The 69,733-nt window shown below is 37.0% G+C and overlaps 3 protein-coding genes, 1 non-coding gene and 2 pseudogenes across 5 annotated transcripts; 1 reads left to right on the plus strand and 5 right to left on the minus strand.

The window, feature by feature from the left end:
- Nucleotides 1-20,241: 20,241 nt before the first annotated feature.
- On the plus strand, nucleotides 20,242-21,647 carry LOC147298895 (transcription factor FER-LIKE IRON DEFICIENCY-INDUCED TRANSCRIPTION FACTOR-like). Its single transcript, XM_086228859.1, has 4 exons — nucleotides 20,242-20,757; nucleotides 20,908-21,093; nucleotides 21,247-21,420; nucleotides 21,540-21,647. Exons 1-4 carry the CDS (start codon nucleotides 20,242-20,244, stop codon nucleotides 21,645-21,647), a joined length of 984 nt encoding a protein of 327 aa, XP_086084985.1.
- Nucleotides 21,648-23,254: 1,607 nt separating this feature from the next.
- Nucleotides 23,255-28,890, minus strand: LOC147298896 (uncharacterized; annotated as a pseudogene).
- Nucleotides 28,891-34,123: 5,233 nt separating this feature from the next.
- Nucleotides 34,124-37,435, minus strand: LOC147298897 (uncharacterized; annotated as a pseudogene). The gene is made up of 3 exons (XR_015119884.1): nucleotides 37,284-37,435; nucleotides 35,696-36,044; nucleotides 34,124-34,922 (listed from the first exon to the last, which is right to left on the minus strand). The product of XR_015119884.1 is annotated as an uncharacterized LOC147298897 (transcript).
- A 566-nt stretch (nucleotides 37,436-38,001) lies between these two features.
- On the minus strand, nucleotides 38,002-38,074 carry TRNAV-UAC (transfer RNA valine (anticodon UAC)). The gene has a single exon. It is a non-coding gene; the product is annotated as a tRNA-Val (tRNA).
- Nucleotides 38,075-48,732: 10,658 nt separating this feature from the next.
- On the minus strand, nucleotides 48,733-49,918 carry LOC147298899 (C2H2-type zinc finger family protein). Its single transcript, XM_086253640.1, has one exon. It carries the CDS (start codon nucleotides 49,862-49,864, stop codon nucleotides 48,962-48,964), a length of 903 nt encoding a protein of 300 aa, XP_086109766.1. The 5' UTR covers nucleotides 49,865-49,918; the 3' UTR covers nucleotides 48,733-48,961.
- A 16,078-nt stretch (nucleotides 49,919-65,996) lies between these two features.
- Nucleotides 65,997-69,425, minus strand: LOC147298900 (superoxide dismutase [Cu-Zn], chloroplastic-like). Its single transcript, XM_086254418.1, is given in 8 exon segments — nucleotides 65,997-66,319; nucleotides 68,046-68,099; nucleotides 68,565-68,640; nucleotides 68,840-68,871; nucleotides 68,955-69,032; nucleotides 69,035-69,050; nucleotides 69,171-69,210; nucleotides 69,302-69,425. Coding segments are annotated over 8 exon segments (369 nt in total). The 5' UTR covers nucleotides 69,349-69,425; the 3' UTR covers nucleotides 65,997-66,293.
- Between the last annotated feature and the right edge of the window lie 308 nt (nucleotides 69,426-69,733).

Here is a 69,733-nt window from a genome sequence, read left to right on the forward strand (position 1 = left end):
TCCGGTCCTCGAATAATTATGATCCTAGTATCATTGGGTTCGTCTTATCAAGTACTTCAATACTAAGGCCTTAAACTGTTTTTGCAACGGCGAAAACCTAGTTGAATAATTTCGGGAATACTTAGAAATGGTTTTCTTTAATTTCTAAAAATAATAAATAAATTACTAATAAGTAATAACCTTAAATAAATTTCAAAAAATCTTACTCCAAATAAATCTCAGAAAATTTGTATAAGCTCAAAATAAAATATAAGAAAATTCTAGGGTGTTACACAAAGTACAAACATAATCAAAACAAGTGGGCCTAGGCTAACTCAAGCCCAAACAATAGCTCAATAACAAACAACAAAAAATTTGTAAGGACTCCAAAAAACAAAAAAAAAACAACACAACCAAGCCACAAACCCTACATGAGATTCCGCATAATAGCTGCCATTGTCGCTGCTGCCACCACGAAGAGTAGAGTAGACACAAGCTAGGGAAATAGCCACAAAACAAAATAATAGGGTTGGCAAAGTTATATCGATGGACATCTGTGGGCAAAGAAATGAGTGACAAAATGGCAAACAGTTAGAAAAAATTGGGTTGGTAAAAGTAACTAACAGTTGACAATTCAAAAAATGTGACAATGGCCGGAAGAATGATTTTGGTTTTTCACTCAATAATACTGATGATCATCCAATCGTTGGTATCAAATTTTTTCTTGTAGTGAAAGTAATATGTCATATACTATCCAAATTTATACAAGTGGATTCATGTCATTATTTGGACTCACTACTGAAATTTGAATAAGAACACACAAAAGAAAAGGGTTGAACCCACTTGGGTTTCTTAAAGGCCCATGCTCTGACAATTCAATAAAGTGGGCCGATAAAAGAACATTAAACCCAATTGTAATAAGTCTAAACTCGTATATTAGGAGGCTCAAAATCAAACATTTCCTAATCCCCAAAGCCTAATATACAAGTTCATACACTCAATTCAAACATTTCCATGCTCAAGTACTCTAAATCATTAAGTCCGAAGCCTCATTCGTTACAAACTTTTAGTCATTTTTATTCGAGTATTAGAAATATAACCTTTCTAAGTGCTCGAACCTCTTTAATCAGAACCGATTCTAGGATTTAAGAGGTACTAGGCAAGACTAAAAGTTGAAGCCCTTTGTAGAATCTCATTCAATAACTAAATTAATTGAAAAAAAATAAATCAATATATTATTTTAGGTATTTACAAATTTATAAATAAATAAAATGATAAAGATGCCCCTTTTTGAGAGGCCCATTTTTTTTTTTTTTGCAAGTAAATGGACAATAAGTCCAAATTTACTTGAACACTATAAAAAAGGCCTCTATTTTTTAATTGAACTAATGGGCCAGTATTCTATACATTTACTTGAAGCCACCTACCCTCAAGGCCGGGCCTTTCTTTAATGATGGAGAGTTTCCAATAAATTAAAAATGATCGAGAGCTGAGGAAAAAGTAGAGGCAATACTTTGTTGTATATTCGAATTAGAAGATTGGTGATTATTGTTTGGGTACTGCTTTGTTTTTTTTGTTAAGAGGTAATGCTATTTGGACCACTTTTATTAAACACATTGATGGCGACTTGGTGGGACTCACTAGGGTGCGTTTGGCAAACATGGAAAAGCAGCTTTGTATCACAATTGTAAGGTGACTCACAATTAAAGCAGCTAATTAGTGTTTTATAAATGTTGATCAAGTTGCTTTTTATAAAAATTGGAGGTGAGTGACCGTGACTATGCAAAGCAGGTCTCCCTTGCTTTTAAAAGCAGGAAAAGCAGCTATGAGTTACAAAAAACCATTCATTTTAATGAAATATTTAGATTTTCTATTATACCCTCGATTATTTTAGAAAAATTACATGTCCTATCCCTCACATTTGCACTACACTGTCTTCTCCTCCATTCCTCTTACGGTCTCTGCAACTTGAAAGCCTTTGATCACCATTTTCTTCTCGTCGTCTCCATTTGTCTGTTGTCGTCGTCTCCAATAGCTAGGTTAGTGCTCTATATATGTTTCTCTCTCACTGAACTTCTCATTCCCAACATTGATTTCATCATTCATTTTCTTGTTGATAGCTATTAAGGATATTTTGACACAGAGACAAATGAAGCACACGTACTAAACTCCAAGCATTCTTTGAAGAACCAAACTTGACTTAATTGATATGTATCTTGTTGTGTACAGAGAAATTGAATAAGTTTGGTATTTATATTTATATGCAAGTAGATTTCTTTCCTTCTCAAAAACAGAGAAGGGTATTAAGGAAAAGACTATTTCTATTATTGCAATGGCAATGCTTATATATAGGCTTCCACCATACACTATATATACAGGAAGACATGTACATTGGCACATATTGCTCATGATCTTTTAGCCAAATGTAGATTGTCTTGGCACCACACACCTCTTAATGGGAACTGATAAGTCATTTATATATCATATAAATGTACTCTTTTTACTTAGATATTGGATGCAAAAGTTGATTGTTTTATAGAGATCTTCACATATTTCAGCTTTTGTATTTTCAGGAGCTCTAAAATGTAAAAGATGGATAAATTGCGTTTTACTTGGAGTTTTGGATGAAACCACTTGGAGATGAAAGCCAAGAGTTCAAAGAACGTTGTGTCCAATTTTCAGAGTCATTGGATCAGCCAATCGTTCAAAACAAGCTGTCAAAGTCAAGTTATGAGTTACCCGGGCAGATTGGAGCTATTGGGCTTGAGGACGGTTTTAGCCAAGCTTATGAGCTTTTTCTTGGAAAATGTTTGTCATAAAAGTTGTAGCTGACATCAAGAACTTTTCAATGCCATCTTACACGTCCAATTTGGTGAAGATTAAGGCCTTCAAAAGCCCAGAATCGGATTCCCTACCGTAACCCGCAAGAAAATAGAAAAGCTGATTAGAACTTTCTATTTTTAGTTTCCTATGTAGTTGCATTTTGTTGGGCTGCCTTTTTCCTTGTAAGTTAAGTAATTTGAGGTTTATTAGGACTAGGAAAAGGGGGAAAGACCCTATATAAAGCATAGCCCAGGCCAGATTAAAGGGGTGACTCATTTATACTAAAAAGAGAAGACTAACTTAGGCGTGTGCGTGCATCTTTTTATTGCTGGGTTTTCTCTTCCATTCTTATGCTATTACTCTGGTTTTTAATTATGTTCATGTGTAACTAAACCTCAAGCTAGGGTAGGGCTATGCCCTAGCAGGATGATATAACAACTTTATTTTTATTTATCCATTAATGTGATTCTTGGTTTGAACTTTTAATTGTTGTGGTTTATACTGGTTATACGCCTAATGCTTGATCACCATGATGGTATATGACTAAGTTATATGATGCAAAATTGAGTGAATGCCACATTGATTTTGATGTATGCTTCTTGCAATTAAAATGTGTAATTACTTAGGGTAAAATGCCATGCTATAAGAATTACATGATTATTTTGGTTACTTGAGTTCATTATCTTCTGCATGTTTATATCTAGCCTAAATACCACAGGGAGATTGTATGTTATAGGAATTATTCTAGCCTAAATGCCATAGGAAGAATAAATAAAGGATAACCAATCTTCAAACTGGAATTGCCCTTTTAATGGCATGGATAAATGATATATGTGCTATATTGGAAAGCTTGTGGTAGACGCCTAGCCTTAGTCCTTTATATCTTTGATTTTACCAACTTATAATCCTTCTAAGTCTTCCTTTTTAAATTTGTATTTTCATTTTACTGCGTTAAATTCTTAAATAATCTCAAAACATAATTCAAAATTTTCTTGTTTTACAAGTTCAGTATTTGGAGCATCTTTTCAATTGATTTCAGTCTTCGTGGGAATGACCTCGTATTTACCTTTGTTATACTAATAATAGCCTTGTTCTATTGCTAGTATACGTAGTGTTTTAACCTATGTTTTGCAGGTGGCTAAAATTCTATCAGGAACCTCATTATCAATTGGGCCTCTAATACGTACTAGAAGATATATATGCCAATTCATTTAGTTATAATTTAACATGTTCGCTGTTAGGTGAGGTTGACCAAGTTTTACTATCACATGCACCAGAGCCATCTCTTTGTTCTAAAGGAATACCAATATACCATGCATACAGTACTGCATACATAAATAGAATGCAACTAGATATAAGATACCACCAAATTAACTACAGAGACCAAAACACATAAATACCAATGCTTTGTTTGTGAATGTGATTACTATTAGTCTATTACTTATAATTGTACTTATAAAATATATGTGATTGACTTGTCAGGCTAGTGAAATAAGGAAGAAAAACCAAGTTCTTCTCTGATTCTAATTCCAATTAGATTTTGTTTCTTATATAGTACTAATTGATGATAGTGCAGACTGATCAATCTCAATCATGAATTCATTTATTGTCTTTTTCTATATAATCATGAATTCATTTATTGTTTTTTCGCAATATAAACGTGACTTTATCTCTTTGATATGCAGAATAATAAGAAGTCTGCACAATTTCGTAAAAATGGCATTAGTCCTGATATGGAGCAGAAGCTTGACAAGATTTTTATGAACATTGTGGCCACTGGCCAACATGCTTGGGCACCCTCATCTGGTATACTTTCGTCTGAAAATCAAGAAGCATCAAATGGTGATGATATTGCACTCGAAGGTAGTGGTGACTCCGATGATACTCACACAATGGAAACCACACAAGTTACTGAAAGTTCTTCATGGAAGGGAAAAAGAAAAGTAACTGAAGAGCTAGACACAAAAGTTAGAAAAGAGAAGAAAGGCAAAGGAACTTTTACAAGAGGGGGAAAAGTAGGAGGCGCTGTGAAATTGATATACATACAAAGGCATGCCAACCGTGATGTACATTTTAATGAAAGTGAGGATGAACCAAATGACATCCTAAGTGAGGAGGCAGATCAGATTGAAGATTATCATATTACCCAGGGTTTGGGAGCACAAGAGATGGAGCAACTGAGAAATAACATTGCTACAAGTTTAATTCGTGCATCCATTTAGACGTTTTAATATGTATTTGTTATTATTTCCAATATTTTTAGTTCTTATTTTAAATTGAAAAAGATGTCGAATGATAATTATAGTTTTTTATCAGATAATATTATATAGTTTTGTTTTCAAATATCAAACACATGAGAGACATGTGTCAGTTTAGACCTCATGCATATTATTCAATATCCTTGACGTATAAATGAGGTATGGCTTACATGTACACATGATGCATATTATTCAATATCCTTGACGGAAAAATGAGGTATGGCTTACATGTATACATGATGCATATGAAGGGGTTTGACCTTGAGATGGAATCAATTAATACTAAAATGGACCTTCCAATTAATAAAGCAAAATGGACCTTCGTGATATTTTTAAAAAATAATAGGCATACATCTTTATTGACTTTTGTTTTTTGCGCAAAATGAATGTTAATATTAATTTGTAAAAAAAAAAATTTGAAAAGCAAGTGAAAAACACTTTTTTTTTTTTTTGCCAAACAAATGAGTGAAAAACATTTTCAACTATAACATGTCCATTTTAGTCATTATAAACATCCACAACACTTTTTCATGAAAATTTATCAAACACTATTGCTTTGCTTCACAACTAATTGTACTTCACAGCACTTTTGAAAATACAATTTACCAAACACTAAACTGCTTTGTTTCACAGTTACTTATACTTTACAACAACTTTATTTCACAGCTAATTATTTTCACAGCATTACCAAACACACCCTTAGTCTATATATGTGCATATACCTCCATTAAAGATGTTGTCTCATTGGCCAAAAAAAAAAATATTGTCTTAAAATTTATTAGTAAAGGTAGTCCAAATAATATTATTTACGCTATTTGTTTTTTTTTTGTTTTTTTTTTTAATTTTAAAGGAAGATGATTTTAGCACTCAAAAAATAACTTGGTGCACTCAAGGGTTTAAATTTCGAAGTTTTCGGCGAAATTTCGCCGAAAATTTCGTTTTTTCGGGGGTCCGAAATTTTAACACCAATTCGACCGAATTTCGGTAAATTTCGGCGAAATATTCGAAATTTCGCCGAAATTTCGGATACCCAGTAACCCAGCAAACCCCAGCCCCCAGCGCACCAAATTTCCCTCACTCCCTCACTCCCTCAAATACCCAGCCTCACAATCTCACCTGCATAGTCGTCGGCGCACACCTCCATCGATCTGAAACCCGATCTGCAGTGCACACCTCCGTCGGCGCACACCTCCTTCAAAGAGCTTTACCGGTTGAAGACGTACCACGAAGTCATCGAGAGAGGGATAGACTATAGAGTTAGGGAGCGAGAGAAGGATAGAGAACGAAGTTCTGATTATGATCGGAGGTCAAAATATGCAGAGAGGGAAAGCCGAAGGGACTATTATGAGAGTAGCCGTGATGGCGGTAGACATTCCCATAGGAGTAGGAGTCGGAGCCGCAGTAGGAGCAGGAGTAGAAGTCGGAGCTTGCAAGCTGGCACCACACATCATTTGAGCCCACAAAGAGATGGGAGCAAGGATAGAACATCTGCATCTAGCAATCTTGCAAAACTTAGGGATCTTTATGGTGATGTAAGTGAGCAAAAAGGGGATGCTACGATGGATAGGATTCGCAGGAGTGATAATGGTGGTGAAGAGGTGATTAGACTTGGTGGTTCTCGATGGAAATAGTGTTGACTGTATAACTGTGTTGTATAAGTATAAGTGTATAACTTGTATACTTGTATTCATTGTTTTTTTAATTAGAGTTTTATAGTTTTTGTTTTTGTTTTTTTTTTATTTGGTCGAAAACAGGTTCCTGTGGGCTGTGGCTGTAGACTGTAGTTAGATTTCATTTTCAATCAAGTTTCTAATTTCTATAGTTAGGTTCTATTTTGAATTAGGTCCATCAGTCCATGACTCCATGTCTTAAGGCCGTGACTATGAGTAATAGTCTAATAGACTAATCTAAAGTTCTAAACTCTAAACTGTCTAATAGACTTAACTAACAGTGTAAATGTCTAAATTAATGTATCATGTATTGATGTATATGAGTATATCCGTATGTATGAGGTTGAGTATATCATTTACCCACTTTTAAATATTATCTAACATCAATTGATCAATATCATATTTTGGGTTTACATGTAAATTATATTGATCTTGGGTTGATTTATATAGATTTGGAATTAATTGTATAATTTTGGGTTGATTTTGATTTGTATAAGTGTATGATTTTGGGTTAATTTTGAATCTTTAATCGTATAATTTTGGAATTGATTGTATAATTTTAGGTTGAATTTGATTTGTATGATTTGTGTAATTTGTATGATATATAAATATTGATATGGAAGTTGAAAGTAGTGATATGATATGATATGAAGTATCTTGGGATGATTATTCTTCACATTACACCTACTCTGGACATGATGATACTGAAGACAGCGGAAATTTTGAACCTCCTAGAAACTCTATGTGGTATTGATTACTTTTGTAATTCATGTGGCAATATTATAGTAAAAATAAAATTGAGGTGTTATTGAAGTAATTATTAATTAGTGAAGCATTTTTTTAACAGTATTTGCCTCCAGCGCGCATTATATTCATCACATATCACATGAAACCTACCATATAATTTGGTTTTTTTCAATATTTTTTATCAATGTAGTAGATAATATGTTAAATAAACATATGGTGAAGTTTCATTCAAAATTTCCGTATTTTGATAATAATTTCCGTCGTTTCCGTCGAATTTTTGTCGAAATTTAAAAATCTTCGAAATTTCCGTCGAAATTTCCATCGAAATTTCCATCGAAATTTCCTCGAAACCCGAAATTTTATTCCTTGGGTGCACTCATATACAATTCTCAAACATGGTACATAAAATTGTTTTCAGAATGCCAAAATCATCCCTTTTGTTTTTCTTCATGAAATTGGGGGTCCAAGGCCCAAAAACAAAAATGGACTACAAAATAACAAGTGGTTGGGGTTGTTATCAGCCGTATAGGACAATAATTGAGTCCCCTCCGAGGGTACCCAAGGTTACACCATCTCTCAAAATTGTAATTTTTGATAATGTTGGCGCATGATCAGAATCGTTTATTTTTTAGATCATCTATTATTAATCATCTCTGCAAAAATTCAACTCAATCGAAAATTGTTTGGTTATATAACTGTTGTCGATTAAATAGAAAAAATCAACGGTTTGGTAAAAAAATCACTACTTAATCGGAAACCATCGATTTTTTATACTTAATTGACAACAATTATATTACCAAACGATTTTTGATTAATTTGATTTTTTGAATAAACAATATTTAATAGGTTATTTAAAAAATGAACGATTCCATTCATATACTAGTATTGTCGAAATCAGAATTTAAGGAGGATGAGATGACCTTAGTACCCCAGGAGTCACCCAAGTACCCAAGCACTGTTCTATACGGCACCTGACAACCGCAACCACTCTCACCTTTCTCAAATTTAAGTGGTGTATCAATAAATAAAAAAGAAATATAAAAAATGTTAGTGGCAATAATAGAACGTGTAAACCCGTGGACTGAAAAAAATAGTGATTAATTAATTTTGTTTCAAACACAATGAGAGCTACGATTGGACAAAGGCATGTGCTGGTGTTGCTTATCAACTGTATGGCATACATGTTATGTGTGTAATGCACACGTTACAACTATATAAATAGTTACTTTAATTAATCGTGTAGCACAAATTATACAATTGCTTGTATAAATTAATAAATAAATTGTGAGAGAAATTTGATAGGTCGTCTGAGTAGAACTGTAGAAGTTGCTGCCTCTCCCTTGTAAGGCCTCCACAGCTTTATTAGGAATATCCCAACACAGATTTTTTTTTTTATGTGTTTAGGAGAACTTTATAGTGCGAGAGCGTTTAAATTTTAAAGGAAATTTTTATGTGTTTGTAACAAAAATGTTACCACTTACCAGTAAAAACTTTGTTGTATAAAAATGGTTCTGATGTAAGTATTTTCAAAGTTACTGATTTTCTATTCTCAAAATGGTTATAAAAATATATAAAGTAATTTTTAGTAGGTATAAAACAAGAAAACCAAGCATTTAATATAAAGATAATAGAAAATTAGGATTAAATACCAAATCCTAATAATTTTTTGGTATAGCATGAAGACCATATAATATTTCAATTGAACTACTAAATTTAAATCTAATTTTTAGATTAGGTCACAAACATGTTGGCCCTTTTAATTTGAGCCTTTTCCATTTGACATTTTTGTCCTTTGCCCCACATATGATAGATGTTAGTTAAAATTTATAAGGTTTTGACAAAATTGCCCTTGAGGCTTTTATATTATCTTGAAAATTTGTTAATGTAGTCTCAATTTCACATTTAGTTGTGACTGTACGACACTCACAACTTCAAATTTAGTTGTGACTGAACGACAGTCACATCTAAGTTGTGAGACAGTCACAATTAAGTTAGGACTTAATTGAATTTTTTTTAAGAGAAATTATATTATAATATAGTATAAATAGAGGTCAAAACAATACTTTTACTCAAAATAATACATAGTATAGTGGTGTGAGTTGTCTCTTTCAATTTACCAAGACAGTCACAGTTAAGTTGTGACTGAATTGATTTTTATTTTTTTAAAATACAATATAGTATAAATTAATGTAATATTTGTGATGTAATATTATTTTTATTTTTTTATTGTAGTGGCATGTGATGTAATATTTGTAAATTCTAATACCTTTTACTTTATTATTTTGTTTGACTTTTCAACTAGTACCTAATCTAAAATGCTATTTAAGTTTGGTACCTAAACTAAAAAGTTATTGAAATTTAGTAGTTAAAATCAATGCACCTTAAAGATAAGGGAAATTTGCATATTTACTATCCATACTATAGGGAGTGTGTGCATTTATCACCCAAACAAAAGATTTTTACTAATTGACATACAAACTTTGTTCCGTGTAGCAATGTCACACCTACTGTCAATTCCGTTTATTTTTCTGTTAAATTAAAGGGTGATTTTGTCAAATCATAAAGAAATTTTCACATTTACCACCCAGGCTATAAGAGGTGTGTGCAATTACCACCCAAACAAAAAATTTTTACTATTTGCCAGCCACACTTTGTGACCTGTAGCAATGTGGCAGCTACATGACAATTTCTGTTAAATCATAACATATCTTCACCAAATTTCCTATTTTACCCTTGAATTTAAAAACATTAAAATTTTCTTTAATAAAATTATTTATTTTACTGTAATCAAATTAGAAAAAATAAATAACTTAATCCCTCCCCCATCCGATTGCACCTGACCGCCCAGCCCCTCCCACTTTTTGACGCGGGTGACCCCTTCCTCGACAACAGCGAATCTTCCTTTTATCTAGGGATGGCAAAAATCCCCGCGGGGGCGAATCCCCGCGGGGACCCGATCCGATTAAAACACTAATGGGGGAGATAAATGGGGCCGGGTTCGGATTCGGGGATTTAGGCGGGGACCCGAGTCGGGGCGGGGCGGGTATGGTTTTGGCTCCCCCGACCCCGAACCCGCCCCGTTTACACCAAATATATATTATTAAAATTTTAGTGTTAAAAGTGTCATGTAGGAGAATCGAACTTGGCACCTCAAGTTTTCTCCCACAGCTCCTTACCATCAGACCAACAAGTTCTTATGATTTTACTCTTCCAATTTATATATTTATACACAATTTAGATAATAAAACCCTAAACCCTAAACCCTAAACCCTAAACCCTAAACCCTATACCCTAAACCCTAAACCCTAAACCCTAAACCCTAAACCCTATACCCTAAACCCTAAACCCTAAACCCTAAACCCTATACCCTATACCCTATACCCTATACCCTAAACCCTATACCCTATACCCTATACCATATACCCTACCATATACCATATACCCTAAACCATATACTCTACCCTAAACCCTAAACCTTATACCCTATACCCTATATCCTAAACCCTACACCCTAAAAGCCTAAACTCCATAAAGCCTAAAACCTAAACTTATTATTTCAATCTAGATAATAAAACCCTAAACCCTAAACCTTATACCCTATACCATATATTCTAAACCCTATACCCTAAACCTATACCCTATACCATATATTCTAAACCCTATACCCTAAAAGCCTAAACCCCATACAGCCTAAACCCTAAACTTATTATTCCAATCTAGATAATAAAACTCTAAACCCTATACCCTATACCCTATACCCTAAAAGCCTAAACCCCATAAACCCTAAACCCTAAACTTATTAATCCTAAACCCTATATTTATACACAATTTAGATAATAAAATTAATAACCCAAACCCTAAACCCTAACCTTATTCTTCCAATTTATATATTTATACATAATTTAGATCATAAAATTAATAACCTAAACCCTAAGCTTTATATAAATGAAAAAACATATATTTGTTAAATTATTTTTTAAGTAAATTAACAAATATATATGTTTAGGGTATTAATATGTATTTTTGTTAAATGTATTAACATATATAAATGTATGTTTGTTAAATTATATATTTATATATATGTTTTAAAACCCCAATTCCCAAACATCCAAACCCCAATACACCAAACCCTAAACAAAAAAACAAAAAAAACACTGTGATCTATCTAATCTCTCAGACCCTCACTCTCAGTCTCTACTCTCTAACTCTCTATCTCTCTCAGTCACTGCGTCTCTCTCGCAGTCGCGCCGCCCTCTCGCCAAGTCGCCACCATCTCGCCAGTCGCCACCATCTCGCCAGTCTCCACCATCGAGCCGCTCGTCTCGCACTCTCGCCAGTCGTCCCTCTGTCTCGCACTCTCTGTCTCGCCCTCTCTGTCTCGCACTCTCTGTCTCGCCCTCTCGCCACCATCTCGCCCCTCTGTCTCGCAACCCCAAGTCTCGCCAGTCGCCTCTCTGTCTCGCCCTCTCGCCGTCGCCGTTTGCCGTCCTCTCTCTGCGATCTCCTTCTCTGGTCGCCGTCGCCGTTTGCCACTCGCCATCCTCTCTCTGCGATCTCTCTTAACATAGGTGGGGGATTCGGGGCGGGTTCGGGGAAGCCACTCCCCGGCGGGGTCGGGGACGGGGAATCCCCGTTTACATAGTCGGGGATTTGGGGCGGATTCGGGGATTCAAAAAATTTCGGGGGCGGGGGATGGGGGTGGCACCCCCGGCCCCGCCCCGCCCCGTTGCCATCCCTACTTTTATCTCTTCTTCTCCTTCTCTTTCTTTCTCTCTTTTTCTTTCTCACTGCATATCTCCACCACCCTCCCATGGAAGTGGCGGAGAAAATGGAGGCGGCAGGTTTAGTGATTTTCCGTCGTCGAGAGGTGGCATTATTGTATAGGTTGGGGGTGTCCCTAACTCGAATTTTAATGGATCTTAAAAGTCCAACAAAATCCAGGTGTTCTCAATTAGGATTTTAATGGATTTCATAGAAATCTAAGTGTCCTCAACTTGAATTTTAATAGATTCCTTAGAAATTCAAGTGTTCTAAAAAACTCATATTTGATTTCATTAAGTGGTGGATTTGGATGGATTTTGTTCAAATAACAAAGACCGTGAGAATTTAGACTTTTCCCTTTGAATTTTGATGAATTATATGAAAGTCAATAAAAATTCATAAAGATCTATGAAATCTGCAAACTCTTTTATAAAATTCATTAAAATATGAGTTGGGGACACCTGTCATATAGATTGAGGCCTCATGAGCACAATAATGACAGCAATGTCTTTGGTGAAGCGACGGTGACCATGCCAATGTCAATGAAGATAAGGATAATATTAAGTCAAAAGAGAGAAGAAAAAATTTTGGAACAGTATTTTTCAATGATCAAAATGTATTGACCATGCCCATGTGCAAAACCCTGCATTAACATACAAAATGAGAAGCTCTCATTCCTTTCAGCATGCTGAATGCTTATTACCCCAGAAGATCAAAATTCAATTAATCCATACAAAATGGCTCTGGAAGCAAGCTTTTTCTGAACATTAAACAGAAAAAGGGTATACTAAACAAGGTATTCACCAAGTCATTGCCTAATCGTAAATGAACACTCAAACAAGAACTTCTCGGTATGATGAAAATTATACATTAAACAAAAGTGGTGTCCTACTTATATTCTTCTCATTTACATATATAGTTTTTTTCATTTTTTATTTTTTAACGAGATGCTCCATCAAAATGAACATGGTGGACTCGATCACTAAACCTGAACTAATAGAATTATATTGAATAATCAAAGATAGCAAACTAACCATGGTCCATGCATGCAAAGCTACAACAAAAAAACCCATCTAAAAAGTAGTTCCACTATGGAAAATAGTGATTTCAACTCCTAGAAAGAAAACCAGAAACCACCCTAAAAGGGAAAAGCCAACCAAATCCTTCATTGGCTAGTAGCAGGAAATGCAAATGAGAAGCAGTTTACCATGTAATCTGTATATTAAATACATAATGTACCCTTTAAATACATAATTTAATTAACTCACATCAAAATATACAAATGATTATCAATGTAAATAAATTAAACAGAAGTGTCAAAAAGAGAGTTCAACATAAAGGAGGATTTGTGAAAATTCCTATGCAGGGTGTCCGTAGAATTTGTTCTGTACCAAGTATTTTATCGACTTGTAGTTTTCTTTTGGTTGCAGGTTTGTCAGCAGTATGAATTTAATAATGATAAAATAGTTGCGCGGCCTATAAAATTCAATGCACTATTGACTACATATGAAGTGGTTCTAAAGGATAAGGCTGTTCTTTCGAAGATCAAGGGGAATTATCTGATGGTTGATGAAGCTCATAGGTTAAAGAACATCGAGGCACAGTTGTACACAACCCTCTTGGTATGTAATTATGCCAATATTGTACACGAAATATGGAATTATTGGGTTGAACTGTAATGCACTCTTAGTTTTTCTAGTCTTTCTGCTGTATTTGCAAGTTCACATAAATTTTTGCAAATGATGGAATGGTGAAGTGGCAGACATTGGCATTTGTTGAAGGTTAAGAACCTGATTGATATTTTGTGTTCGCTTACTATTTTGATATTGTAGTCTTGTGGCCTATGCAGCCTATTAGTAATGAGTCCAAGTTGGAATTGAGGTTAAGAATTTTGTTGTTGATTGATGCGAGCAAATCTTTATATGGTTGCTAGGAAAAAAAATTTAGTTGTTATTATTGTTTGAGAGTGACAATCTATTATTGTCATTTTTATGTTCCTTCAGACTTTGAAATTTGATTTATTTTGATGTTTTCATATTGAATGATTGTAGGTTTAAAGTTTTCTATCAATTCTTGATTTAAAATCGAAAATGTAAGTGACAATATGTAGTGGAGCTATGATGTTACTAACAAGCAGTAATAATATGTAAGTGCGCTATGATTGTTACTGACAAACAATAACAATGTATAAATGAGGCTATATATGATTGTTAGTACTACTTGTCAGTAACAATAAATAACCCGGGCTATGATTGTTACTGACAAGCAGTAACAATATGTAAGTGGGGCTATGGTTGTTACTACTTGTTAGTAACAATATAGAAATGGGGCTATGGTTGTTACAGCTTATCAGTAACAATATATAAGTGGGGCTATAGTTGTGTCGACAAGCAGTAACAATATGTAAGTGGGGCTATGGTTGTTACTACTTGTTAGTAACAATATAGAAATGGGGCTATGGTTGTTACAGCTTATCAATAACAATATATAAGTGGGGCTATAGTTGTGTCAGTACGTAATAATATATAAGTGGAGTTATGGCTGTTGATACTTGTCAATAACAATATGTAAGTGGGGCTATGGTTGTGTCAGTAACAATATATAAGTGAGGCTATAGTTGTTACTGCTTGTCAATAACAAGCAGTAATAATATGGAAGTGAGGCTATGATTTGTATAAGTTGCCTTGTTAATTTTGAGTTTTTTTGCATAGTAAAAAATTGAAAATAACTAATGTTCGACAGTGGCAATAAATAATAATTGCCACTGTTGGGGTTTTTTTTTTTTTTTAAATGTGGGAAAAAAAATTGTCCAACCAAAAAAATAAAAATAATGTAGCACGCTACAGTAATGCCGTTACTGTAGCTCTGGGTTTTAAAAGTGGATCGAATGAACAATACATTTTTAAAAATGGACTTTTTTTTAAAAAAAAACCTTTAATATAATTAATTAATGGCCCAAAAAAATAATAATGATTTAATGAGCTTTTTCAGCAAAAACATCTTGATAGGCTGACGCACACACTTTTTTGCTTTGATAGGTTGGCTCACTTTGTAACGAGCGAGTTTCCAACGTCTTTTTTTTTTTTTTTTAGCAAACTACATTTTAGTACCTCAACTTTACATGTTGTTTCAAGTTAGTATCCTAACTTTGAAAACTTGCAAAAAAGTACCTCAATTTTCATTTTGTGTCAAAATAGTACCTTCGTTAGTTGTTATGTTAGGGAAACCGTTATCTACTAACGTGGCAGAGGCATTTTCGTCTTTTTCCTACATGTAAAAAAATTAATATTTTAAACAACTTTTGAATAAAAATAATCTACACTGGAGTGGGTCGAGGAAGGGTTGGGTTTGGGGGGAGAGGGGTAGGGGTGAGGTGGGGCTAGGTGAGGGGGGCTGGGTTGGGGGGAGAAGGGTGGGAAGGGCTAGGTTGGGGGGAGAGAGTTGGGGGGCTGATGCTGGGTGGGGGTGTGACGGGGCTGGGGGTGGGGGTGGGGGTGGAGGGGGTGCGATGGAGCTGGGTGGGCGGGGGGCGAGGTTGAGGCTGGGAGGTGGTGATGCGTGGGGCAAGGCTGGGGGAAGGGGGAAGGGAATTGCAGAAAATGAAGAAGAAGAAAGGGTGAGGGAAGTAATTTTTGTGATGTTTTTTTTTTTTTTTTTTAGTTTTCATTTTTTAAGAATTTTTTTTATTCAAATTTTTTTTTACATGTGGGGAAAAGACGAGAATACCCCTGCCACGTCAGCAGATAACGGTTTTTCTAACAGAAAAACTAACGGAGGTATTATTTTGGTACAAAATGAAAGTTGAGGTATATTTTTGTAAGTTTTCAAAATTGAGGTACTAACTTGAAACAACATGTAAAGTTGAGGTACAGAAATGTTGTTTTTTTATTTTTTATTTTTTTAAATTACAACATTGTTATTGTCTAGCAGTAATAACTATTGTTACTGTGCAACAACAACAACCAAAAGATTGCATAAAAATGATATTTATAAGAGGAAATTACAGATTTAGTCCAGTTATTTTATACCTAGTTCAATTTTGGTCCACAATCTTTTTTAAGTTCTGTTTTGGTCCACTAAATGTTCCACTTGTTCAGTAAAGGTCCATATTTGTTTTCTCAAATTTGGCATGCTTTTTATCCTATCAAATCTCACCCAAATTCAGCGAACATATACTTGTTTTAAAGCTATGTATTTCTTCTTTACAACCATATAAAAATCATTCAAATTGGAGTTCTAAAACTCAAGATAATTGACCCCAAAGTAGGGTACCCGAAACTGTCAATTTTTCAAACTTCACCCAATCTCAATTCTTTTAGATTATAATACTCCAAATTTGTTTTTATGACTAAGAAATGATGAAATATAACTTATAGTTCAATTATAATTGAAGAAAACACAACCCAAAGGATTTAAAGTCACAAATCTGGACCTTTACTGAACAAATGAAACAATTAGTGGACCAAAACAGAACTTAAAAAAGATTATGGACCAAAATTGAACTAGGTATAAAATAAGTGGACCAAATCTGTAATTTTCTCTATTTATAAATATACTTTTTGTCTTTTTCTTTCATAAATTTCAAAAATTAATAAACCAACATAAAATAAAAAATTCAAACTTATGGACTCAAAAAGTAACAATGGTTGTTAAAGTTTGTTATTGTCAAATAGTCACAATTGTTGTTACTGTTTGACAATGACAATGATTTTGAGTGACAAAAAAATGAAAGCATATCTTGTCGAGCGATGTAGCTTCAGCGCCTCCACGTTTAAAAATGTGGGCTTCTTTATCATTTGTAAGGATATGGGTGAAAATTTTTAACATTGCAAACATGCATTAGGTAAGTTAATATTTTAATGACATGGGTAGTGGACTTATGGATCATTTACTGTAATTAATTTGCTAGGCCACTATTGTGAGAGTTAGAGACAATGAGTTCTATACACATTCATTACATGAAAGTTTTAATCTGTCATAGTTAGTAATATACGAGATGGCAAAAATATGTATAAAATATGTACATGTATTATTCGGAATATTTGCTCTAAAAGTACAGTGAAAAATTAAGATATAATATATATTTTTTTAAATTTACATTTAATTTTTTTTTTTCCAAAAAAACTTAAATAATACGTGAAAAATACTGAATAATATGTGATAACGGGAATTTTACGTGTTTAATACGGGATTGATACGCGTATAATTGAAAATACGTATATTATATGTTTGGATTGAAAAATAAGTGTTTTTTTTCCATATCTTTGAAACATATTGAAAAATGAAGTTTTTTTTTTTTCCCAAATATACGCGTATGCATATAATACGCATATTATACGCGAATTTACTAACTATGATCTATGTAGATAAATATGGTCTTGGAGAGAGCCAGATAAGGCAACTCTCTCGGGCTTCCAAATATTTCGGGCCCCTATATTGTGTAGACCACTTATAATTTGCATTTGCCCAAATAATGTGAAATTTTTTTGGTGCCTAATTTTAAATCCCCTAATCACCAAAAAAATTTGCCTCAACCCCCACCTATCTAGAAACTCTTTCAAAACCCCCTATTACTTATACTCCTAAATTACCCTTCTGACGCGTGCTGACGCATGCTGACACGTGCTAACGCATTCTGACGCGCGCTGACGTGTGCTGACGCATGCTGACACGTGCTGACGCACGCTAGCATCACTGTAACTGAATTTTGGTGAAACTTTTTTTTTTTTTTTTTTTTTTCTGGAATTGAAGTTTTTGCTAAAACTCAATATTTCGCTAAAACTAAAATCAAACACTGAAATTGAATTTCATTACACTAAAACTGAATTTCAAGAATTCAGTTACACTGAAACTGAATTTCAAGAATTCAATTACACTGAATTAAAGAATTCAGTTATTGAAACTGAATTAAGTGATGAAACAATTACACCTTGATTAAAATGAAAATACACCTTAATTAAAAAACAATTACACCTTTACTTGACAAAAAATAATAATTATATCAATTCAGTGTTTCACTATAGACTAAATTCAGTTTCAGTCTGAATTCAATTTCAGTGAATTCAGTTTCATTGCATTCATTAAATTCAAATTCAGTTCATTGAGTGCACTGAAACTGAATTCAGTGAAATTGAATTTAGTGAAACTGAAACCCTAGACAACGTCGTCCGATCACCTCACGCGCGACGAGTACACGACAGTCGCCACTGCCTCGATCTGTTTCTACCTGCAAATTTGATTTATCATATTTCAGAACCATAATTTCATTCAAAATTCATTTAAAACTCATGTTTCACGAACTGAAACTGTTTAATCAATAAATGTAGGCTTAAAGTTCCCTATCCAAGAAACTGAATTTTCACGCACTAAAAAATGAATAAAATAAGGTTTTAATCGCCACCACTCGCGGCAGAGCAGCCGCAGTGGTCGTGAGGTTTGATTTGGGTTTTCTTGTTTCTTCAACAATTGAACCAATCCAAATACATATAATTGAAGAGCACAACGAGGTGAATAAGATAGGTACCTGACTCGTCAGAAATGGTTGTCGAAAAAGGCAGATCGCCGGCGGAGAAGCCGCGGCCTTTGTGGCTTCGATCTGCCGCCGTGGCTGATCGGATGGAGAATCCGAGCACACCATCGTGCTCAGGACGTCGAGAGGAAGAAGGCTTGGGTGGTTTGGCATTCCAACTCCGCCGAAAAAGGCAGATCGCCGGCGAGCACCACCGATCCTAGTCACGGCGATCTGGGCTGTTTGCGCTTGATTCTGGGCGAGTGATGACAGAGGGAGGAAGAGGAGAGAAAGACGAAGCTGATGGTGGTGGTCTTGCTGGAAACCGTTGCCGGACGACGCCGCACGGGTCGGCGATAGCCGCGCGCGGAGGAGAAAGAACAGAGAAGGTGCAGGAATGAGAGAGAGAGAGAGAGAGAGAGAGAGAGAGAGAGAGAGAGAGAGAGAGAGAGAGAGAGAGAGAGAGAGAGAGAGAGAGAGAGAGAGAGAGAGAGCGCGCGTGAGGATGAGAGAAATTAAAAAAGAAAACTGATTTTGAATAACAGGGTTATAATAAGAATATTTAAAAAAATGTGGGTCAAATATAGATGGATGTTAGTTGACCAGGGAGTTTTGGGAGAGTTTAAGTGACTAATAGGGGGTTTTGAATAGTTTACTAAAATTTTTTTAAACCCAATTCAAAAATAAGAACAATCCAATGAAAAAGCTAAAAAAAAAAAATTTAATATATATGGATGGTTGAGGGCCCTATTTTTATGGTTTGCTTCAAGCATTCAAAATCTCAAAAGTCAACTCTATAAGTAGTACATAAATATCTAATATATGAGAAATTATTTTGTGTGACCATAATTTCACGTGGCAGTATAACCTATTCAACATTTCTATAATCAAAATTAAAAACCTTAAACCCTAAATTTAATTATAAACTCATTGTCCACTTATATTATAATACGTGAATTAGATAACACTACATGGCGCTATTACGGTCACATACATATTAATATTAATATATATACTTACAAAAAATAACATACGTACCTACCGGTCTACATATTCATAATTTAATAATAGTGTACCGGCCGGCCTGCAAATTAATATATAAAGTCAAAAACTAATATTAAAATCCAAAAACACGCGGTTTGAAAAATAGATTTGTCTAGATCGAGATGTGATTCCCAATTTCTGGTTTTTAAATTGCTTCTTGCATGTTCGAACCGTACACGTAAGTAAATATGCAAATACATAAATAACTGATGGAGAATCTCTCTATATGTCTTATTTGGATCTATCCGAATGTCATTATAAACAGAAATATCTGATTGACAATCAATTAAATATCACCTCCTCCAGTATTTCACCGCATAAACCTGAGCATATATGCAATACATAATACGTATATGAAAACTGATCCAATATATATATAAATACTAGTATCTCACCCCATTATTTGCACACTTCGAGCACACTCCTCCAATATACACTTTCTTTGGTAACAATGCATCGTATCGATGCCTCCATGCACACCATTAATGGAGCCTTAGAGTTTCATGATTTCACCGACGTCGATGGTGTCAACTTTGATGATCATGATCATCAGTTTGCTTATAATCTTATCGTCGAGGGCAGTAATCAAGATCAAAACCCAGATGTCCATTTCGATTGTGATCACAACCTTATTAGTGGCTGCAGCAGCTTAATAATGGGTGATCATTACAACATATTTGGTCCGACCACCCCTCCAGCTGCAGATATGTTTAATGCTAATAATAATTATATCAAAGCTGCAGGGTATGGTCCAAGTTTTGAAGGGGGATTCGTGATGAAAGAGGGTCCGGATAAAGAAGTGGCCAATAAGAATAATAATGATTTTGGGGAAGTATCTTCAGGAAGTAGAGCTAAGACAAAGGGATACGTCCGTACATCAAGAACTTTGAATTCTGAGAGGTGGAGGAGGGGGAGGATGAGGGAGAATCTCTATGAGTTGCGGGCCTTGGTTCCTAATATTACTAAGGTATATTTATATCACGTCATATTGACGTCATATTGACGTCACACTGTTAATCTGGACTACATGCATTCTTTTTATATATGTTCAAATGTAACTAATTAAGGGCTTATATTAATTATATATATAAATTAATGCTGGTCTTTGTGCATGCAGATGGATAAGGCCTCCATTGTTGGGGATGCTTCACAGTGTATAAGAGAGCTGCAAATGCAGGCAAAGAAGCTCAAGGATGAGATTGCAGATCTTGAAGCATCCTTAGTTGGCCCAGAGACAGCTGATCATGGATTTATGGGAAGCATTAAAAAGTTTCAAATTGCAAATTCCAAGAAAATAATTCAGGTGCAAACTATATATAAATGTCATATTGATTTTCATGCCATTCTAATAAATTATCAGTTAATGAGATCATCACCCACAAAAGAAAATTGCCAATTGCATGTGACATTATATATATATAGTAACTCTAATATATGTTATTTCTATACTAAGTAGGTGAACCTAGTTCAAGTGGAGGAAAGAGGATTTTATGTGAAATTGGTGTGCGAGAAGGGAGTTGGGGTCCCTGCATCACTTTACAAGGTTCTTGAGTCCCTAACAATCTTCAATGTTCGCAACTCCAGCGTGGCTACTGCTTTTGAAAATTATGTACTCACAACTAATTTGAATGTAAGTTTTTTTTTGTTATCTCAAGTCAATGATATATCATCTTTCTTCTACCTTTCATCAGTTTATTTCTTTTATTTTTTACTATTTCATCTGACAACTGTTACGTTTAATCAAATTAGGTAAAAGAGTGTAACCAGGAGGTTACCTTGCCAAATTTGAGGAGTTGGTTGATTGGGGCTCTTCTCAACCAAGGATTTGAATTAGTTCAATCAACCTTTTCTTCCTAATTAAATCTCCTGCTCTCTTAGCTAAAATTAATAAAAGACACATTGTGGGGCACTCCTTATTGTGATTTATGAAACCACCTATTTATTAAATCTTCATTCATACATCTAGACAGAAGAATCGTGTACTACCTAAAGCGTTATGTATTTCTGGTGGAGATCATATACACTCTGGTATCGTAGTAGGTAAACTTGAGGGGGAAAGAGAAATTACTTTAGGCTTTGTTGATTTACTACGTTATGATTTTATTGAAAAAGATCGAAGTCGCGGTATTTATTTCACTCAGGATTGGGTCTCTCTACCGGGTGTTTTGCCTGTGGCCTCAAGGGGTATTCACGTTTGGGATATGTCTGCTCTGACCGAGATCTTTGGAGATGATTCTGTACTACACTTCGGCGGCGGAACTTTAGGACACCCTTAGGGATGAAATGCACCTGGTGCCGTAGCTAATCAAGTAGCTCTAAAAGCATGTGTACAAGCTCATAATGAGAGAGGTGATCTTGCTCGTGAGGGTAATGAAATTATTCGTGAGGCTAGTAAATGGAGTCCTGAACTAGCTGCTGCTTGTGAAGTATATAAGGAGATCATTCATTATTGCTTAGAATAAGTTAAATCATAGATAATTTAGACATATAATTATGATGTAAGAAAAAAAAAAGACATAATTGTGATATTTAATATAATTAAATAGACAAACAAAATATTTCTAATAAGTATTGAAATTATCGTAATTTAAACAAGGGTAGCAATTTTTGCACTCTTGTTTTGTACACTTACACTCCTCTATTTTATTTTTCTTCATTTATTTGCTCAATTATCAAGGGATAAAAACAAAGAAATGAGTGTAAACGTACAAAATTGGGGTGTTAAAATCGTCACCCTTTAATCAAATAATTAAATAATTTTTGATGTGAGAAGTCCTTATTGCGATCCAATTATATGAACTATTCATTTCTTTTATCATCATTTAAGAGTTATCGGCACAAAATATTAATATATTCAAGTTCATTTGGTCATATAATTGTGAACATATAAAGAGTACAACATTGTGTTTTCGATTTAAATGAAAAGTTTAGGCCCAGTTTGGTATCCAATTAAAAAAAAAAAATTAAAAAACATGGATCCATTTTTAAAATATGATATTTTAAATTATGTTTTTAAAATTTGAAAACTTGTTTGGTATGGAACTTAAAAACTGTTTTAAAATTTTAAAATATTTGAAAACTTGTTTGGTTGATATTTTTTAAAATAAAATTTTTTTTTTTTTTTCAATATGTTGTTTGTATAAGAATTTAGGCTTAGAGTTTGAACTCAAGACTCAATACCCAACCCTCGAGACTCGAGATCCGAGATCTGAGATCCGAGAACCGAGGTCCGGGATCCCGGACCCAAGACTCGAGACTCTATGCACAAGGTTCGTAACCTAAGATTGATAACAAAATTTCATAGCACAAATTCAAGAATCATTCAAAATAATACAAAGTTTACTTCAAATTAACACAACTTCAAGAATCATTCAAACATCCAAGATAACAAAAAGTTCAATTTAACAGAAATTCTAAAACCGATTATTAACATAGTCTAGCCACATAGCCCCATCTATGTGATCTCAAATATCAGTCATTTGATTTTCCTCATTCAAGTCCATGTTTGCCCCTTCTTGACTTGCCCTCGAGCTTTCTTCATCTACCACATCAAGGTCTTCAGCTTGGTATTGATGAAATATTCTATTACCCCTTGATTGCATTCTAATGAAGTTGTGCACTATGCAACATGCAATGGGAATAAATCGTTGTTTCCTAAGTGGATAATTGGGCATTAACTTCAGAATAGGAAAACAAGTCTTAAGCACTCCGAAACACTATTCAATAACGTTATGTAGTGATGAGTGTCTATAGTTGAATAATTCCATTGGGTTTCTTGGTTGTCTGTTTCTTCCTCTATAATCACGCAAGTGATAACGCTGTCCACGATATGGTGTGAGAAATCCAGGTATATTTGCGTATCCGAAATCAACAACATAATATTTTCTTATTGAAGAACAATGCAATTAATTATTTTACTATTAAAATATATTATATATTATGTTAAAATAATTTAAACATATTTGAATAACTTTATACCTTCCTTAGGCAATGGAAACCAGTTCTCTTCTCTATTTATTGCATCCATCAACACTCTTGAGTCGATCATTAGCTGTTCCTTCCCATCCTGTATAGATAAACGTGTCAAAGGAACATGCACACATAATGTAATGCCCCGAACCTCGGACCCATAAAAATATTGAACATCAAACTTTTAAATCTATTTTTTTTTTGAGCCATGCACATAAACATAAATAAATACAGTTTCTCCAAAAACATTTAAACACACCATTGTAAAAAAAATAGTTAATAAAATCTTTGGTGGGTCCCATTGCCTCATCTTCTCCCCAATGCTTCCTCAATCTGCTTAACCTGCAAAACAATAACAACCACATTGCACCATGTCTATGGTACACCGAGTCATTCAAACAAACAATCCGGTAAGCTCACTAGAGCTCGTATGAGTGAATTGACCTAACAATCATCATCAACATTTCCTCAATTTTCATACTCAATAATAATCCACAATAATATCCATAATTACTCAATCACATAATATTTCATTCACCGATAATTCAAGCATCATGATAAATCAAATTTCCTTAATTCCACAATAAAATCCCATCAGTAAAAATGTAATAGTCATTCCAACAATTCAAGCTTAATCATCCACTATTAATCTCAAACATAATTTATATGCCTATACCATATCTCCAACTGATTCACGATAATACAAACCACAAATCAAAACCCATAATCTCAATGCTAATCATCAACATTCCTATCTTCAGGATTCAAGCCTAGACTTTACCAAGTTTTAGCTAACAAAGCAAACCAAGCAAATAATCAAACTATCTAATTTTACTCACATCGCTCTTTTAAATCTCCCAATTTTAAAACCATTTCTCAAATCTATTTTTAAATCATCTCAAAACTGTAAATCGAACTCAGAAAAATAAATAATACTCTTAAGCTGTAAAACTATTAAAATGTCTGAAATAAAACGCAATGTCTTACTGAAACTGTCATTTAAAATGTTTACTGATGCAAAATTGTTTATCAAACTGCACGACAACTGAAACCTCACGCTACACTAGTACCCAAGGAACTGCTGGTCATACACAGAGGTAATTAAGTTCGCCACATCTAGTGCATAGGCACGAGCAGACAGATAAGCTCGCTACTTCTCGTGCAGAGTGATCTCGATGCATGGGCAGGCAGGTAAGCTCGCCACTTCTCGTGCAGAGTGATCTCGATGCACGGGCAGGCAGGTAAGCTCGCCACCTCCCGTGTAGAGCGAATCGACGCACTGGTAGGCAGAAATTCTCGTCACTTCTCGTGCAGAGCGAATCGATGCACGAACAGATAGGAATGCTCGCCACTTCTCGTGCAGAGCGAATCAATGCACAAGCAGACATGAATCCTCGCACAAACTCTAACACAACGTTCTCAAAACTAACTCATAACTATCATTGTTTCACAATATAATGCCTCTTGTATATTCAAATTCATTACCACGTATGCAACACATAACATTTTGTGTCATCTGCACTTTTCTACCTCGATATGGGACTTGCTTCGATGCAGGTGTTCATGTACTGATATGGGTTCCATCAATTGCCCCAATACAGTTCTACCAAGTGACAATTCAAATAATCACTGTTAGTACCAAACTATAATAGATTTAGCACAATTATAAAATTTACATGTATTATATACTAATACTAATAGAATTTAATACCTCAAACCATATAATATTTGGGACTTCCCATGATCTCAAGAGTTGTCTTATCTATATTTTCAGGTTGAATTATATGAGCGCCAAGTCGACATATTTCTTTGAGAACTCTTTTAAATTGTCTTGATACATTCTTCTTAGAATGTTGAAATATCTCAACAATCACCCTATTGCGAACTGTATGACAAATAGTATACAAAAACATACACAATGTGTCCTCGACACAAACTGATCTATCATCTTGTCAAAAATCGGACCCCCTTAGTGTTGAGCACAAGTTCACAAATGTATCCTTGTTCATTCTTACTAAATCAAATAACCTATTAGGATGCCCATTCAACAACTCTATCACATATTGACGACTTGATAGTTGTGAAGTCCTACACGGCTCTTTACTTAAACGTGAGTGATGTTCATGTAGATTTGTAATTACGGGCAACTCTCTAAGTGAATTCTCTAAATCATCATTGTCAATCTCATTTGGGTTTATCCTATAATAAACACACAAAAATAAGCTAGTTATATATATACAAATCAAGTTGTATTGGAACTTGATAAGTATCAATAAACTAACCCGATTCAACAAACCTATATTCAATAATATAAACTTGCAGCATATCATTGATTTTCTTGACAAACTTATGCCTTAAGTTGACAATAGTTGACATTCTAAGCATTGTCCCTACCCACGTCCAGTAAATGGAGTTCTAAATTGATAACCTCATCTTACATTTTAAGAAATACGTACAAAACCCTCTAGTTTTAACATACTGAAGCCAAAAAACTACTTTTTGTTGTAAAAGTATGTATAAATTAGGGTTTGTGGAAAAGAGGAGGCAGAGAGAATATATCAGTCGTCTTCTTATTCATCTTATAAATATCCTTATATAGAGGTAGGGTTTACTAGGTTTAGAATATTTACTAGTATGCCCCTACAACTAATTACAGGAATAGCCACATATAACAATATATTTACAACACTCCCCCTTGGATATTCCATGTCATTAGTGTTGTCTCTGCTATGCGCTTCTAAGTTGCCTCGTTAAAACCTTGCCAAGTAATAAAAACCCTGTGGGAACAAAAACAACCCTGGTCGAAGGAAAAAGAGTGCAACGCGCATGAGTGTGGAGTAGTCGCATCAGAACCTCGAAAGTAGGTGAAGTCATATCTTCTGGATCATAAGCAAATAGTATGTCAATGGGAGCGGGGTGCATTAGAGTTGCTACACCAAAACCTTGCCCGGTAAACCCAATGGGAAAAACCCGTGGTCGAAGGGAAAAGATGAGCAAATGCATATATATCAGATCAACACATCTTCAGGATGTAGTATGAGTAAGGTGACCATGCCAAGATGTGCCTCATTAAAACCTTGCCAGGTAACAAAACCCAGTGGGACAAAATAACCCTGGACGAAGGACAAAAGAGTACACGATGGTCAAGCGAGTATGCTTCAGGATACTCCCCCTAATGTCGACTCCCCCTGAAGACTACATACTAGGTAAATCAGCCAATCTACGCAACCCAATACCTCGAACATGCATCAAGAACGTGGACTTTGGCAGTTACTTGGTAAAGAGGTCTGCATGGTTGTCTTGAGATCGGATCTGCTTGACTTCAATCATCTGATGCTCTTGTTGCTGTTGATTGAAGAAGATCTTCGGTACAATATGCTTGGTGTTGTCTCCTTTGATGAAATCTGTCTTCATCTGCTCGATGCAAGCGGCATTATCCTCATAGATAATCGCTGGTTCATCAGTGGTGGAATTCAGCCCACACGTAGTTCGAACATGCTTGGAAACTGCTCTTAGCCATATACATTCACGAACTGCTTCGTGAAGGGCTAGAATCTCAGCATGATTCGAAGAGGTAGCAACAAAGGTCTGTTTCGTAGACCTCCAAGATATTGTTGTATTCTCAATAGTAAAGACATAACCAGTTTGAGAACGCGCCTTATGCGGGTCTGATAGATACCCTGCGTCAGCATATCCAAAAGGCGGACATCATTCCGAGGATCGAGGGGGTTCGATTCATTCCTTGATGCGTAGCTAGGGATAGAATAAGCCCATATCCGTCGTACCTCTAAGGTGACGGAAAATGTCTTTTATGCCATTTCAGTGGCGGCGTGTTGGCGCAGAGCTACATCTAGCTAACAAGTTCACAGCGAATGATATGTCCGGTCTAGTACATTGAGACAAGTACAATAATGCGCCTATTGTACTTAGATATGGGACTTCTGGTGCCAATATCTCTTCGTTATCATCTACGGGATGAAACAGATTATTCTTAGGATCTAGGCAACGGACGATCATGGGCGTGCTAGAAGGCTTCGCTTTATCCTCATTAAAGCGCCTTAACATCTTCTGGATGTAATTCGATTGATGGACCAAAATTCCATCTGCACGGTGCTCGAGCTCCAGGCCGAGACAGAAGTTCGTTCTCCCAAGATCTTTCATCTCGAATTCCAACTTCAGGTGTTTAGTTGTTTACTTGATCTCTTCAAGAGTACCAATTAGATTCATGTCATCGACATAAACAACTACAATAGCAAAGCCGGAACTTGTTCTTAATAAACACGCAAGGGCATAGAACATTATTCACATATCCCATCCCGATCAAATACTCACTTAGACGGTTATACCACCTCCGTCCAGATTGTTTCAATCCATAAAGCGAACGCCTCAAACTAATGGAGAGCGTGTTCCGTGGTCTGGAACTATTTGCATCGGGTGTCTTAAGTCCTTCGGGAACTTTCATATATATATCTCTGTATCAAGATCCCCATAGAGATAAGCAGTGACCACATCCATAAGCTGCATACTCAGTTTTTCGGAAACTACCAAACTGATAAGGTAGTGGAACGTTATGACGTCCATTACGGGGGAATACTCTTCCTCGTAATCAATCCCAGGGCGTTGAGAAAATCCTTGCGCCACTAGACGAGCCTTGTATCTCACAATCTCGTTTTTCTCATTACGCTTCCTTACAAATACCCATTTAAATTCTACAGGTTTAACATGGGGAAGGTGTAGGAACGACAGGCCCAAACACCTTTCTCTTTGTCAAGGAATCTAATTCGACCTGGATTGCTTCTTTCCATTTTGGCCAGTCGTCTCGACGTTGACATTCATCAACGGAGTGAGGTTCGATGTCATCACTAGTTATGATTTCGGTAGCTACCGCGAATACAAATATATCATCGATGATAATCTCGTTTCGATTCCAGAGCTCACTTAAGCATGCATAATTTATAGAGATCTCTATGTTCTTGAGAGTGGGTTCTAACGTTGGAGCGTCCCCCAACGTCGTCTCTTCTGGGACGGACCCATAATCCGAAACTATTTCGTGAGATGGATCGATTGAGATCGCGATGTCAAGGGGACTCATTTGTGCCAAATGTATCCTCTTCCGGGGATAAGAGTCCATCGAACCTAGTGGTCAACCTCACTTCTGGGCAGGGACATATGACTGGTTAGCCACTATTGTTGTACCTCGTCCATCTGGGACGACACGTCCTCCTGGGACGACACGTCCTTCGGGGACGGATATCCTTGCAGGCACATTTGCAGCAGGTATATGTGATCTCGTCATTTTAGCTAGATCAGAGAATGCGTCTGGCATATTATGAGTTATACTCTGTAGATCTAGAATTCTCCGCACTTCACTATCACATTGTGCGGTTCGGGGATCGAGATGAGACATAGTGGGGACATTCCACGTCAATTCACGTCGTTCTTCAGGAACGGTGACGTTCATATCTCCCCCTAACGGCGGGAAGACTGTCTCATCAAAGTGACAATCCGCAAATCTAGCGGTAAAGAGATCGCCTATCAAGGGCTCTAAAAAGCGTATAATGGATGGGGATTCATAATCGACATATATGCCCATCGTTCGTTGAGGACCCATTTTGGTACGTTGTAGCGGCGCAACTGGCACGTAAACTGCATACCCAAATACGCGTAAGTACGAAACGTCAGGTTCGTACCCAGTCACCAGCTGTAACGCGGAGTAAGGTTGGGTAGCAGTGGGCCTCAACCGGACCAACATGGCTGCATGCAAGATTGCATAGCCCCACGCAGAAATTGGAAGCTTGGTGCGCATAACCAAGGTTCGTGCGATCATTTGTAATCTTTTAATGAACGCTTCTGCGAGACCATTCTGGGTGTGAACATGGGGAACTCGATGTTCAACATTAATCCCTAGGGGCATGCAATAATCATCGAAAGTTTTTGATGTAAACTCTCCGGCATTATCAAATCTTCTGGACTTTATAGGATAATCCGTGTGGTGAGCCTTCTGGGCGAGAAGTTTAGCAAAAGCAGCGTTTCTTGTGGACAATAGTGTAACATGTGATCACTTTGTCGATGCATCAACCAAAACCATAAAATATTTAAATGGTCCGCATGGTGGTTGGATAGGTCCACAAATATTCCCTTGTATCCTTTGCAAGAAAAAAGATGGAGTCTTTACTAGTCTTTGCATATGATGGTCTAGTATTCAACTTTCTGAGTGAGCAAGTTTGGCATAGTGTGTCACTAAACACAAGATCCTTATTAGTAAGGGGATGCCCGTGTGATGAATTGAGGATACGGCGCATCATACTTTGACCTGGGTATCCCAACCGGTCATGCCATAGAAAGAAACTGCTCGAATTGGTTAACTTCTGGTTAACTATGTGATTTGCCTCAATCGATCTAATGGTGGTCATATAGAGACCGCTCGATAGACATTTCAATTTCTCCAATGTACGCTTCTGGCCATACAAATTGGAGGTTATGCAAAGATATTCCACTCCATTTTCCTCAGTGGTTTCAACGTGATAACCGTTGGCTCGAATATCCTTATAACTCAACAACGTTCTTCTGGAACTTGGAGAATATAAGGCCTCATTAATGGTAATTCAGTACCATTGGACAACATAAAAATGGGCTTTTGCCATTGCCCTCTATCAGGTTGGATTGGCCTGATATGGTTGTCACAGAGGTATGAGTAAGCAATAAGTTTGAAAAATACTTCCGATCTTGAAGTATGGTGTGCGTAGTAGCACTGTCTGCCAGACAACAAACTTCCCCACTAAACATGCTTATTCATAAATTTAATTCAATAGATCACATGTATGAAAATAACTTAATTGAATTAAATAATATTCGAGCATAACCAAATTTCCAAAACAAAGAATCCAAATCATAAATCACCAAAATAATCTGAATAAGAAAAACATTATTCAGAAAATAAATACGGCACAAGCGCCGATCATATCCATGTCATCGAGTTTCTAGTCCTCGAAGTGTCCAGTAGCAGTCTGGAAATCAGTGACCTCTAAGGTGGTATCCATAGGACATGTTCCCTCAATGAGGTTGGTCTCTCGAGTTCCGCGACTGGCGTGATACTCATTTACAGCTTGCGCTGATGCACGGCAGGTGCGAGACCAGTGATCAGTTCCTCCACATCGGTAATTGAGATCATTCTGATTCTGATTCTGGTGGCGAAGGGCTGGACCAGTGTTCCTCTCATTTCGAGTTCTTAGGGCCGAGGGACCGTGGTTTCTACCACGTGGGCCATGGCCACGTTGGCCTCCGTCATACAGGCCATTCCTCTGAGAACCTTTCCTTCCATATCTCGGGCGGTCAGACTTTGCGCCCTTTCTATGACGTCGGTATCCTCTTTCGCGATAAGCAACAGCGTTTGCTTCAGGCAATGGTGCTGCTTTAGTACCGACAGGTCGGGCTTGATCATTTCTCATTAATAAGTTGTTGTTCTTTTCAGCGAGCAACAGAGTGGTGATCAATGCCGAGAACTTGGTAAAATTCCTCTCCCTGTATTGTTGCTGCAAGACCAAACATGAGGCATGGAAGGTGGAGAAAGTCTTCTCCAATAAGTCAGCTTCGGTGAGCTCCTCCCCACAAAATTTGAGGAGCGACCGGATCCGGCAGATCTCCGAATTATACTCATTCATGGATTTGAAATCCTGGAAACGAATGTTCTGCCAATCATGTCTTGCTTCAGGCAAGAAAATGGTCTTTTGATAGTCAAACCGCTCTTCCAGAGCAACCCAAAGAGCTCGTGGATCCTCTTCAGCGAGGTACTCAACTTGGAGTGCTTCCTCCATATGCTTCCTAATGAAGATCATGGCACTTGCCTTAAGAGATTCTGCGACAACATTGTCTGCATTGATTGTCGATCTCATCTTCTTGGCAGTCAAATGAAGCTTAACATCTTGAGTCCACTTTAGATAGTTTCTTCCGGAAACTTCCAAAGCGACAAAATCAAACTTGTTGAGATTTGACATTCTTTGGTTGAAAGGAACAAATAATCATGATTAGTGCTTCGGGCAATAATATCCATAAACAATAAATAAGAACTTCAAGTTCTATAACATGGTATAGACATGTAAAATCTACTGGTTTTATCATGTATGGTGAATTTATGAAGGAAACTTCAGGTTCCTTATACGGCATTATTGAAGCTACAGGTTCAATATTTATGTATGAACTACTGGTTCATTAATTACCTGCAATTTCTATAACATGGTATAGACATGTAAAATCTACTGGTTTTATCATGTATGGTGAATTTATGAAGGAAACTTCAGGTTCCTTATACGGCATTATTGAAGCTACAGGTTCAATATTTATGTATGAACTACTGGTTCATTAATTACCTGCAATTTCTACACATATATTCTAGTGCAAAAATTTAAACAAGTAAAATATTCATATACTCAAGTAGAACAGAAAAAATACCACAAAATTGTTTGAATAAAAGTTTCTGACATTTAGAGTATATATATTAAATGGTTTGCATATTAACAATAAACTATCAGTAGCACAGTGGTAAAGGTGCACTCTTGGTACCCAAGAGGTCCTGGGTTCAAACCCCAGGCATGGCAAGAATTAACATCTCTTTTTTACAAAGTTTCAGGAGGCTCGCCATGTGTCAGCGTGGGAGTGGCATTGACGTGGCGCCTGCATGGCGCTGACGTGGCAGCGGCTTGGCTGCCTGCGTGGCGTCCGCGTGGCAGCTGACGTGGCGCTTGCGTGGCGTCCACGTGGCAGTGGCGTGGTGGGCCTGCTGGGCTGCCAGTGTGGCGCTGACGTGGCACCTGTGTGGCGGGCCTACTGGGCTGCCAGCGTGGCGGTGACGTGGCGCCTGCATGGCGGGCCTACTGGGCTGCCAGCGTGGGAGTGACGTGGCGCTTGCGTGGCGGGCCTACTGGGCTGCCAGCGTGGGAGGCCTGCTGGGCCTGCGAGGCTGCTGGGCTGCCTGCTGGGCTGGGCCGCGCTGCACTGCTGGGCTGCGCTGCGCTTCTGCACTGTTGGGCTGCGCTGCTGAGCTGCAGCAAGGCCTGCTGGGCTTCGCCTCTGGGCTGCTGCAAGACCTGCTGGGCTGCGCCTCTGCAAGGTAGCAAGGCCTGCTGGGCTGCAAGGCAGCAGCAAGGCTGGCTGCTCGATAAGGGGCCTGCTGCGCGAGGCTACTGCGAGGGGCTGGCTGCTAGCCGCGAGGGACTGCTTCTGGCAGCGAAGGACTGAGGGGTTGCAAGATGCTGCGCTCGCGAGGGCTGGCTGCTGCTGTCAGCGCAAGGCAGCAAGGCTGCTGCTGGCAGAGAAGGGTTGCTGCAGGCAGCGCGCGTGGGTGAGGGGGCTGGCGGCTGCTGGCCGCGCGGGGTGGTGTCCGATCACCCCAATAAATTTCCTCTTTTTATTGTTTAATCATTCAACCCAAATACATGAATAAAATATATGTAATCCCAAATAAATCAATCACATAGATTTAGGGTTCATGCTTCATGGGGATTTTTCAATCAATCAAGGTTAAATAATCATGAACATAAAATTATTTTATAAAACCTACTTGGTTGAAGAACAAATTGAATGATGATCCTCTTTCGTTTAGCGATCCACAATCCAAAGAGCTTCTCGTGCTGATAACGTGTTGTAAAAGTATGTATAAATTAGGGTTTGTGGAAAAGAGGAGGCAGAGAGAATATATCAGTCGTCTTCTTATTCATCTTATAAATATCCTTATATAGAGGTAGGGTTTACTAGGTTTAGAATATTTACTAGTATGCCCCTACAACTAATTACAGGAATAGCCACATATAACAATATATTTACAACACTTTTTAAATACTAGTCATGACATTGGTTGTGGTTCCTAAATACTAAATTTTAGTACTAGTGTTTGAAAATGACATTATTTGTGACTAACCTTGAATGTTCTTGAGCAGTTGCTCCTCTAGAACATAGATCCTCTCAAGGGTTTTGCCAATCTTCTTTTCCCAAAGAGACACATGGCGTTGGCAGAGGGACTAATGTAGAGGATTTTGTTCAGGGTTCTTGGGTCATTCACAACCTTAATAAGAGAAAGAGAGCTTGGTGAGATTCAGCTATGAGGACTAGAAAAAGAGCTAAGAGCTTTTTGGGTTGAAGTTACTGTAGGTAGGTAGATAATTGAAGTTAATGTAGGTAGGTAGAGTGGTGATAGCATTCATTGCTTCATCCTTTGCCATTTACGTACTGCATTTATTTTTTTCTTCCATTGCTTCATCCCATGCCATTTACTTCATTAATTTGTTACAAGGTCTTTGCTTCAAGATGAGGACCCGCAAAAGAAGATTCATTGGATAGATTGACTGACTATTTAGTTCTAAAGTAACAAATAAAAAAACCCAAATGCACTACTATTATTTACTAAAGAGCCTACAGTAAATAAAACTCATAACACAGTGTCTAGACCACATATGATCTCTACGTTTGGAACTCATTAAACAAAAAAAAAACACTAATTAATTACTAGTTAAGTAATAACTAACAGTAGTCTATGTAGGTAATTAAGCAATAACCAACAACCCAAATATTCAGTAGCCAGCAAACATTCACTTTAGGCTATTAAGCCACACTCTTTTCCTTGTATCCGACATCCTCATAAACATTCTCCTCCAATCTGGACTGGTAAATTTCTTAAGAGCTTTAACATATGCATCATCATCCACCTCCTGCATAGCCTCTAACACCTCCATGCAATCTTCAATGGATCCCAATTCTCTCAAAGGAGATGACACTTCCTTGTTCTTTTGACGGTCAATCCTTGCCAATGATGCTTCAGTCTTGGCACTTAGCGTTTTGGTCCAGGCCTCAAGTGCATCATCCAATTTGGCTGATTTAGATGATCTTGATTCTTTTTTTGGGCGAAGATCAGCTGGGAGGACTAGAGGACGTCTGTGTGTGTTAGTAGTAGCTTCATCTCCCTCACTATAATTAAGCTCTTTTCCCATTTTCAATGTGTGCCCCATAAGTGAGAAATTCAGTCTCTAAATCTCTCTCATCCTCAGAATTTGGAGGAGAATGAGTAGATTCATGAGACATTTATCCAGTGGCAATGGTGTTGTTGAAAATCTCACCAAGCACATGATAATGAGGACATCCTTTTTTTCAAAATCGGCTTGCAAACTTGTTTTTCTGTAAAGTTGAATACACAATAGAAATATGTCAATAAAAAGCAAACACCAAAAAGAAAGATTATAAGAATCTAATACTAGAGAAAGCATATATAAAAAAAGGGACAAGCATATATAATCATGGTAAAGGTGTTCTGTTTTTCATGCTAAGAGGAAACCATTTAATCATGGTATAGTGCAGTGGTACCTCTTGTTATTCTTTTTTTTTTTTTTTTTTTTTATTGAACCTCTATTATGATTGCAAGTTTCAGTACTTGTAATATAATAAGTATTAGTTAATTTAGTTAAACCATAATATGTGTTGTTTCTAGCTGTTTGTACACATTTGAAAAGACTAAAGGAAGCATATGGGGTGCTGTAAGTTCTCTAGAACCATTAGATAAGACACACCTTATCTTATTATCACTCTGAACCCCAAATGTCTGAAGGCACATTAGATTGACACAACGTTTTGACAAAAAAAAGATCGACACAACTTTAAAAGGTCTAACTTGGGCAGAATACATGCAGGAAGCACGCTGAAGATATTTATAGAATATACTATCTAGGGCTTTACAAGATGTTTGATTTCCTGGAGAGTATGGAGAAAAGGACAACTCCTATATTATATATATTGGTTCACTAAGTATGACCCATATTCTGAAAAAGGAAATGTGGGACTCACTTGAATATCCCATTGAAATCAAACCTTCCATTCATAAATGGAAATTAAGACCATGCAATATCATCAGCTAGGAAACATACTAGCAGTCATAAAAGGTAATTTATACGTACCTTAATGTAGGATGCCCAAACTTCTTCAAATGCTTGAACTGTGTTGGCATTCGGGTCCCACCTCATTCCCGTATAAGCCACTAACTTTGCAAATTCAAGGTGTAATTTACGCAATCTATTATATTTGGACTGCATCTTCTCGCGAGTGTATCGATCTCTTACTAAATTTAGTAAAAATGGCATTTCCTATGCCCGTCCCATTCATTCTTATCCAAGGTTGAGGTTTGTAAGCCCTTTTTTGCCGATTCATGTAATAAGTGAATGAAGTGCTCTTGAATAAGGGGTGGCCATAGAGCTGTATCATCAATGTCAAGGTCGGTTTTTGAAGCCATCTCATACACTCAATAGCCTAATGCCAAAGACAAACATACAAGAGAAATTAAACACACACAATCCCCTAATGCAAAAACAAACATAATTATATTTACCCATATGCACAGGCTGGAGATAAGCATTGACTAAGTTCTGGTTATACTATCAAGGAAACATGAAATGATATGTGTAATATGTATGATATTGTATCAAGCAAAAAGAAGAAATGATAAATAAATAAAACAAATTTCCTAGACAACTTTTTAAAAGGAGTTAAAGAAGTGATCCAATTTTACATGCCACCAACTCGGCATGGCATTTATTTGTAATGGTCACAGCAACTACAAATTTCCCATCTGATTTTGAATTAATGGTCATAACAACTAACAATATACTTTCTCCAAATACAACATGTAGTTTTGTCATGAGTATGAAAGTTAATGCAAACTATCCAACCCCATAATCTAACAAAATCAACAATTAGTAGCTCAAATGCAAATTCATATTATACTATATAATATAAAACAATTAAAATGCATAAAGCAAGAAAAACTAGCAGCCAATATTGGCCGTCAAACAAGTCCTTTTATTATTTCCAACTAACTCTCTCTCTCTCTTCCTCTCTCTATCATATAATTCATATTCATGGTCATACAAAGCATGTCTAAAAAGAACTTAGCAGTTCACACGCTCTTTCCTTGATGAACCCAGCTACTCCTATTTGCATTATTTTCCCTCCCCTATATATAATTGTATGTGCTTGTTCTGTCCAAAGCAACCAGGGAGGTGAGAGTTGATCTTGTGTGCAAGGTGCAACAATCCCACACCCAATACACAACAAAATGAGTGAACCAAATGAGATTAGTTCAGCTCCTATAACACCAAGGCCAATTATACCAAAGCTAGTTGCTCCCACATTGAATTACAAAAGGAAATGCATAACAGAACTGTCACAAACAAAATCGAACTAGATATAAAAATAAATCATAGCAAAACTGCCACACAAACAAGACCAAACCAAATTATCTAAAACTTATTCCCGAAATCACAGGCATTAAAAAAAATAAACAAATCACCAAAAATTCAAGATTAAAATAAATAAATTATTAAAAACCCATCACACATATCATTTTACAGATCTCATTCCCAAAATCACAGGCAGAAAAATAATGAACAAATCAACAAAAATCCAAGAGTATAATGAATAAATCATTAAAAACCCATCACACAACTCATCCCCAAAATCGTAAGACAAAATCTAGGGCAAAGAGTTTACCTTCTAATGATGAGAAGATGAAGGGAGACGAAGAAGAACAGGATCCACATAGGAGACAAAGACCAAGAGATTGCTCATTCACAAAGATCGCAGACTCAAAAACCAAGCCAGAGAGAGGAAAAAAAAAACAAAAAAGGGTCACAGACGAAGAGTTAAAGACGGAGATTAATAAGTGGCCAAAAAAAAAAACAGACGGAGATTTAAAAAAAAAAAAAGGAGGAAAACGATGATTTGTTGTATTTAGAAAATGGAGTATTTTTAATGGCAAAAAAAGGGCTATTTTTGGATAATTTCTAAATTTTTATTTCAAAAAGTGGACTACCAAATAAGTTTTCACTTTAAAAAAATGATATATTTTTTAAAATTAAAAACAGTATTTAAATCAAATACCAAATAGGGCCTTAGGTGTTCTCTATATCCAACATAGGCCAAGGAAAACAAGAATGATGTGGGTGTGACTATGCATGAATTATTTTTGTACATTTCAAACAAATCGATAACAAGAGTGTGGATTGCGGCATGCATTCACGTGTCCTAATGAGGTGTCCTATTCACATGTCTTACAATCGTGTGTTGTGCAACACATGCACAACTCAATGCAATTATTGTTGTTTAATTTGCAAAATTACAATAAACAATCGCATTAATCAGTCGATGGCCCAAAAAATTTGAAAGATTCTTGAACTGTTTATTTAAGTTGCAAAATAAACACTTTAGATGTTGCTGCCCAGGATCGAACTGGAGACCTTTAGTGTGTAAGACTAACGTGATAACCACTACACCACAGCAACTGCATATCAGTTTGGTCTTCCATTTATTACTTATATTAGTAGATAGGATGGTGTATGGGCCAAAAGGCCTAAAACAATTCCCACAAGGGCCTAAGGCAGTGGAACTAGAGCCAAGTTGTGGCCCAGGGAAACATGATTGACCAAACTAGAGTAGCAGGTTCGGCCCCAAATGGAGGAACTTCTGTGTGGCTTGTTGGTTTTCCTCCTTTTTTAAAGGCCTGATCACTGAGGCTTTGTGATGTTCTATAGTTATGTAACATTTTCAGTGGATTGTTTACATGGTCGTTTAAGGGGAGAAAGAAAAAAGAAGAAAGAAGGTTTTTGATGTGTCGATTAGCATCTGATCCTACTAATTTATGTGACAAGTATACATCAATGGTAAAAAAAATATATGGTCTATCTAGTGATTAACTAACATGATGATGAGATTACGCAATCAATCTTATGTAGCTCATGGCTAGCTTGCGGGTCGATACGACAATTAATCAGGCTAATCAATTATGGAATACACACCCATATAAGTAAAAGAAGTAGACATTTAATTTAGTTACAGTACACCACTTTTTTTTTTTTGGTCAAAATGGAATATCATAGAACAGCCCAGAGGCAAGAAACAGAACAAAGGCAAGTCCAACCAAGCCAAAAGAGAACAACAACGCCAAAACTGAAAACAACAGGAATAAAACCAACGCAGAGCTGTAAACGAAGAAGCTTCCAGGAGCTACCAATCAGACAGAGGAGAACCCAAGTCCAGCAACACCAAGAAGGCAGCCCTGCCCCCCTCAAACACCTACAGGAGGGCAAGGTAAACCATCCCTTGAGAGAATGAACATTAAGGAGGATGGGGGTCTGGGGACCCAAACTTCAGGGCACATCCTCCTTTTAGCAAGAGCTGCGACATGGTCTGCAGCAGAATTGGTAGATCGCGGAATCCACGACCAAACAGATGCAGAGAAGAAGGAAGAGGCCTCCTTAATAGCCTTTAAAATTGGGTACAATCTCCAATTGCCCCTCTTAATAAAACCAGAGACACACTGGATTAGTTCTCTACTATCGGATTCAAAAATGACCTTCTTGAAATTGTGTTGTTGAGCTAGGAGAACCGCCTCATGTGCAGCCAAAGCCTCAGTTTCGAGAGCTGAATTTGAGAAGCAAGTTCGGGCCGAGCCCCCGCAAAGATGACCATCACAATTACGCGCAATTACTCCAATACCACCCTGCGAGGATCCAGAATCCCAGGCACCATCAAAATTGATTTTAATGGTTCCGGGAGGGGGCAGTGTCCAATACATGGGGGGAGGGGCAACAGGGCCAGCGCGGCCAAGGCCGGGGTCCTCCAAAGATGACGCTCTAGCCTCTAGAAACTCCAACGCCGCCGCATCAGCTCGCCGGGCCACCATAATCGGGGAAGGTTGAGTAGCTTGATACAAGAAGCTGCACCGAGCTTTCCAAATCTCCCAGCAGAGGAACGAACCCAGAGTGAGTGCTAGCTCCAACTCCGACCTTGAGGAACCTGCAGGATTAGAAAAGAGAGCAAACCAACTTGCAAAAGAAGTGAAATCTCTGCAATTTATTTTGTGAGCTAGAGAGCTAGCAAACCATGCCCCTCTGGCCCATGGGCAAAGAAAAATAACATGCTCAATCGTCTCAGGGCCTTTACCACACAGACTGCACACAGGCGTCTGGATGATTTTCCTTCTAAAGAGATTGTAAAAGGAGGGGACTGCATTATGCAGGCATTTCCACAGGAACAGCTTAACTTTTGGCAAAGTGTTGATCTTCCAAAGTCTTTTCCAAGTTGCAGAATTAGTCCTTTCAGAAGGGCCAGGACACACAGGGAGAGATTGAAAAGATGCAACCCGAGCAAAATGATACCCAGCCTTGACCACATAGTCACCAGTAGAGGACGAAGGCCAAATTAGCCTATCGGCTGTAGACTCCGCACCCAGCGCAATAGTTGTTATTCTCTTCAAAGTTTGGCCATCCACTAGACCAGCAAGATAATCAACATCCCAACTTCTTGAGGACCAATCAATAAGCGGATCAACAGTCGCTGGAATAGGACGAGTCGGATTGTCCAACAGTAGAATTGTACCAGATGGCAAGTTGGGAACCCACTTGTCCCTCAGAAAGTTAATACTAGTCCCATTCCCCACTTGCCAAAGAGACCCCTTTAAGAGAAAATCACGACCATCCAGGAGGCTACTCCAACCCCACGAAGCCCGGCCACTTTTACTAGCATTAAGGAAATCACCATCTGGGAAATAGAGCCCCCTCAAAATCCTTGCCCAGAGAGAGTTGGGTGATTGTATGAGGCGCCAACATTGCTTGGCAAGGAGAGCTAAATTGAACTCAGAGAGGCTTCTAAAGCCCAAGCCACCATTCTCTTTAGACAAACAGAAAATATCCCAAGACTTCCAATGAATTTTGAACTCATCCTCCTGTTGCCCCCACCAAAAATTGGAAACCAAAGAATCAATCTCAGCACACATACCCAAGGGAAATTTGAAACAATGCATGGGGTAGTTAGGGACAGCATAGGCCACCGATTTGATAAGGACTTCCCTACCAGCCTGGGATAAAATTTTTTGCTTCCAGCCTTGAATTCGATTGTTAATTTTTTCCTTCACAAAGGCAAGAGCTGCCCTTTTGGCCCTCCCCCATATAGTTGGGAGGCCCAAATAAAGTCCAGGATCTTCACACTGCCCTACATTTAAAATGGCACCAATTGCATTCCTCAAACACACAGGGGTATTAGGGGAAAAGAATAAATTTGATTTATGGAAGTTAACCAACTGTCCAGAGGCATGGCAATAAACATCCAACAACTCTCTCATTCGTTTACAGTTGCGCACCGAAGCACGAATGAAAAATAGAGCATCATCCGCAAAGAAAAGATGAGAGAGCGGAGGCCCCTGGGGGCTTAGGGCAATTCCTTCAAGAGTCTTGAGGCTAACTTCTCTAGAGATGATGGAAGAGAGGACTTCTGAAACCAGTAGGAACAAATAAGGTGATAGTGGATCACCCTGCCGAAGCCCCCTAGAAGGTTGAAAGTGGTTTCCATTTTTTCCATTAATGGTGATAGCAAAAGAGACTGTTCTGATACACTCCATAATTAAGCCAATCCACTTAGCAGCAAAGCCCATTTTATACATGACTCCTTCAAGAAAGTCCCATTCAACACGATCATAAGCTTTGTTCATATCAAGCTTGAGACCAACTTCAAAAATCTTCCCGCTCTTCTTAAGCTTGAGGTGATGAAACCCTTCATGAGCCACAATAATATTATCTTGAATTTGGCGATTAGGGACAAAAGCACACTGGTGAGGGGAGATAATGTCTGGAAGAATAAGCTTCAACCGATTGGCTAGAACCTTTGCCAAGATCTTATAAGAATAATTGCACAGGCTAATATGACGGAATTGTGAAACCACTTCCGGATTCGGAACCTTTGGAATAAGGACGATATTAGTTTGATTCAGGAGAGAAATGAGGTTACCACCATCAAAAAAATCATGCGCTGCCCCTTGAACCACGTCACAAATAATAGACCAGTACTGATGGTAGAAAAGTCCCTGGAACCCGTCTGGACCTGGAGCCTTAAAGGCACCCATCTGCACTGCAGCCTCATGAATTTCCTCATTAGTAAGGTGCCTAAGTAAATCCTGGTTCATTTGATCAGTGACCACTGGCTGGATATAATCGAGGGCACTGGCAAGATTCCTTGGCCCACTAGAGGTGGAGATGTGCTTGAAATGGTCTTCAAACTCTTTTCGAATTGTTGTCTCTCTTTCCGCCCATTCGCCGTTCCCCAATTTTACTTTGAGAATTCTGTTTTTCTGGCGGTGTTGTAAGGTAGTGATATGAAAGAAGCGTGAGTTAGAGTCCCCCTCCCGAAGCCACTTGATTCTAGATCGCTGCTTCCAATACAGTTCCTCCCTCTCCCACAGTTTGCTAATTTCCCCCTGGAGAGCAGTAAGCTTATCATTGTCTTGAGGGCAGTCTTGGAGTTTATCGATTTCCGAGAGTCGTGAGTCTATCTCGCGCCTGGCATTCCCAAATTTTTTGCTCCAGGGGATTAAGTCCCTTTTGCAGGCTTGAAGCTTCAGTACCCACTGCGAGGCCAAGCTTCCAGGGACCGGTTTAGACCAACTCTTAGAGATAACCATCCTACAAGACTCATCTTTTGCCCAATGAGCTTTGAATTTGAAGGGCCTGGGTCCTTTCCTAACCATGGGCTCAGTTTTTATAATAATTGGAACGTGATCAGAGCCAATAAGAGGGCCATGGAACACAGTTGTATCGGGCCAGCACTCTACCCAATCCAAATTTACCAGGGCTCTATCGAGACGGCATCTAATGAGGCCAACCTCAAGCCAGAAGCGCCGCCACGTAAACTTGCACCCCTTAAAGCCAAGATCAGATAGCCCGTTATGGTTGATGAACTCACTAAGGAACCTTCTCTTTCCAAGATCCCAAGCCCTGCCTCCCTCCTTTTCATTAGGGGCAATGGTTTCGTTGAAGTCACCTGCACAAATCCATGGCCCACTGAAGTAAGAGCCCAGGCTTGTTAGGGCTTCCCAAAAAATTGCCTTTTCATTATCTCTACAAGGCCCATAAAACCAAGTAGCTCTGAACAGAGTACCACTGCTCAAAGTAACTATGGTATCCACCAAATGTTTGCTTGAAGAGACCACATCAAGATTGAGAGAGTTGCACCACCAGAGAGCGAGACCTCCACCACGTCCAACAGGATCCACATACCAACTATGATGAAAATTACACGACTTCCTCAACCTTTCCAACCTATGCCCTTTCATCCAAGTTTCGGACAGAAAGAGTATAGAGGGGTGATGTTTCCGGATCAAGTTCCGGAGCGCTTGAACTGTCGAGTCATTCCCCAACCCTCGACAGTTCCAAGCTATTGCGATCATGATGACCCCTTGGCTGCATTGGGCCAGCCACCACAACCCTTTTCAGTGTTTTCAGATGTAGGGGAAACAGCAGTCTTCTTCTCAGAATTATTCAGACTGACATCCTCCAGTCTAACTGGAATCTCAACCAGCTCACAATCATTCAGCTGAAGTGGAGCCCTTTCCACATCATTTTTGGGTCTCCCTCGACCCCCTCGTCTCCCTCGTCCTCTTCCACGACCACGGGGTGTAAGTGGGGGTTGATCGAGACGGCTTTTTGGTCTCTTGAGATTGTCTGGAATAGGGGAGAGGAGGGAGCGTTTTCTCGAAGTTGTGGGGGGAGCAGGGTGGGGTATCTTGGTGTCAACAAGGACCAAGGCTTGAGATGAGTCAGCCAGTGGGGCTGGTGTGAGGGTAGGGGCTGGTAAGTTAGGAGTTTCAGATTTCGACACGTGGTCATTGGGGTAATCTGCTAAAGATGATGCTGGGATGCGTGGTCCCTGATACAAATCAGATAAAGAGGCCAAGTCTTCCAGAAGGGAAGGAGTGACAATAAGAGGAGACTTTAGGGGTGTTGGGAAAATCGAGTGAAGAGGAATATAATCAAAAGGAGGGGGTAGAAAGCCCTCAAGAGAGGTGGGGTTAGCCAAGGTCTTCTCTGGAGATAGGTTGGTGGTAAGGGATGTGTTATGGTCAGGTACAGTGGTTGGGCTCGAGACAAAGTGGATGGTTTTGATGGGTGGTGAGCTTTTTCCTTCCAAGGCACACTTCTCCAGGTTTAAGGAAGGAAAGACACTTTTGCTAGGACACGCCAGTTCAGGGAGTTTATCATTAGAAGGGGAGTGAGAAGGCCCCCAAGCTAATTGAAAGTGACTGCTAGAAGCTGGAGTATCAGAAATTCTAGTAATATGGCTAGGAAGTGACCTAGGATTGAAACACAGTTGACTTTGGGAAGAGGTGTGAAATTTGAATTGTGTGTTTGAAAGGTTCCTTACCCCATCAGAGAGAGACTCGTGACAGTGCACGCCCCTGGCTTCCAAACACGCCACCTCTAAGTTTCTTGTACTGGCAATTGATCTGACCTCTGTCTGCACTCTGCCATCCTGCAGTGTCAGAGTTGCATTGGAGGGGCACATAGGTTGAAAACGATCACCGGGGCGCAAACGCCGTCCAGCGCCGCTTTGGGCCGGTCGTGGGGGAGGATTTAGACGTCGGGCACGGCGTCGGATGGGTGGGATTGACATCCACTCACCATAAGAAACACCAGGCAACAATGGTGTGGGATCAAAGGGACACCCACTACTGTGCCCCAGCCTACCGCAACTGTAGCAGAATTTCGCAAGGTTCTCATAGTTGAATTCGACCCAGGATTCAACACTGTTTGTTTCTCTTGGAATACAGAAGCCGGGAGGTAGGGGGTTCCTGCCGTCAAAGATGATCTGTGCTCTAACAAAGCTACAAGCGCCCTCTGAGCTAAGGAGAGGATCTTCCACTTGTACCACTTCACCAAAGTGGTTTCCAATAACACTGATGTTTCCCACGGTCTGTCGAATAGGAGGGATCCCACGCATTTGGACCCAGAAAGCAACCTTGTGGATTGGGAGTTCTTCCAAAGTAAGGGACGGGGGCCAAGATTGAATATGGAAGTTGAACCCCATAATCTTCCACGGGGTACCCTCCAGCAGCTTACGCTTTGTACCCTCATTCTCTGCAGTGATGGTGAAAACTGGGTCGTCTTTTTCGTCTCGCGACGTTAATCGAAATTGCCCACAGTGCTCAAGAGCTCGCCTAATCATACCCTTAGCAACACCCTTGTTGGGAATTCTAGTCGCAAAAAAAGTTCCGACCAGTCTTACACCAAACCGAATGTCATCTAAGTCCAGGGATTCATTAAGATGAATAACCAGCCTTTGGGTTCCAATACTTCCATATTCCTCCATAATGGCGAAGGGGAGTTGACAGCAAAAGTGGTTTAGAAAGGAGGTTGAGGGGCTGAGGCAAGATCAGAAGACTATAAGGAAACCAGTTCCTGTTAAAGGAAGAGAGGGAGTACTGGGTTATAGAGGAGGGTGCTGGGCTGAGACAAGCTCAGGAGATCTACAGGGAGATCGGGCCCTCTCAAAGGAAGAGAGGGGAAGGTCTACAGGGAGACCGTTTTCTTTTTGTAATTTGAGATATATATCACGGATTTACAACTCTTTTCAACATTTCAGTTTTAGGGTTTTGCACTGATAATAGTTACAGTACACCACTTAAATCGTGTATTTTTTTATTTTCTGAATAAGTGGGCTCAAGCCGCGATACCATACGTCTTTCAGACCCATGCTCTACTAATACAAATATTGAGCTATCCGAACAAAGTCAAAGTGAATCGCTTAGCCTTGCAAGGGCTTTAATATTTAATAAAATGGAAATAATGAGAGTTAAACTCTTACTATAAATGTAAGGATGAAATCGAATTTAAAAAGAAGGAGAAATAGGAGAGTCAAACTCTTTTTGTAAATGTAAGGATGAATCTAATCTTTTACAATGGATGTACGAATTCTTTTCCACTAAGCCTCCACATATATTTGTGCCATATCTTAATAAAACTTGTTGTGGCAACTACCATGAATCCATGACCATGAAAAAAAATATACCTAATCCACCAAATTTGTGAAACAAATTAGGTACTAATATCCCACCAAACCAACTAATTAATGATCGACAACCATAAGAAATAGTGACATGAGCAAGTCTAATTGGCTCTAAATGGTCATGAGTAGTGGGGGTGCCATGCTCATCATGCAAGACCAAATTAACCCATTTTGCTTAATGATTTAGTTAAGTCCAATTAATGTGTGACTAAAGCTAATTAAGGCCAGCAATTGGCTACAATTGCATGCAACAAGAAAGGCCGGCAAATACCCATTTCTGGACACTGGCCAGCTTACTTAGAGGGATTAATTAATTTGTCTGATCTCATAAGCAAACAATGACCATATATATATATATATATGCATGCCACCAAAGTAACCTTTTGGGTGTGTTTTTCTTTGGCAGTTTATAATTAGCTTGCATGCTATGCAATTGGAGAGCCAGCAAGCTTGAGCTTCTTTCATAGCCATCCAGCTGTGAAGTTGGAGAGCACGCCACACTACTATTTCAATATATAATTAATTAATTAATTAATATTGTTGGTAAGGACTGAGAACTGTCCACAAGTCACATATTTCTTAACATATGAGGCTGTGGTCGAGTGAGCCAAAATTAACAAAAAGCCCCTTCATTTTCAACAGTAGAACATGAACAGATCAATCAATATGTCACTGTGCTGTCACATTGTGATTAGTTAATTGTTTGAGTGGTGCTGATCGAGTAAAATTGTATATATACTCAAAATTGAAAAGAGGTCAATTTTTCAGTTCCGTGGACAAGAAAAGGATGTAAATGAAAAACCAATACGTATTTGGTAACCTAAAGCCTTCTTAATTTGGAAGTTGGGACTGGATATGATAAACTCCAATTAAAATTTGAGTCTTAATTCATGTTTGTTGCACGTAATAAGATTTCAGATTCCATGAGGATTTTGGATCAAATTAAGTTCAAAATACATAAACTTTGGGGCGTGGATCACCATGGAACATGACTCTCAAAATCAAGCTCAACATATCTCAACCTATTTACTTAATTTTGTATATTTTGAAGTGGTGATCAAGCTAGTGAGAGAAATATTCTAGTTAATTGTATGTATAGCCACCCTGTCCTCTGATCAAACTAACAAGCAAAATTAGGTTACAAAAACTGGCCTTTTATTCACCATACGGTGGTATAATAAAATATTTGACGTGAAGTTTATTTTTTATGAGAATTTGACATACACTAAGCAAGCCCTATTGACCTTGTTATTTTCTTCATTAAACTATACCCTACCCTACATGATTGATTGAGTAGCCAATAAAGAGAATCTTTTTATAAAAGAAGTAAAGTCACACAGTATTAATTAAGTTATATAGTTAGCTCTCTCTGGTTTTGATATGAGCATATACTGAAATACTGAATATATAATATGGTAGAGAAGAATATTGAGAGAGGATATATGACAAGGTAACCTCCCCACTACATGTGCCTAGCTATGTCAATGATTATCTCCTCTCCCTAATGTATTTGGACACATCTCAATTCTCACGCAATCACTCCACATGCTTCCCTTCCCACATTCACCAATACGTGCACATAGCAAACTCTAGTGCAAGTTAGTAGTGAGAAAGTAGCACACTCACTTTGAATGGATTTCAAGGCTCACATATTAGTGATAGTCAGTCTGAACGTGTACGATTGTCGACTGTAAATTCGCATGTGAATTTTACTATTCATAATAAATTACTTATACATTGAGAATTAATTAGTGGTAGCCTATGTGCGTAGACAATCCTCTTTATATAGAAATATATATATAACCTTCAGAAAACTTTAAATGCGAACATTTACACATTTGCATTGTTTCCAAGTGTTTTTTTTTTTTAAATCGTTGATATTTTCTTATAGTGATATTTGTAGCCTTTTTTTTACTGTTTTGATTCTATTTTTTAATAGATCCACTCCTATAAGCTGTATAATGACTTGTTGAGACTTTAACACTTCGGTCCAAAAATTTAGAGTTATAATCTAATAGAAAAAACTGACAAATCAAGTGTCAAGCGCTTGATGCAGCGTGGGAAGGTTGGCACGCACGTCATGAAGCAGCATGTATAAACCTTAATACATGATGTAGAAAACATTCATCACTTTCTCTTACATTCTTGAAAATTTGACATATATAGATCGAAAAAGGCAAAATGCTTTGACATAGTAGAAAAGAAGAAAAGAACACTAAAAAGGATCACTCTCAATGATCAGATGTAATAGTTGATGATGGGAAGACTTGATTTAATTGATGAATGAGTGAGCCATCACAGCCAATATGGATTGTGGGTCCAAATGAAGTGCACAAAGCGGTGAGAGCTTGGATAAGTTGTAGTATAAGATATATATAGCTAGCTAAACCCAAATGTTTGTGGTATGAGTTAGAGTATCTTTCTTGGGAATATCAATGAATGTGGCATTTGGGCTGGGCCCCATGAGAGAGATGATGATGATTGATGATCTCAAATATAGTTAAAGTGACTTGCAAAGTAAGGGATCGTACAGTTGGGTAAATTAGGTGCAACTGTTAGAGAGAGTGTTAGGCTTAGAACCAAAACAAGACTTGAGGTGGTGGACCATAAAATTATAAATTAAAAATTAAAAAACAATAATATTAAGCTAAAAAATGAGAGTAAGAAAGAAAGATACAGGTGGATACATGCATGTGGCATGGATGTGTGCCAACTCTGCTTGCTATCCATTTTGCTCTTGTCATTTAATGAAACAGACTGAGTGAGTGAGAGTGAGAGGGCTAGCTTTTATAGGCTTTAAGCTTTATTGTAATAATAACAATAAACTAAAAAAAAGAAAAATAACACACCAAGAGTGAACCTAATCCATGACTTTTGGTTGTGGTGGTGGTGCTGCCCAACCCTTAAGCCATGCCATTCCATGCCACATTGCCATGCCTTCTCACACTCACACTGCAATATTGCTCTTTTCCACTTACAAAGAACATAGAAAAAAAGGAAGAAAATTATAAAAAGATAAAGGAAAAGATGCCCCATGTCACTCACTTTTCGTGAATGAAAGGCAACCATGAACATTGAATTATCACTGGCCACTTACTTACTCAAAGTATTCAAATTAAACTTCAACAATTAAATTAGATGATGATGGATCAATATATATTTGGAACAAAAATATATAGTAGAAAGAATTTCAAAGAATTAATCATAACCCACAATACCCAATAACTGTAAATTGAAAAATAATTCTTATAATTCACATTTCATCCCCTAATTAATCATTCTTCTTCTTCTTCTTCTTTTTTTGTTTTTTTTTTTTTGGATTTTTCTCCAACTCTCTCTTAATAATGACAATCCACCAAAGAACGGGCGTTGAAGACAAGAGTGCTCTGTTGGGTCGGCACAAATTGGAACTTAGACTCACGTTGGTGATGGTGGTGATGATGATGATGATGATCGTGATCTTCTGGTGCGGGAAGGTTTAGATCCAACGGCATATAATTATCCCTCTGCTTGATGTTGTTGTCAATAGCAGGCATAGCCACATGGGGGGTACTAGTAGGAGCACCAGCTGCTCTGTGCCGCCTCATGTGCCCACCAAGTGCTTGACCCGACGTGAACTCCGACCCGCAAATCGAACACTCATGGATTTTGTTAACCTTGTGATTCTGAACATTGCTTTGTTTATTCATGAATTGCTTGCTCTGACTCTGATCTTCATACTGATCATCGAAAAGGGATGTTGTGATTAAATGGCTTGGTGGCGCCGCCGCGGCTTTTTTCTCCTCAGCCGCGGCCGCCATGGCCTTAGGCTTTTTGTGGCTGGCACGATGCCCACCAAGTGCTTGAAAAGAAGGAAAAGTCCGATTACATGTCTTGCACTCGTAGACGTAGAAACCTGTCTTGCCCGCGGTTGCTGTAGTCGCCGCTGCTATTTCGTTGATCAACAATCTCCGGTCGCTGATCCTCTCAACCTGCCTCGGAACGTCGCCTTGAGCCAAAAGAATCAGGCAATTCGCCATGTCCTCTTCCTCCTCAGTACTCTCGTAAACCTCGCCGCCAGAGGTGGTCGCCGATGTAAACGAATTACCATATTCCTCAAACCCTTCACCACCGCCGGCGCTGGAGGAGCTGGAAGTCACCCCAACGCCGCCGAACGGCGACGAGGGCCTCTGGCGCTTGGTCCGCTTTCCTTTGATCATGATCATCTGGGTCTGTTCTTCTTGGCCTTCCATGTGAATCATGAGCAAGAAGAGAGGAGCAATGAAGGGAAGCAAGGAAGGAAGAGTGAGTGTTGTTGTTATATATAGTGAATGGTGTAAGAAAGTTGTTTGTGGGGTCAAAAGCCGCCCCAGCGCGAGTTTCACAGTTAACCATACATAAATAGATAAATATACAATTTTAGTCTGCCACCAAAATCTTCCTTGCGTTTCCAACCTTCGAATTTGTGTTACTACCAAAAAAAGTTTCTGCCACTTGCACGCCAATAAAATGTGTACGTTAACATTTATTTTCAATCAGTGTGTGATCATGTTCTCCTCAAGCATGAGAGAGGGTTCTTTTTTAGGATGAAAATATATATGGAAAATTCATACAATACTTTAGTTTTAGAAATAAAAGAGATTTAAATTGGATCCAAACATGCGTGATCATAAAATACTACCATATTAATTGGGATTTAATATTTTGAGATTTGTTTAGATGTTTCTAATATTTACCTTTTTTAACCAATCACATTGATCACGCCACTCATACAAGTAAATTAATGCTATTTATATAGGCGGATTCGGTGTGATCGAATTTTTATCTTTATAAGAGATGTGGTTGATAGTGGTGTAAGTATATATATGTGGTATGTATGTAAAGTATTGAAAGGTACAGAGAATTTTAATGATTAGGTGCTTCGTTTGTTGTTTTGTAGCTGACTTAAAATAGATGACTCTGTTGGAGTGCATGGCAAAAAGTTTTGCTTTTCTATTATTGTGTACACAATAATACTAGCTAATAGTGTTAGTTTGTTAACTGGGTTTTGATATTATTGTAGAGAGAGAAAATAATAAAAAAGGTCAGAGAGAGAGAGAGAGAAGTGAAAATTAGAATTGAGACAGTTCAAGAATGGTTGGTACAAACGTTTTAGAGTTGGTTTCACACTCTCTTTCTCACATAGTAAGCCAACTAAGTCACGAATAAACACACCAATTAAAGCAAAGGGGGGATTGCACGTTAAAAGCATGGCTACACACCTCATTCACTTCATGTCCTCTTAAAGAAAAGTAGCACTATGATATTGAGTAATGGCAGATTCGGGTGGCTTTCAAGCAAACCCCCCATTACTTTTTTTCTGTCAAATTGCCAAAAAACTATTCTTTCTATTCTATGTCACTCGCTCTCTCACCCAAAGCTCGTGCCATTAACAATAATAGGCTATGCCTCTAGTTATGAGTAAATGACTGATCGAGTGTGTGAGGCAGGCACCAAGCCACCAAGTGATGCCTAACCTAGCAACCTAATTAAGGAAGAAAAAGAAAGGGACATAATTTAAGAGCTGTGTACAAGTAATTAGTGCCCACGTCAAGTAGGCTTTGGTTAAGTAACAAGTAGGGTATGTCTACCATACAGTACAAGTATCTGCAAATGGGCATTAATTTTGTGCCTAATACCACGTTCTTTGAAGGGTGTACCTTCTTATTTAAGGGGGGCTCCCTCGTTTTAAGGAAACAAAAAAAAGGCAACATCGCTGGGACTTGGGACGTGTTAGAATTTTTTTTTGTGGGGCTAAGAATTCAAATGTCTTAATTGGAGAGGTCATTATACCAATTTTTTTCACAATTTTCAAGCATAGTATAAACATTTATAAAATTTTTCAAAAATATGCTTCGAATACATGTGAGTTGGGAGAGGGGAGAGGGGAGAGGGGAGAGGGAGGGGGGAGGGGGGAGGGGGGTGGGCGGGGGAGGCCACCTCAAGCCTATATATATGTAAGTCTGTTTCGGTGGCCTATATGTAACTTGTTTCTACTTAATTGGTCAATGTAATATAATGATATGAACTCTCTATTTTATAGATTTGTATTTAAGAAATATTAAAAGAGATCACATTTATAGAGTGATTCTAATAATGTGTTCACTTTTACTTCTTACCAAAGAGAACCCTTCTTATGATTGAGACTAATCATATTATATATAAATAATAGGATCTGTATTCTTTTTTTAAGAAAAAAGAAAAGAATTTGAGGTCATGTGCGGTAATATATACCTGTTCAGGACTAATTCTTATTCAGAATGTTTAAAATATGAGATTAAAGTAATTAATTGCAATGTGGAGAAGTTGGCTAGCTATTATGTTAGTTTTTATTTTATTTTATATGACTACTTTTTTGATAGGATATTTTATATTTGACTATTAAATGGTTCAATTTTCAGAGCAACCGCATAAAAGATTTTAAAATAAATAATAATGTATCAAAAATTCAAAACGAATTCTTATAAGAATATTGAACAGTCAAACTTCTAAAATCAAAGTAAAGTCTAAGAATAACTACCAAAATTTTGGGTATCTTCTTCACGACGTCATCTAGCTAGTTCTAGTGGTTCATGTACCGTTGACCCACTCATTTATTCTCTTTTGCTAAGCACCCACCCATTAATAATCATCTGCTACATTATTTGTTTGATGTATTCTTCCCTAATCACTCAATCACAAGAGTGTATTTTATTGTATAATGTAGCTAAATTAGGTTCCAAGTGAAAGGATATCACTGTATTGCTTGTTTAAGCAATATAATACAAAGTGTTCTTTAGTAAGACAGTCTAATATATATAGAGTATCAATAATATATAATATATTATCACTTTTAAAAATAATATATAATATATTATCAGAGTATCAATTTAATTAGACTATTAATCAGTTAGATAAACTATTTTTTTTAATTGTATAATTCATATTTACAATACATCCCATAGTGACATGTCAGATTTAATAAAAGACTCGTATAGTATGTATTAATATATATGTATGTATGTATGTATGATGAGTGTGGCATCACTCATCAGTATAATACTGTCAGTTGGAACAGTGGTGTAAGGAATCTATCTAACCGACAAGCGCCATTAAATTGCATTTGAGCATATGCTTTACTTCTTCTGTAATGAAGCATGCATGAACCTCTCCTTGGCTCCTTTGCATATTGAGAATAAGATAACATCATGGCTTGTTTTACGTATATTCGGAATTATTAATTTATTGTTATTTTTTTATTTGGGTAAGATAAATTATTGATGCACAGAAATGATCAAGATGAAGAAGTGGGTGCACCTATTCCTATAGTAAAAGTCATCCTCTTTAAAAGTCCATATCGATCAGTTGGGACTTTTTGGATCTAGTCTCTTAGGACCTAGGTTACGTACCTAGAGAAAAAAACTCTAGGACCAAGATGATTTGGATCCTCTCCTAATTAAGCACTGTAATTTCTAATTTTACAAACTTTTTAATTATAAAGTGCTACATGTCTTTTATAACATCATGTGGTTTACACTCATTTAGAACTATAATCACTAAACCAAAATAATTAAAAATAAGAAATTTGTGTAATCCAACCACATAAGCGTAAAAAACTTAAAATAATAGAAAAACAAGAAAATCATAAGCCCAGCTCACCCTCCCTCCCCAACCTCCGGGCTCTGACCCCTTTCTTAATTTCCCTCTCTTCCTCACCCACGTCACTTCCTCGATCTCCCTCCTCCTCCTCTTTTTCTTTGTTTTTCTTCTTTCCCCCAACGATATGCAGATCCCCAAATCCACCCCTTTTTTCTTCTTCTTCTTTTTCTTTTTATTGTTCAATACATATACAAATCCCATAAGGGACTACTCTATTTCTTTGTTTTCCTTAATAAAAGGAGATCGATAGTCTCAAAAGTACTAAAAATGACAGTTTGGATTAATACTAAGTGAAATTTTTTTCTCGAAATTGTAGTGAACTATTTTTTGGGGGCGGAAAAACTTTTACAAAGCAGTCTTTTTTTTTTTTTTTTGCCGTGGATAGATTAGCTGGCCAGTCTATAGATCAATTTTTTGATATGCGAATTCGCTAGTATAAGGATCGATTTATACTGTTTTTCTTTATATGGTATAGCACGTGTACAATCATTAATATCTAAATTTAAATTTTAAACATGTACACTTACCTTTAAGGAAAGTACACGTGTTATAAATATGGTGGTTTCATAATACCATATCAGTAGTCACACACAATAATTTTTTCACAATTACAGTGCTTTGACTACGTACCATGCAGTCAATTTGGAATTTAAAAAAGTTTGGGGTTTTTTAAGTTTTAAGACTTATAATTCATATTTGAAGGTTAAAACACTAAAAGTTAGAGACTAAACACATACTAAACCCTAAGCCTTAAACCATAATCCAAACACTAAAAAAATAACAAATGAAATAAGTTGTGATTGTGACTCTTAGTCAGAAAATTGTGATTGTTTGCAGTCACAATTGAGTTTATAGAAGAAAAATAGTTGTTTGGTAGATCGATTAATGGTGGAATTACGTACATTTTGCATAAGCTTAAAAATTCATCTAAAATCTTAAATGTTATTAAATTTTAGTCTAAAATAGAAAAAGAGTTAGGATTTAGTATTTAATCTCAACTAGCTCTAATCAAAATAGAAAAAGATGCTTTTGAGGAAGTACTATTAAATGAATAGAGATGTCAAATGGGTTGAGCTAGCATGAGCACAACACAAGAAACTGGTACGACATGACACGAGCAAAAAGCATGCTGGGTCGGAATGAACACGACACAAGTAAATGAGCCAGGTTAGAACTAAGGTTTTAGCCCATTAGGCTCGAAACGACACTAACACGACATGAGTATTAGCACGAAATGAGCCCAAACTATACATGACTTGTTTACTATTGATTTTTTAGTTTTTAAAAAGTTAGCCCAAAACTTTTAGCTCATCAGGTACGGCATGACACGAGTACGACACGAGTATGAGTACGAAATAGGCCCGAACAATGCACTATTCGTTTAACATTGATTTTCTATTTAAAAAACTTTTCAACAAGGAAATTCATTTTTTTAAAGCACAAAGATGATAATATATATTTAATTAATGATACATAAAAAATGACATAATATTCTTATTCTAAAATAAAAGGAATAGAGGACTCGTGGGTCTAGCCCATTTATGGCACGATATAAACAAGCCACAAGTACGAATGGGTCGCGGTCATGCCGAGCTTTGTCTTAACTATGTGGGTTGGCACGAGCACGACACTATTATTAATATTGTTAGAATGAGAACTATAAAAAGTACAAATATGCTCAACTTAAATAGGCCAAGACGACTTATTTGACACCTAATAAATACAAACAAATTAAAATATGTGAATATTCTAATAATTTGGGGTTTTGATTATTTTTATGTGCTTTTACCATAAGTGTTATTAACAAAGAGTGCTACTATTTGCACACTTTTTTTTTTTTCTTTTTGCACATCATTTTCTCCTACACACCTCCTACCCTCTTCTAAAATTTAAAATTTCTCTTTAACACACCCCTCCAATTACCCTAATACCCCTATTTTATCTATTTCACAAAATTTCTCACCACAATACACCCCATCACCCAACACACCCTATCAACTCAGACAAAAAAACACACACACACACCCAGCCCCTCCCCCTCCCTCACCCGACCACCTCCCTCACTCACCCGGCCACCTCCCTCTCTCTCTCTCATCCCCGCAACATCGATCCTTCTCTCTCTCTCTCTCTCTCTCTCTCTTTCTCTCTCTCTCTCTCTCTCTCTCTCTCTCTCTCCTCCTCCTCCTCCTCCTCCTCCTCGTCGTAGCACCACCCTCCTCTCTCTCTTTTCCCCGCAGCACCAACTTTAAAAAAAAAAGTTACTGATTTGGCAGACTAGTGCTAAACTTGGCTGTTTCGTTCTGCAGGTACTCGCCGAACAATCTTGTTCTATTCAGTGGATATATGCTGAATGAAACAGCCAGGTTCAGCATTAGTCCGCCAAACCTGTAACTTTTTTTTTTAAGTTGGTGCTGCGGGGAGGGGAGGGGAGAGAGAGAGAGAGAGAGAGAGAGAGAGAGAGAGAGAGAGAGAGGAGGGTCGGTGCTGCGATGGGAGGGTGGCCGGTGGTGCTGCACTGGGAGGAGAGAGGAGCCGGAGAGGGGAGAGAGAAGTCGGAGAGATGGGGATATGGGCAAGACACTGTTGGGAGGGAGGAGAAAGATGAGGTGTCTTGGGGGACGGTTTTAGAGTATTTTCACAATGAGGCAAATTTGTAAATTCACTAATTAAGTGATGAGGGGTGTGCAAAAAGAAAAAAAAAAAGAAAAAAAAAAAAAAAAAAAAAAAAAAAAAAAGAGTAAAAACGCTTAATTTAGATATGCAACATTACTACAAAACAAGTCCTTCATTAGTTCTATCTGGCTAGGAAAAGTGCTATGTTCGCATTGCCAGAAAAATGGTATGAACATCTTTACGGCTATAAGAAAACCAAAAAGCTCACGTCTATTTTCTGTGATTTATCTGTATTTTCCTATACCTTGCTGAGGAAATATCAATATATATATATATATATAACAAAAATAAGAACCCAGCTGGGGCCTTGACCAAAGGGTCCATTTGATTGTGCTATGGGTGGGTTGTACGTGCTACCTAAAATTTGAATGCATTGAATACTAAAGTATTTTGAGGAAGCAAACACGTAACTCAAGTTAACCCCAGAAATTTTTCTTGATTTGGTTTGGATCATTAATGAAATTGCAAAGTTCTTTAATTCGGTCCTTTTTTATTTATTTTAATTCATGGTCACAATTAACCCCAATATTTATTTTCGCCCAGTATTGTTTTTTATTATGTTGACTTTTAAACCCACAATTATACACGAGAGAGGTATTAATTAAGGATTACTCATGTGTGTGCAGCATGACTTGAGTTAAATATGTGACTTGGGTAATACATCAATTGTCTGCTTTTATACAATAAATAAATTAAAGTATTGAATTCAAAACGAATTTGAAATAGGTTAAAAGCACTAAAAAAATATTTTATAAGTAAAAACGCTTTTAATTATTTCTATCAAACTTTATTAAAAATATTTTTAACTATCTGAAACTACTTTTAGGCCGGCTTTCTAAAAGCACTCTGAAAGAGATGAAGTATGAAGAGGAGTGTGGCAATTAATCTGCAGTCGAAGGAAGGCAGATATTCTTTGGCGTAAGGAAGGAATGTGGTTAATTAGCCGTGTGAGGCACGTAAGCCAAGTAATTAGTGTGTGAAGTGATGTTGCTGCTAATTGCCAATTGCTGCAGCAGCTGTTGTGGTATTGTTGCTGTTGTTGTTGTTCATAAAGGGATCGGATGATAAAGGAGGTGGACTGGTGGAGGAGGGTGCGTGTGCCAAAAATAAGATATTCTTCTTTCTTTGTGCTTATCTTAATTACAGGTCCACACTCGTCAGATTACTTGAGATAAAGATTAGGACAAAACAAAGAATATTTGGACAGAATAATGCTATGGTTAAGTCATTTCTAATCTCATCTTTTATGTGTATGCCTACTCCACATGCCAAACACTTGGCTGAAGTACTCATTCATTAGAAGCTAGCTAGCTGCAAATTATTGACAATGACTTCAAAATGTGGCTGAAAGCAACTCCAAAACTTTTTATTTAGGATCTTTATAAGGTTTCTTTCTTTCATCTTCTCCTTTCTTTTTCTTTTGCCTAGGAGCAATTAACATTATTAAAAAAAAAAAAAAAAGGCAAGCAATATTTGAATTTGATCAGAGTGTGACGTATTCCTTTTGTTTATACCATACATATTTGTTTATACCATACCACTTCGAAAAAATTGTTGAAGCTACCCATAGCGTAGCTCCTAATATTCCTTCTTAAATAATTATTTGAGGAGTAATGTGGAGTTTAGTGATAAAAATTATGGTTAATTGTGCCATATCATATAAGTGACTATGTATTATTATGTATATTACATGGAATATTTTTATAAATTGCACCGATGCTATGTGAAATAAAATCCAATATCTAGATTAGTTTATTGGGTTTGCCATCAACCATATAGGATTTAAGTGGAAGACTTGGCCCCCTAATAAGTGGTATCAGACCTAATTAAGTTAGACTAGACACATTTAGATGATTAAGTTGGGGATAACATCGATGCTACTTAAAAGCGCCGAAAGACATGAGCCTCCAACATTTAGTTTCCACCTCTATTAAAAATGTGATGCATATATATATGATACTAAAAATTTAAAATTTTCCGATCTGTTTATTCGAGTGCAAGCTAATTACACCCCTAACCATGTGTGTAATGTACTCATGTGTTGCTTTTCATTGTGAAATCTCATCACTACTTTGTCCTTTTTTGGGCATCAGCTACGGGTCATGACCGATCCTTAAAGTAGACACATGAAAAGGTAATATATACCATAATATATCTCTACGCAAAATTTAGAAAGATATATACCGCGGGATCCAATTTGAGTCAAAGAAAGCTCCCTCGTCAGAATATATATAGCAATATATATGGCATGGGACACATTTATCCTAATTTATATTAATTTGGTGATAGCAACTTGTTGTGCACGTTGTGTGGAAGCAAGTGGGGACCCCCCATAATTCATGTATACATAGTTTTGTCAATTGAGTAATAATGTGATATTCTTTACAACGAATTAGATCGATGATGAAGTAGTAGCGGACTGAGTACTTGATACTCACTCCACTTAAATTTTAACAGTTGAGATGTCATGACTTTGGGAGTGAGAAGCTTGTGACTTGTGACTTGTGAGCCACTCATGAGATGAGAGAGCAAGTCTTTTGCAACCAAGCACGTCCCTCATAAAATAATTAATCACCAGCCAAACAACCACGCTCGATCTATCTGCTTGTTTTTATTTTATTTATTTTTTTCTTGGTTGTCAGTGAACTAACTGCCTTTACAATTTGAAATTGTTGGGGATGATCCAAACAAAGTGTCCAAGGTCTTCATGATATTTGGTGGGTGGTACACCAAGTCTGGACAGTGACAGACTAAGCAAAACCCATGCAGCTTGCACTGTTGGTTTACTTAATTGTTTATGGTGATAAAGAGTTGTAAGTTTTATATACATTATTTACCTATTTTTTAACTGTTTTAAGTTTTTGGGTTAATGTGGCTGTCTAGTGTCTAGTTAATATATATATATATATATTTGTGGGATCCCATAAATAATTTTATTTGTGGGATCCCTCATATGACTCACTCCATCTAGTATTTTAACGATCCAAACCGTCTATTCTTTAGATCTTTATTTAAAGATCATCCATGTAAAAAATTAGCCAAATCGGAAATCATTTGTCTATCTAACTTTGATCAAACAAGTAGATGAACCAAGTATTTTCGATAAAATCATCTATTTGTTTAATTAAATTTAAATAGGTAAATGATTTTCGATTTGACTAATTTTTAGCAAAGATGATCTATGAATAGAGGCCTAAAAAATAGACGGTTCAGATTGTTAAAAAAACCATATAGAATGAGTCCATCTGCCTCATCCCACATTTAACACTAAATGTGAGATCTCACACTTAAAGCTCCCTAGCTAGAATAACAATCATTAGATGTTGAGGCTTCAAAGGAGGCGGGAGAACTATTTTTTGTTGGCTTCGTGATTATATTCATTTATATATATAAATGCTCTAAAACTAACTAATTAGTAAGTTAATACAAAGTTAACCACCTTGTTGGTGTTGGGCCCACTGCACAATGTAATCTCAAAATCCGAACTATTTATTTTTTAGACCCTACTTCAAAGATTATTCCTGTAAAAAATCTCTAAAATCAGAAGTTATTTAGCCATTTGATTATAATAAAAATTATTTCTATGTTTTTATCGAAAATACTGATCGTTTATTTATTTGATCTCAATTAGATGACTACATGATTTTCGATTTAGTTGATTTTTTGCAATGATGATTTTTGAAGTAAGGCCTAAATAATTGATAGTTCAGATTATGCAATTAGTGATGTGGTGGGCCCAAAAACATGGTTAGCTTTGTATTAACTTACTAACTGGTTAGCTTTAGAACACTCCTCTATATATATATATACATGGCAAATGAATCTCTTTTAGGTGAAAAATGTAATCAATAATATAGTCGGTAAACGTGATTATAATTCAAATAGTTTTTATTTTGTTTATGTATAATTGGTTATGCACTTGGACAATGTTATTTTGCTAGATGTTGATCAGACTATCAAATATTAGACACCATATATTATAAATTGAGAATTGACCTTATCATGAATGGTTCAAATAAACTATTCATTAACATAACACTGCCAGACACTGCCAGGGTTTTAAAGTTATGTACCCAGATAACAGTTCTTTATGCACCTTTTCAATGATATGACCGATAAACTTAATTATTTTCCAGGCTGAATCTTCTTTGGGCACACTGCTGGCACAATTAAATTCAGGCGCACTAGTAATTGGCACGACCATATTTAATTTAAAGACCAAGTGCACTAGTGGTAGTGGGGCAAAGGATTCTTGGCACGTACAGCAAAATTTATGTGGTTGGTTGAGTGAACTAGCTAGCTGCACGTAATATGCAAGAGGGCGATGGATGCCGCTATTAATTTGGTGCTAGCTGTTGCTATTGGATGGTGGTTGTGTGGTGGCCGGTGGAGGAAAAGCAAATTGCATGGCCATTCTTCCTTTCACAGTAGGATATATGCATGTATTTATAATTCAATCCAAATTGCAGTAGAGGCAATGTGCATAGCTATATAAGAATATAGAATCTACTCCAACACTGAGTCTGACCATATATATTGCTTAATTTGAATTTTAACTATTAGCTATATGTCAATTTAGGCTATCTTAACGGATAATATATGTTGTGTACTATCATTTTAAAAGATGCTCTTATATTATCATTTTATTGGAGGTGGAACTCACTCTATGTATGACCCACCTTAACTGACCATGTGGGCGTGAAGTACTCGAGGGAAAAAGAACAGTGCTTGGCCTTTTACCGCATCCTAAAAATGGGGAAGTGGGTTGGACTACTCATTATCTATGGAAATGACATCACGAGACTAGCAGGGTGAGACCGTGAGACTTACAAAAAATTATTGTTTGCAACTGTAACAGGACTATGTGGTATATAATATGGGTGAAGGACGAGTTTATACTTATAGGATATAGTATTAATAATATTCATTCATATTATAACTATCATGCCCCAAAACCCGGGTACGTAATAGCAGTACCCGCCCTAGCTAGGGAACTTGAGAATATATTACCCGTAACTCGATATTCCCAAGATATCTTAAGATGAGTTAAACCCTTTGAATGAATGATAGGGATTGGATCAATGTATTAGCAACAGTGGAAAATAGAAATCATAAGTTCGTTTAAATTAAAAAATCCAAACCCTTGGGGTTTTTAGTTCACAAAAGCAACTCCAATAAACATGTTTAATAAATATTTCACACGAGGTACCAACCCGAAAGATAAATAACCGATGTTCAAAATAATTACAAATGAGATAACCACAAAATAGAAGGATGGACATGATGAAGACATGATACCAACAGAAGAACAAAAGGTAGACCTACCAGATATCAACCAAGATTAAGTGCTATATATGCTGCCCGGATTAGTCGAGATCGTCAACCAGAGATTAAAAATAAGTACAGTAAGGGGTAAGCATCACATATGTTTATAGCTTCCCCTCAAGGGACCCTGAGTAGGTTTAAAAGTAGTAGTCGCAAATATTTACTACATATAATTTCAGTGAAAAACAATTCAAAAGGTCACAACAAAAATGCCAATACCAAATATATCAAGTTGAAAACCACAATGCATGCTCATACAACTTTCGTAAATCACAAAGTGAAAAATGTTCAAAAGCTTTCAAGTTGAAATCCAAATTCAAGAGAACATTACCTGATGACCAATCACCTAAAGAGAGCCAACCTAAAGAGAGCCAACCACCTCTATCTGAAGTAGCGAGAGCATTTATTCCTAGTTGTATTGCATAGGCTAACCACCTTTTTAGTCGTACCACATAGGCTAATTGCCAAATACAACTGCGCTTGCATGGGCTAACCGCTTGTAGAACCGCCTCCGAAAATTTAAGGGATCGAAACCCAAGGTCAGTGATTATGTGATCCCTTACTCTTAGGTCATACAAAATATCACAAAAGCTGATATCATCAAATTAGAAAACCATGCAACAAATGACAACTAAAAACATAAATCTTTCTTATGCAACAATATTTACTATTATACACACACAAGAAAATAGTCCATACACAGGGTGTGAGATTCCCCCTACCTGGAGTGCAAATTTAACCTTTACGTAGTGCACCGTCCAAAACACCGATGTCCAAGATTCTGTCTCTCTAGGTAATTGGAAATCCAAGTCTGACAAAGTAATGACTTAGTCAAAAGTCAAATTCGACATAGTTTTAGCATGACATTTCCGTTCAGTCATATGTCCTCAGAAAGTTCCAGAAACTAGTATAAGTAGACTGAGTTTCGGTACTTTTGATTACCTCTAGGGTTTTTACTTAAGTCCAAATTTTAATTTAAATCGAGAAAATTGGTCAATTAAGTTCTTACAACATGACTAGGTCAAGGCATGAGAGACTAGAAGAGCTCTGGCCTAATGTCTAGCACATGTATACTCATGTACTGATCTTAGACATCACGTCATTTAGATACTTTATTGATATAGCCTCAATATTTAATTAAGTTGGTTGATTAACAAAATAAATCATGCCTCAGTTTGTAGCAATTCAATTAGTCAATTTAATTGATCAAACTTTAATTCTTTAATTAAAGTAATTAAACTTAAAATTAAACTATAATCTCAAATAAATAATTATATTCTCCAAATTAATTAATTAATTTAAACATGATTAATTACCCATTTAAATCCAACTTAATTAATTAATCATGCTTAATTAAATTAATAAGCCTAAAATTAATAAAGTGAGTTGGGAGAATTACCTAGTTGTAGACCTCCTTAGCTTAATCCCCAGCCAAAAAATCAACCAACTAAATAAATAATTAAAGCTTAATTAAATAATTTAAAACTTAAATCAAAAAATAAATAACCAAGTTCAAAGGTCTCAACTCTCAACGGACCTTACCTGAAAACTTCTACTGACGAGGCCGAGTCGAAAATTAGGTAGAACCTCCCTATTGTTAGCCTAATATTTGGTTGTTATGTCCTAGACGCAAAATCCTTAATGGGCACCTTGAGACAACCCAACCAAACATTAAACTAGGAGTTTCTTCAAAAATAGAAGCTTGCACCAAGGCAAGAATAAAATTTTTCAAATAAGGACTCCCAATTTTGTAGTATGTCCTATAGAAGAAAAATTAAAGAGAGAGATAGAGTTTAGAGAAAGAGGCTCTCAAAACTCAAAGAGAATGTGCAAGTGAAAATGAGGGTGAAGGCCTATATTTATAGGCTTTTGGGGCTGGAAAATGGAGAGATAAAGATCATTTGGGCAAATTGGATAGCCCATATTAAGTCTAGTGGTAGCCTAGGATTGGCTATGGTGGGATATGTAGCAATGGACGACTAAGATAGCATCAAAAAGGTAAGATGAAAGGCTCATATACTATATCACAAGTCAAAGGTGAGTCAAAGCTATTGGAGCCAAAAATAGGTCATTTTGGCTCGCAAGGCACCTTTTTCCCTTTTTTTTTTCTTTCGTATTTTGGGACCGACGGTCAGAATTAAAACCCGGCCAATCTTATGTGATGCAGAGTAAGAGAATCTTGGTGCTCCAGCGTTCGTGCGTCACTACACGTCCTTTACTCGATAGAACGACTGCGTTTTGACGCGCCAGCTTTGGCTTATTAGTCAACGTCTACGTCAGCATTTTCCTTTTTTTGCTTTAAATCTTTCGAAACTTCAAAATTTCACCAAAAATTCATTCGAGCTCCAAAAAATGTCTCGTAAAGTAAACCCTTAAAATAATATTTTGATTTCAAGAATTTTTTTCTGAAAATTCCAACCCCTCAAAATTAATTCTAAAAAATCAAAATAATGTTAATCCAACTTTGAAAAATTAGAACAATTTCTCCCAAACTCCGATCAACACATCCTAAATTTCCTTGAATTCGTATCAATGAGTAATTTCCAACCATGGTCTCACATTGACCATTTGGCCTCGAAAAACACAAGGTAATAATTTCTAATAATTCATAAAAAAATTTAATAATTATAAAAAATTCTATTAATGTTCATCCATATTATAACATAGCACGTGGCTGTGTTAATTAAGGTTATACACAATAATTTCTCGAAGAGTTGATGATTAATGCATAAGTGCCAACATGACCAAGGCAAGAAAAGCCCACATGACTATGAATCATCGATTCACCGCCCACTATCTTGCTCATGACTTAATGACTGTGATCATGGATGATGGTGGGTTTAAGATCACTTCATGGTGAGAAAAATATGGATCATAGAACTTGCAGCCCAAGTTTTCGAACGCCTATAAAAAGGCTAATCAATATACAATTCAGGGCACGCAGTCAAATCCCTGCAATTTTAGACGCTCCTTAACTAGAACATTAACTAACTTAGGTGTCAAAGTGTTTTCTCTGTTTTGCAAGTACCCTTCTCTGCTTACATTGTAGGCAACCTGAAAATGGTGTCATACTTCTCAATTTCACCCAATGAAGATCTTCGTTGGACCAATTGCTACTGAAAAAATTATGCTTATATTTGTATGTATTTTTAAGATGGGGTAGGAGGAGGTGCTCGTTCATAGGAATGAGCCAAGCATTTTTCAGGGAGAAAATACTAACAAAGAAGCTATGTCACTTCAATCTCCATGGTTTTGTAAACAACATAATATTGGCAATTGGGTACATGTCATTAACATCAATGAAGGCAACACAAGTGGGTAGTACCCTATAGTATATGTGGTTAGTTTAGAAGTCAATGTTTCCAAATCAATTTTCACAACCTTTAGTGAAAATAATGAAGAGATCCTCATCCAATACAGTTACGTATTGCATGCAACTACTAAACAAATAGTTTGATTAAACCAACGTCACGAAACATGACTCAGTATAGCATTAATTACACACACATACACACTCTCTCTCTCTCTCGTGGAGTACTATTTAGTGAGGGGCACTAGTAATAGTCATGACTCATGACTTTAGTACTACTTACTAGTCATGTGTTTGACGGAAGTTGTAACTAATGCACAAACGATATACATAAGTACTAAGGCTTTTGCTCTAAGTCCCACCACTACAAGATTGTAACTAATTTGAGTTTAGCAAGTCCCACCACCACAAGATTGTAACTAATTTGAGCCTAAACTCAAATTAGGCTCTTACAAACCCAACCCTTTTATAGTTAAGTACTAGTCTTGTATTTTCGAACCTGCCTCATGACTTAACCACTTTCAGTCCAACAATAACAAGACTAACCACCAATCGTAATCACACTCCAACACGTTACATGGTGGAACTGGAAGGAGCTAGTCTTAATTATAATTACAGGTATACTTGCATATATATTATATGGATAGATAATACTATGTTAATATTCCAAATGGTGCTACGATTAGATGAAAATAATTTCTCGTCGTTATATCATATGATGTTTAAGAAAAATCATTATATGTGTACGTAATACCATATGACATACTAACATAGTGTTACAAAGTCATTTAAATTATAACACGGTACAATTTTTAAAAATATTATTTAACATTTTAGATATTAATGATTGGACTTGTATTATAATTTAAATTAATTAGTAACGTCAAGTCAACATGTCACGTGTTATTACCATGACACAATATATTTTTTTTTTTTTAGATTGAAAAAAAATATAAGAAAAAAAATGTAATATTGAAGAAAATTAAAATGAGTTTTTTCATTTATTTTTTATGTGGGGATAATATTATCCCTTCGGGTCTGTTGGCTGCTCTTACCAGAATGATGGCATGAATCGCACCAGCCACGTGTTGATTTAAAATACTGGCCAGCCTACTAAGCCTAGTGGCAGTCTTAGATTTTTTTTTTTTGGGTCAATAGTGGCAGTCTTAGATTAGGACCCCAAAATGCAAAAGAAACGGTGATTAAAAGTTGACTAATCCCCTGAGTTGGAGGGGTCAGGTGTCTCATCACAAAGGGTGAATGTTAGTGTCAAGTCTTTCATACATAACACATCACACGTGAATGATTGACAAGTGTTAGATGAAGTAACTTTCAAGTTCTAAGACTAACGAGATTGTAAGACCTATTCCAAAGTTATTGAATGGATGCAAAGCAATTAGCAACTCAAGTTAACAGCAAGTTTTCCACACAATCCAATATAAGTCAATAACAACAGTATAGAACCTCATGTTCAATCTTATGGGATGATAGGACATTATTACTCAATAGCAAGTTCTTCACTCCCACAATGCATGCATAGGAACTAAAAGTGTTTATTGAGATCAAAATAGTCCCACAAATGTCATGACTACCTTGTCCATAATATTACATTACACCCTCCTCCATAAACTAAGCTCTATAAGCGAGATTTTAGAATCAGAGCAGCCAATTCTCCACACCAAATTGGTTTCAAAAGGAAGTTGTCATTACACTGGAGTCCAACCAACCACACCTGCACAAGATCATAATGAAAGGTGAAGTAAATTGAGAATTCAATGAGATCATGGAAACAACCCAAGAAGTTCCATGTATACTGTAGTTGCAGGAGAAAATGTTCAAGTTAAAACTTCAACTAAATGAAGTGATTATAGCATTCACGAAAAGAAAGCTCCACTAATACTGGCACTTGAAGGCTTGAAGCAGTATGTATTTGTCCAATTATAGCACTTCTAATGATGTATGAAGCACAATGAAAGCAACTTATCTGTTTCAACACTTCTAAACATGTAACATATCCAGCATAAATCAGAAACTATATTCCCAATTTTCACCTTGGCTAACCATCCCTCATCCTAACCAGGTTGCATGGACTGAAATGCAAGAGTCAGGTCTGGGTGTGTGTACAAGTACTATATTTGTCTTACCCCAAATCTTTTATGGGAATTGGTTAACACTGGATCCAAAAGAAAAAACCCAGGAGCAAAACAAAAAGTTGACTCATTTAACTTAATCCTATAAAAAAAAAAACTTGTACCATGTACATATTTATCACTTGGGCAATGACATTCACAGGTCTAGGAATTAGTTGTGAATGCGCAGAACATTGTCACAGTAGTTTCCCTTTTTTCCTATGTTGGGCTTAGTTAATTTTCCTAGTTAAGGTAAGAAGATGAAAAACCTCTTCCACAGAGGTATTTCTCCTTTCTTCCTATGCTGGGCGCAACCGTAACATGTCCAACTATAAGCATCTTAGACAAAATGAATACCAAAACCATGTCATGAGTGCCTGGCAAAGGATGCCACAGTTTTGGAAGTGACCTTGTGAATTGTTGTGTGTCCTTCCAGTAATTCTAAATTGAAAAGGGCATCTACATATTAGGCCAATCACAATTTTCACCCATAGGTTGGGACAGAAAGATTTTATCTATGTTTGTAGGAACTTGAACTCATCATTCCTACCTTTTTAGTTAAAATAGTTGGTTGTGTATTCATTAAGACAATTACAGAGTTTGTGTATATAACTCAACTGACTATATGGCCAGTACATCTTAACATTAGAAAACAAAGTATTAAACTCTCATTATCCTTATTTGCAAACCGTGATTGCCAATTATTTTCTCAAAACCATCATGAAACATGGAAAATATTTAGTGGTTAGACTTGGAAGAGTTACTAGTTCTATAGTTATTGTATGTACACATGAAGACATGAATATATATAAGAACACTATCCCCCAAATTCACCCAAAAGAATGTTGATAAAAGTAACGATGTTTCTTTAGTCTTTATGCATAACAAACTCATAGATCACGATGTCATATTTTAAAATACCTTAACACAATATGTAAACCATACAGACATTTGTTTTCCTTTTTGCATATGATAAGAACTTGCAGTATCAACAATCTTTTTTTGCTCTAAATCTACTCTACTCATTTAGTTTAATAAAAAAAATTAATAAAATCAATGAATGAGATTAAAGGAATCTGAAGTAAAATAATTATGATCATGTTATGAATAATTTATTATTCAAAAAGGTGCATGTCTAATGAAATAATTTCCCTATATTTCCCCCAAAAAAAAAAAAATCATTCCTCATTGGCAATTTATCGATATTCTTCCAGCTCACAATTAGATAAAGGAACAAATCAAACAGCAGATAATCTTCTTGCAGACAGGAAAACACAAAGGAGCTTCAAAAGAAAAAGAAACAAATGTGAAGTCAATTTCCTTGCTTACCACATGCCAATCTTCCACCTGCATTGCCAGTGCTTAGACTAAGTTCATGTCCACCTACAAATATGCAAACCAAATGTGATCAGGACAGAATTATTAAGATTGAGGCAAAGGAATCAAAGTTAGTGAGTAACACAGTACTTCTCTGACACTCAACTCACATAGGGTCAGTCTTAGGCTCAGAACTTGCTTCTCCCCCCAACCCAACCAACGGTCCAACACCCCTTCCCCCAAAGAAGGAAAAAGGAAAGGAGAGGAGAGGGGAGGGAGACAAAAATTGTTAGTTCAGAAGGATAAAAAGAGTAACTTTCCACTCCCAACCATATACACTCATTGCTTGTAAAGTTTTCTCTACTCATGCTTTTTTTTTCAGAAGGGAGGCCAAAGGGGGAGAGGAGATTCGAACTTTGGCCTTGGGTGTAGGGGTAAATGCTCTAAACCACTAGAGCTAAAGTTTTCTCTACTCATGCTTTAAATGTACTAACAAGTTTCTTCCACAAGTAAGACTACAAGTATACTTACCTTTTCCAAGATCATCCTCAACCTCATGAACCACAAAGGCCCTTCCAATTATAGCATTAGGACCAGTTAATGGTATCTACACATTTTAGCCAAAAACAAAAACTGAGTAATTGAATACAACTAAGGTAGAAACACAGTACCAAATGTGAACATAAAATCATCACACCATACCAAAGCCAAAATGAAAATCAAAGATACACACACCCTGAATACAGACATGTAAACTCATTCTTAAAATAATAATAATAATAACATTATCCATGTTCAAATATTACCTGTTTATCCACGATTGTTACCTCTGCCACCCCTGCATACCCACAATATATCTCTTAATACATTAATCAGTTTCGGTGATCCATAAAAACTCAGAGGAGTTAAAAGATGAATTACCATCGGCATTAGCAACTATGTTTCCCAGGTCACCCGCATGACGGATTTCGTCTTCAGGAGCACCATGTGTCAACTTTTTAGGATTGAAATGTGCTCCTAATGTTAATTTGAAAAAAAATTCATTACAATGCCTTCTAAAAAGAATCACAAATATAACTACATCCACTGAAACATCATAATTTAGCAGTTTGAGCTCAAAATGAAATCAAGCCCTACCTGTGGATATGCACCCATTTGTCGTGTCACCATACTCATGCTACACAAGAAAGCAAAACACTCAGTCGTAGAAAATTTACTAATCCACAGATGATATAAACTAAAGATAAAATAAAAAATTAAAAACTCACTAAATGGAACCCATGAGACCCAGGAGTAAGTCCAGTAACACGAACATTCACAGTCGTAGGACCTACGAACAGTACAACACAATCAGCGTTGAGCAGTCATAGCTCCATTAAAATCACAATTATGGGTTCAGAGACATAGAACAAGTTCTTGGGCATGGAACTCCAACCACTCATCCACAATTGAAGGAAGCATTGAAACAAACAGCGTTCAACAAAAACAAATAGAAACTCGATTTTGGAAAAGTTGACTTTCCACATTGCCATTTGCGTAGACATCAATGATCAGTAACACGACTATGAAACCCAGCAGGAGTGACAAGTCAAGTGTACAAACCAATTCTCAGAAACACAATTTAAAACCCATTTCAGAAATCCACAGTGACATATATTTCTAATAACATTTCAGCAACTTTCATCTGGAAAAAACAGCTA

The sequence above is a fragment of the Dryas octopetala genome, chromosome 1 (assembly GCF_963921425.1).
Source record: "Dryas octopetala chromosome 1, drDryOcto1.1, whole genome shotgun sequence".
Taxonomy (NCBI): Eukaryota; Viridiplantae; Streptophyta; class Magnoliopsida; order Rosales; family Rosaceae; genus Dryas; species Dryas octopetala.

What these genes read in the sequence shown, in the direction of transcription:
- LOC147298895 (XM_086228859.1), top strand. Translation starts at nt 20,242, where the DNA reads ATGCATCGTATCGATGCCTCCATGCACACCATTAATGGAGCCTTAGAG. An exon ending in TGGTTCCTAATATTACTAAG is followed by an intron (nt 20,758 to 20,907) that starts GTATATTTATAT and finishes TTGTGCATGCAG; the next exon opens with ATGGATAAGGCCTCCATTGT. An exon ending in ATTCCAAGAAAATAATTCAG is followed by an intron (nt 21,094 to 21,246) that starts GTGCAAACTATA and finishes TATACTAAGTAG; the next exon opens with GTGAACCTAGTTCAAGTGGA.
- LOC147298899 (XM_086253640.1), bottom strand. Translation starts at nt 49,864, where the DNA reads ATGATTCACATGGAAGGCCAAGAAGAACAGACCCAGATGATCATGATC.